Here is a 72,089-nt window from a genome sequence, read left to right as displayed (position 1 = left end):
TTAGAAAAATATATTTATTATAATTATATTACAATATTACAATTAGCATTTAATGAATAATGCATAATTATAATAATTTAGAAAAGTAAAATAAAGTCCAGTAATTTATCTTCTGACTGTACACGTGTATAGAATAACTTTTAAGAATGAGTCATGTATAGTAAATACGGTCGATAATTGTAAAATTATATACTAACATTGATATAATATTATTTCACGTATATGTTTTGCAGGCATCAAAGAAAATAAAGTGTTGAGTTGTTTTTTAGTAGATTTAGATTATTTATTGTTTATTAGAGAATTTTATGCATTAGAATTCTTTAATAATTTCTTATTTATTTTGAGATAATTTTGATATGTTCTTACTTGACAGTAAAACAACATATAAAACTTTGTTGGTGGGTCTAAATATTATTAAGTTATTTATGGTCACATTGAATATATATGTTTGATTTATTGAAAAAAGTAGATTACTAAAACCAATTAATAACTATTTTAGAATTAATATATTTAACTAGCTTAAGAAAAAACAAATAATATATAACATGTTACATTTTTATTAATCAAATTATTATAATTTAAATTAATTTTAATAAAATAATTTAAAATTATAATTTCAATCTTATCACGTGCATGGCACGGGTGATTAAACTTATACTTCTTAAATCTCAATTATACATAGTGTACAAATATTCTATTAACTCTCTATATTTTTTCATAATAGCAAGAGAAGAAGAAGAACGTCAATAATAAAATTATCCACTAAATGAAGGTATAAAGCATCAACGGCCACTTTTTAATCTATCAAAAGTTTTTAAATAAATGAAGAAATGAATTAGAAGATATGGGAGTACAATCATATCAAATATCTTTCATGCTCTATAAATTCTTAAAAGCATCACAAGCAAAGGAGAGGGCCAAAAATTAGAAAATACATAAAAGCAAAAGAACTTAAGAAGCGAATTTTTTTTTACTACATAAAAAATATTTTTGCAGAGAATATCACAGTTAATACAAAAAAAAGATAAGTTGGAGAAGAAAAGTGATACTTTAAAAACTGAAGCAAAATGAACATGTTCAATATTAGGTATATTTTAAATTTCTGAACGCAATTTTTTTTTCAATTTTTTTTCTCATGTTATCATGTAATATTCATGAAAAAAGTCATCAGATCACCCATAAAAAAAATATTTAGCTAATATATGTTTTAAAGATAATAAATTTATCAATAATAAAAAATTTTAAATATTTTTATTTAATGACTACAAAATAAATGCATTGAAAATTTAAATAAAAAAATGATAAATAAGTCATTGACCTATTGATCCGCAAACATTTAAATTTTTTAGAATTTGAAAATATATTTAAGTCTCTACTCTTTTCGAAACTTGAACATATCGATTTCTTATGTTTACTTGGATCTGTTATACCCAACAGAAAAATCAAATATGACTCTCATTGTACTGACCTAGTTAATACAAATATATACGTAAAAAATTTTTTAAAATGAGACGAATTAGACTTAGGGGTAATATGTCTAAATTTTAAAGAGGTTAAGAATTTAAATATATTTTAAAATTTTAAAAAATTTAAATATCTACTGATAAAAAAATTTGAGATCAATTTATAATTTTCTCTTAAATTTTTTATATTTGTATAAAAAAATTTTTGTTTTATAAATTTAATATGTACCTTTAAAATATACGATAGATAAGTTGTAAAAAAAATTATATTACTCTTGTTTTTATATTAAAAAAAATTACCTTCAATATTTTTTTTTTGCTAATATTTTGAATAGAATAAGTTTAGCCATGCATATATATTTGAGTTGTGTTGTAAGTATTTATGAATAAATAAGACATGGAGTAATAAAAAAAAATGAATGCATATGAAGTAAGAAGAATGAAGGAGAAAGTGTATATATCAAGTTATCAACAGAGAAGTAAAGATAATAAATATATTTATGGAATGTAAAAGAAAGAGTATAATGTGTGTAGTTACACAAATAAAAGGTAAATGCTCAAACTAATTTTTAAAAAATTACTTATTTTTTAAATTGATCTTTAAAAAAAATTTAATTAAATTCATTTTTTAAAAGTTTTAAATTAATCTTGTTAATTTTTTTATTAATAATGTCAAAATTTATTAATATACACTACAAGAAAATAGAGTTATTTCAACACTTTATTTTTTAACACCATAATTAAATGTCAAAATTAATATATATTTTTGACAAATTTTACAAATGTCAAATTTTCTATATTTTCTTAACGAATAATTCGACTGTAGAAAATTACTCCTTAATTTTGACACTCATTTGTTTTCAATTTACTCCACTATTTTTCTTCTTCTTTGGCCTCTGTTAATTTTGACATCACATTGTTCTCAGTTTAGGATTATTACTCATTCTTTATCTTCAAAATCTCAATTTATTCTTTAGTTTCAAGATCACATCTCATTCTTTGTTAAAATTTTTTGTTGAGAATATTTTATAGTCAATAAATGTCAAAATAAATAGTATTTTTGACAAATAATAAGTATCAGAGAAAATATATTCTCAAAATTTTCTAACAAATTATTTTTGACAGCCAATATTTATCAAAATAAGATTTAAATTTTGTTCACAATCACTTATATGTTAAAAATACTATTTTTGACAAACTTTTATTAACATATTTTCATGGTTAAAATAGTGTCAAAATTTATTTTTTGACAAATTTTAATTTTTTTTACACATTATAACCCTCAAAAATAATCTATATTGTTGTAGAGATAGTATATTAAATAATACACTATAAAACACATTTAAAATTTTAATTAACTATTAACATAATAAGTTTATAAAGTTAGATCAAATCAAAATCTAATTGAAAAAAGAATTTAAGACATTAAAATCTCTTAATTTAAAATTAATTTGATCTAGTTTTATAAATTAATTATGTTAATAATCAATTATAACTATTAGATATATATTATAATATTACTTAACGTATTACATTAATAAATTCTTATGTTAGCCATAAAAATAATAAAAAAAATAATATAACTAATTTAAAATTTTTAAAAATAAATTTAATTAAAAATTTTTTAAAAATCATTTTAAAAAAATAAATAATTTTTTAAAAAGATTAATTTTACTATTTACTCCACGAACAAATTTAAAAAGATCGTTGCCATTCCTTTGATAGTGTTTGTGTAGTAAGTATTGCACAACAATACAGGTGTCATAATAAATCAGTGCATGTAGACCACGTATTTAGTTTTTCTTTCTTTTCTTTCTTGGATTATCCCTCAATTATTCTTCTTGTATGTTGTGCATGTTATTTATTTGTTTCAACTTTCAAAGCATGCATTTTGCTTTTCAATTTCTCTGTTTTCCTTTGATTCCCTTATTTGTCATTTAGCATATAAATTATTATTATTATTTGTGACGGTACCTTGGAACAAAAGTCTATAGATCTAATCAAAGAACAAAAATAAAAAGCTATGATTTATTCTAAATTTTGATTATAAAAAGTTATTGTTTATTTTGAATCCAAGACTGATACATAATCTGAATTCAGAAGTTTATAGATCAAATCAAAGGACAAAAATAAATAATTTAACGTATTACATTAATAAATTCTTATGTTAGCCATAAAAATAATAAAAAAAATAATATAACTAATTTAAAATTTTTAAAAATAAATTTAATTAAAAAATTTTTTAAAAATCATTTTAAAAAAATAAATAATTTTTTAAAAAGATTAATTTTACTATTTACTCCACGAACAAATTTAAAAAGATCGTTGCCATTCCTTTGATAGTGTTTGTGTAGTAAGTATTGCACAACAATACAGGTGTCATAATAAATCAGTGCATGTAGACCACGTATTTAGTTTTTCTTTCTTTTCTTTCTTGGATTATCCCTCAATTATTCTTCTTGTATGTTGTGCATGTTATTTATTTGTTTCAACTTTCAAAGCATGCATTTTGCTTTTCAATTTCTCTGTTTTCCTTTGATTCCCTTATTTGTCATTTAGCATATAAATTATTATTATTATTTGTGACGGTACCTTGGAACAAAAGTCTATAGATCTAATCAAAGAACAAAAATAAAAAGCTATGATTTATTCTAAATTTTGATTATAAAAAGTTATTGTTTATTTTGAATCCAAGACTGATACATAATCTGAATTCAGAAGTTTATAGATCAAATCAAAGGACAAAAATAAATATTTATTAATTATTTTAAACTCGGGTATGTTACTTCATTTATAAAATAACTATTATTTATTCTGAACCTGATAGAAGTCTATAAATCTAATCAAAAGACAAAAATAAAAAGAAAAATTGTATATCTTTATTGTTAACACTATTATAAGACAAGTGTCCAGAGAAAAAATATAATTAAAGACATTTTCTATAATTTGAAATTTCTATGCAAAATAAGTTAAGACCCACAACACGTAATGATTAAATATTTTGACCAATTAATTTTGTTCATTATGACTAATTTATAGAAATGATACTGGACTGATTGGAATTTTTTTTTGTAATGATCCAATAGCTCAATTACAAATTAAACCTGTATCGTACATCATAACTAAAATAACCTTTTCACATTTCATATTTTAAATCATCCTTCAACTATAATAATAATAATAATAATAATAATAATAATAATAATAATAATAATAATAATAATAATAATAATAATAATGTGCATAAAAAAAGATGATCAAATATTTATTGAAATAAATATTGCTACTTTTATATATTAACCAATTAATAAAGATCAACTAGACTATTATGGATATTTATTATTAGATATATTATGATATCATTTATTTATATAATTATTCAGCTCATTTTTTTTGCCACTTTGGTTACAATTTTTTTATTTTTGTATTTTTGTATTTTTTAATTTTAATTCATTCATACACTAATCCAAATTCTAACTCTAACCCTAATTCTAACCCTACCTCATACCCTAAGTCTAACTTTGACCGTAATCCTAACCCTGACCTTAATCCTTACCATAATCTTAACCCTGATCCTAATCCTAACCCTAACCTTGATCCTAACCCTAATCCTGATCCTAACCTAAATGCTACCCTTAATCCTAACTCTAACCCTAAATGATAACTCTAACTCTAACCCAATTAAGGTTAGAAATAGGATTAGGGTTAGTATTTAGAGTTAGGGTTAGGGTTAGCATTTAGAGTTCGGGTTAAAGTTAGGATTAGCGTTAGCTTTAAGGTTCACATTTAAGATTAAGGTTAGGATTAGAATTAGCATTTAGGGTTAGGGTTAGGGTTAAAGTTAGGGTTAGCATTTAGGATTAGGGTTAGGGTTAGGTTTAAGGTTAGGGTTTGCATTTAGGGTTAGGGGGTTACGATTAGGGTTAGGGTTAGAATTTAGATTTAGGGTTAGAGTTAGTGTTGTGGTTAGGATTAGGGTTAAGGTTAGCATTTTGGGTTAGAGTTAGGGTTATGGTTAGGGTTAGCGTTTAGGATTAGAGTTGGAGTTAGGGTTAACATTTATGGTTAGGTTTAGGGTTAGGGTTAGGGTTAGGGTTAGGGTTAGGTTTAGAGTTGGGGTTAGCATTTAGGATTAGGGTTTTCTCATTATACTGACTTGGTTGATACGAATATACACGTGAGAGAGTTTTAAAATAAGACAAATTATTACTCGAATAAATATATCGAAATTTTGAAGAGGTGAAGAACTTAAATATTTTAAATTTTAAAAAAACTTAAATTTGTGCAAATCAAAAGGTTAAAAATTAATTTATAATTTTCTATTAATTTTTTTATTTTTAATAAAAATTTATTTTATTATCTTAACATATGCCTTTAAAACATATTATAAATAAATTTAAAAAAAAATTATACTGTTCTTGCTTTTATACGAATAAAAATTACCTTTAATATATTTTTTTTGCTAATATTTTAAATAGAATAAATTCAGATCTATATATATATGAGTTTTGTTGCAAGTAGTTATGAGTGAATAAAGCATATAATAATAAAAATCATGCGAAAAGTAAAAAAGAAGACACACGATTTAATGCTCCAAAGATAAATGGAGTTTTAAAATTCTGTAAATAAAAGAAAGAATGAAAGTTTGCATTTAAAATTTTAAAAGCTATTAAATGCAAAGAAAGAAAATTCTTTTCTTATTAATTTTTGTTTTATTTTGGGCTAAATCCAGTAATATTTTAGTATTGGGTCATTAAAATACATTTTTTTTTATGTTGTCGCGAACCCATTTTAAGTTGGAATTAAATTTTTTTTATTTAAAATTATAGTGGTTAAAATTAAAAATTGTAGCGACAGTAATAAATCAAAGGAAAAAATATAATTTTATGATTTTTTATTTAAAGTTTATTTGGATTAAGAATTTTTGGTTTTGGGCTATTTTATTTTGAAATTGATATTAAACTATTATAATAAAAACATAAAAGATAAAAAAACTAATAAAATAAGAACATTTTTTTATAATTAATTTAAAAGCCTAAAATATTATTTAAAATTAAGATTATTTAATTTGAATTAAAAATACAATTTAATTTAAAAAAAGTGACATATATTTTTATTTAATTTTTAAAATACACAAATGTCCTTTTCAAATTAAAGTTGTTTAATTGTTTTAAATATTAAAAATTCATATTTGAATTTAGAATAATAAAATTATCATTTTGAGGATTAATTTTAAAATATATATTTAAAGATTAATTAACAAAATAAAAAAATCTTTTTAGTATTAATGTGTTAAAAGGCATTTAAAATATCCTATTTAGGATATATGTTGAAAAGACTAAAATGCTCTTTTGGAATAAGTGTTATTTAATGGAATTAAGATGTTAAAAATTAATTAAATTTGATTTTAAATAACTAAAATATAATTTTAATAAGATGTTAAAACAAGTTGGAACGAATGTTAAAAAGATAAAATGGATTAAGATTTGATGCTCACCAAACTAAAAAAATTTAGCAAACTACGTCATCAAACTTATAAAATTTTTATCGAGATTAAACGAGACGAACCTGTCATTAAATTAGAGTTTTTTTTAATAAAATACTAGTGATATATTTACAAACACACGCCTTTCTCTTGTTTTTCGATTATTTGTTTCATTTATTTTATTTTCTATTTTTTATTAGTTTTTTTAGCACTTCCACATATATGTGATCTTGTTTCTTAAATAAATATTTTTTTAATCACAAAACTATGTTTTGTTTGTGTTATATTGTATTGTAAATATTGTTATTGTTTTAAAGTTGTTAGTTGTTGAAAATTAATTTAAAATTAATATTTTGTATTATTTATAATAATTTGAGTATAGATATTATGATTAACAATTTTATTGACGTTAAAAATTTAGAAGATTGTGAAAAAATTGTGTTTGAATAAGATTGAATTTTTATTTTTTATAATTTTTATTATATTAGTTTTAATTAATATTTTTTTTAAACAGAGAGTTAAATATACTAGCCTATTGGCTTGCCATAAAATGAGACAAGCTAATATTTTAAGTTCGTTTTACTTTGACAGGTCGAATCAACTTGTTTTGTCTTTAGGTAAATATTAATGAAAAAGAATCGGTTTCGTCATTCCTATTTTTAGGTAACTATTAGATGAAAAAAATATTCGATATACAATTAAAGTTTTTGTGCTATTAAATTAGAATGATTTGATTTATTACTGATACAGCATATACATGATAAATCGAATAAAACTACATCAATGTCCTAAAACTGAATTGGTTATATGCATGTCTCATTTACAACTCTATGTAAATTAAATATAATTGATTCGATTTACCATGTATATGTTATACCAATAGTAAAGCAAATCAATTTGATTTATATGTAAATATGGTAAATCGAACCAATTAGCATTATAAATTTTTTGCTTATTTGTGGTAGTTTTTTTTTTTTTTTTGTGGAGGTTTATAATCCCACCAAATGGTTTGTGGAGGTTTCTAAAACTCCTAAAATTTGAAGTGCCACGAGATTTTTTGTGAAAATTTTTAAAAACTTCCACAATGTATTCAGTGAAAGATTTTATATATGTTTAGTGGAGGTTTTATATTATACTTTTATAATAATTTTAAATCATTTCTGTAATAGTTTAAACTCCTATAAATTAATTTTTTAATTTAACAAAAATTAATTATTTTGTGAAATTTTTAAACTTGTACAAATTCCATAATAATTTATTTATTTTTAATTTTAAATCATTCGTTAATCTCCTTTTATTTATAAATTCTTAAATTAAAAATTTATTATTTAATATCAAAATTTAAAACTTTAATCTTTTATAATACAATTCTTGGGCATAACACAAGACTCTATATATAAAAATTTTCAATTCCTCATGCTTCGTTTTTGGTCAAGAATACATTTATCTAAAAAGCAATTATATGAGATACAAACTAAAAACCCATCAGCAGCATAACATCCTTTTTTCTGGAATAGAGGACAATAAAATCTTTACAAGTAAACAAATAATAGTTGAAAAGGCTAATTCTTCGCCACCCAAAAAAATAAAAGCCCAATATGATCCGGCAAACTACATCTCATGAACCTAATAATATTATGATGAAATATTAAAATAAAGTACTATGAGGAAATTATTTAGATTCAATTTACATAAGAGTTTTAAACGAAACATGTATATAACCTAATTTAATTTAGGACATTGTTATAATTTTGACATGAATTTATTTTATATATATAAATTACTCTTTAGTTTAATTTTAAAATTAGTTTAATTATAAAAAGATAAAAATATACCATTTTTTGAATTAGAGTTTAATTATTTTAAAGACTACATATTTATATTTGAATTTAAAAAGATAAATTATCTCTTTTAAAAATTAACTTTAAAATTCTAAAATATTCATTTAAATATTAATAAAAAAACAAAATGTCTTTTTAATATTAATGTTGTTTAAATACATTAAAAACTAGAAATTTAATTTTAATATAAAAAATTAAAATATTTTATTTAAGATTAATCTTGAAAAATCAAAATACCTTTTAGGATTAATGTCATTTAATGAATTTAGAATACTAAAATTTAAGTTTGATTTTAAAGGACTAAAATATGATCATTTTAAAATAAAAAAATAGCAACTATATAATTAAGTTTGTTTTATCGAATTAGAAAGAAAAAATTGGATTCGATTTTAATAAATTGAAATATAATACTAAATTTAAGTTTGATTTTAAAGGAATAAAATACACTTTTAGGTAATTTTAAAATAAAAAAATAGCAACTATATAATTGAGTTTGTTTTATTGAATCAGAAAGAAAAAATTGGATTTGATTTTAATAAATTGAAATATAATATTTAATATTAAATTTAAACAATAAAAATTATTTTAGAATTAAGTTTATTTAAATAAATTAAAAAATATAATTTTGAATTGAAATTTCTATTGGAATTGATTTATGAAATAAAATTAATTTCACCTTAGAAATATAGTATCATGTTGATAGAGAATCAATAAATTTTGATACTTGTATAATTATGTTATAAAATAATTAAAAATAATATAAAATTTTAATTAAACTAATATTAAGTATTAGAGAAACAAAATTTATTTTTAGCTTCAAACCATTATTTATAATATATGATCTTACAAATATTTTTATAGAGTCAAAAATAAAATAAAATTAAAACTAGTATTAAAGATGCTCTCATAATTAATTATAAGCATTTAACAATATATACAACCAAACACAAATAATTAAGTTATAATATTTAATTACATCAAAATATTTAAAGTATTCTTAATTGTCTAAAATATTATGTAAATAACCAACTTATTGAATTAAATTTAGATTATAGGATTTAATTGGTAAATTTATTTTAATTATTATATATCTTCTTCATAATTGTATTTTATTGGAAATATATTTTAAAAGTTATCATTAATGTGTTTGCAGTTTACATAAACAAATTTGAAAAGATTGTTGTCATTCTCTTCATAGAGTGTTCTAGTAGCTAATTAAGTATTGCACTACACGTCAACAATACAGGTGCCATAATAAACTAGTGCATGTACACCACGTACCTATTTATTTTATCTTTCCTTTCTTTCTCGGAATTGTCTATGAATTATTTTTCTTGTGCAGTGTTATTTTGGGCTCCAAAGCATGGATGTCTCGTATTTCAACTTTTTAGTTACTTTTCTCGGATTCTCATCAGCCATCATCAATATTATTTGTTAACTAGCTTATTATTATTATTATTATTATTATTATTATTATTATTATGATGTGTGAAAAAAATTCAGTTCCATCCATAAAAAAAAATATCCAATCAACAAAATGCAAATTACACCTTCTGCATGTATTATGATCATGATTAAGTAATACATTACAAAAGAAAAATAACAAGATATTGAGTATAATATGTTATATGAGTTATAAAATGAACATCACTTATAATATCTAAAATAACATATTTATTTATTGGAAATAATAAATATTTTATGTCATAAAAGATTTTGGAATTTATTAAGAATCGAATTCTTAATCCTTTAAATCTAAAGTTTTAATATTATGTCATGATACTATTTATTTCAAAAACTTACACTGATAAAAAAAATACTAATAATTATATCTCTAATTTACTTAATATATTAAAACTGGGTTTTCCCTCAGCTACTAAAAGTGACGTGTCGATCTCTCATGCTTCCGTTTTCCCTCCAAAACGAATAAATTTTTTTTTTCTATTATAAATTATTTTATTGTGATTATATTATAATTAATACTAAATGAATAATATATAATTATACTAATTTAGCAACATATCTTCATTATAATTATATCAAATCAATATTTAATGCACTATTAAACTATTTATCAATTATCAATTAAAAATACTTTTAATAATTTTAATGATAATAATAATATCAGTAATAGTAATAATAATAATAATAATAAATCTTTGTTACCCGATTCACGTATATCAAATAATTTTTTTAAATTATTTTATAAAAAATATCTTTAATATAATTATATTGTAATTAATATTTAATAAATAATATATAATTATACTAATTTAGAAACATATTTTCATTATAATTGTATCAAATCAAAATTTAATGCACTATTAAACTACTTATCAATTATCAATTAAAAATACTTTTATTCATTTTAATGATAATAATAATATCAGTAATAGTAATACTAATAATAAAAAATCTTTGTTACCCGTGATATGATGAAATTAATATATAATTATACTAATTTAGGAACATATATTCATTATAATTGTATCAAATTAATATTTAATGCATTATTAAAAAATTACCTTAATAATAGGTAATTTACATATTTATTTTTGTTTTACTAAAGTCTATATATAGTGTTTTCCTGTGGTACATGAATCTAAATTTGAGAGTCAATTCATAATTTTATATTTAGTATTTTTTCTTTTTTACTACTTCATAGAATAAGAATGTATTCGTCGTTTTTTATTGAAGTTGATCCTTTTAAGGTACAATTTATAATTTTTTATAATATTTTTCATATACTCATTCTATTATATTATTCTTTTAATAATTTTTTATTTGTTGTTACTCTAAGTTATTCTTATCGTCTAATGTTTCAGTTCGATTGTCTTTTGCCACAATCATTTACAATGCATCACATCCATGAAATACCTCATCGAGTTGTCTTCACTGAAACTGGGTTTTTTTTCCGACTAATGAAAGTTGGGTGTCACTTTCTCGTGAACCCATTTTCCCTCCAAAATGAATGCATTTAATGAATAATGCATAATTATACTAATTTAGGAAAATATCTTTATTTTAATTATATAAAATCAATATTTAATTTATTATTAAACTACTTATCAATTATTAATTAGAAATATTTTTTATTATTTTAATGAATAATATATAATTATACTCATTTAAGAAAATATCTTTATTATAATTATATAAAATCAATATTTAATGCATCATTAAACTAATTATCAATCAAAAATATTTTTAAATATTTTAATTATATTCATATCCTTCTAATTCTTATTCATTATCCAATGATTTTATTAGTGGCAAGTTGTTAACCCATTTATATTGATAATAATAATAATTTTATTAGGATAAATATCAAATTCTATTCCTAATATAAAAATATAAAATTTGATTCCTTCCATTTTTATTTTACCACTATAAAAGACCATGTATACTAGAAGAAAATATCATTCGTTTACCAATTACTCTTTCATTTGATAGCTTTTACAACAATTCTTTTTCTTCCTATGAGGCATCGTTGCAAGAAGACAACTATCGTGGATACAAACTACACACTCTTCAACTTTCGTGCTTATCATTCGGAGCTCTATAAGATATGTTATCTATGAAGTATTTATAGATCATGTATGTATAAATAAAAACTGTTTTGTATTTAAATTTAAGTCATTTACCTGTTTATGATATATTGTAATGTGAAATTACTTTCAATATGTGTTATGTAATGATATTATGTTCTAATTTAAGCTTTTACTTTAGAACTGTATTATGATTTTATCTCATCATTTTTTCTTAGATATCAAGTTGACGTATTTTTATTTATTATTATTATTATTGAAACAAATGTGATATGAAATGTACCAAAAAAACTTTCACATTTAATTTATTTTATTGTAGTCTTCTATCTATTCTATTTATTTTTATTTTCTTCTTATTCATTTTATTTTCTTTTCAAATGTTATGTAATCTATCATAATTTATACCAATCTACTTCTATTTAATATACTAAAATTGTATTTTTCTCCAACTAATGAAAGTGAGGTGTCACTTTTTTGTGAACCCATTTTTCTTCCAAAATGATTGTACTATTTCTCTCTTTTAAATTTATTTTTAAAAATTATCTTTAATTGATATAATTATATTATAATTAGTATGTAATGAATGATACATAATTATACTAATTTAAGATAATCTCTTTATTATAATTATACTAATCTCTTTTAAATTTATTTCAGAAAATTATCTTAATTATAATTATATAACAATATTATACTTAACATTTAATGAATAATTCATAATTATATTAATTTAAAAATATCTCTATTATAATTATATAAAATCAATAATTAATGCATTATTAACCTAATTATCAATCAAAAATATTTTTAACTATTTTAATTATATTGATTTTAATTATATTAATATAATTCTAAATTTTATTCATTATCCTAAAATTTTATTAGTGACAAGTTATTATTTTAATGGTGACCTATATAATAATAATAATAATAATAATAATAATAATAATAATAATAATATAGAAAATTATATTTTAGAGAAATATAAATTGATTATTAATAATTAGTTATTAATAATAATGATAATTATATGATTAATTTTTAGTAATCATTAAATATATTTAATATAAATAACCAAGTTTAATTAATTAACAAATGAAAGAAAATATTATTGGACGATATATTGTAGAAGCAACAATATATACATATTAATAACCAATTTAATATTAATAACGATAATTATCGTTATTATTCAATAATAATAATAATAATAATAATAATAATAATAATCTTTTTTTTATTAAAATACTCATCTAATTGAATTAATATAAATATTTAATGAAAATAAAGAATGAATTTTTTGGTAAATTTGTTAGTTGCTCAACCGATTCATCTTATTTATTGTGATTGAGATTGATATATAATCATAAAGATTTTTTTCCTCCATTAATTTTAGTAAAGAAATCCATGACGTAAAATAAAATAAAATAAAGTCAGTATCTACTTTTTTTCTCAATATTTTTTATATTTACAGTAAATATTAAATATAAAAAAGAAAAAAATAATATTAATTATTATCACTTTTATTTGTTTACATTCATAATTAAATTTAATATAATTATAGTAAGTCTCTATAATTATAACAATTTATATCTGTTACATATATAGCAATTATATTATATATAATTATATATCTCCTCTTTTATATATACTTATTAGCAAGTATTTCTATTTATATAATCTACTTAATATATTAAAATTAGATTTTTTTCAACTAATGAGTGAGGTGTGAATTTCTCATGAATTCATTTTCCCTCCAAAATGAATGCATTTAATGAATAATGCATAATTATATGAAATTCATATTTAATACATTATTAAACTACTTATCAATTATCAATCAAAAATATTTTTAATAATAATAATAATAATAATAATAATAATAATAATAATAATAATAATAATAATAATAATAATAATAATAATATACTTCTACTTAATATACTAAAATTGTATTTTTCTCTAACTAATTGAAGTGAGGTGTCAATTTTTCATAAATTCATTTTTCTTCTAAAATAAAAGCACTGTTCGCTCTTCTAAATTTATTTTACAAAAATATCTTTATTATATTTATATTACAATTAACATTTAATGAATAATGTATGATTATACTAATTTAGGAAAATATATTTATTATAATTATATAAAATTAATATTTAATACATTATCAACTAATGAAAGCGAGGTGTCAATTCTTTATAAATTTATTTTTTCTCCAAAATGAAAGTACTATTCTCTCTTCTAAATTTATTTCAGAAAAATTAAAATTCCATGCTGAATATAGGTGGCAAGTAAAAAAAAATAAGCAAGTTCATAGAATCAAATCATATTTCTATAACATATATAAGAATGTATATTTTTATTATATAAAAATTGAATTTCTGCACTTCATGATGGGCGTGACATACTTCTTAGCGTGTTTCTTAATTTATTTTTTATAACTCATTGAATACAATTTATTATAACAAATTAATTATATCAACTAATTGATTTGATTATGTATTTAAATATCACACTATTTATTATAATTTATATCAATCAAATAATTGTAATTTATTATATCAATTATTTTAATTCATTAATTTATAAGGTACATAATAACATAGATGATTTATTACTTATAATGATTAAATACAATAAATACATATTAATTTAGTTAAAAAAATCATTGTCTCCTATGTTTTCCTATTTATTTTTTCTAATTCATTAAATCCAATCAATTATAATAAATTAATTATATCAACTAATTAATTCAATCAATTATTTTTTAATTTATTTTTTGAATTCAATAAATCAAATAAAATTAATTATACTAATTATTTGTATTGACTAATTAATTTGATTAATTCTTACAAATATTTTTGTTTAACTTATTTTATTTATTTAAATATAACTAATTTGTTATTTAATTTTATTAGGATAAATATCAACTTCTATTTCTAATATAAAAATACAAAATTTTATTCATTTCATTTTTATTTTATCACTATAAAAAATCATATATATTAGAAGAAAACATCATTCATTTACCAATTACTCTTTTATTGGGTAGCTTTTACAACAATTCTTTTTCTTCCTATGAGACGTCGTCACAAGAAGGTAACTATCATGGATACAAATCAGCACACACTCTTCAACTCACGTGCTCATCATTTAGAGCAATATATAATATGTTATCCATTAAGCATTTATAGACCATGATGTTATCGTGTTTGTATAAATAAATAAAAAAATTTGTAATTAAGTTTAAGTCATTTACCTATTTGTGTGGTATATTGTAGTGTGAAATTACTTTTAATTTGTGTTGTACAATGATATTATGGTTTAATTTAAGCTTTTATTTTAGAATTGTGTTATGATTTTATCTCATCATTTAGAGCAATATATGATATGTTATCCATTAAGCATTTATAGACCATGGTGTTATCATATTTGCATAAATAAATAAAAAATTCGTAATTAAGTTTAAGTCATTTACCTATTTGTATGGTATATTGTAGTGTGAAATTACTTTTAATTTGTGTTGTACAATGATATTATGGTTTAATTTAAGCTTTTATTTTAGAATTGTGTTATGATTTTATCTCATCATTTTTCTTAGATATTAAGTTAATGTGTTTTTATTTATTATTATTGAAGCAGATGTAATATAAAATTTGTAAAAAGAAAAAAAATCATTCAATTTATTTTATTATAGTCTTCTATTCTTCTATTTCTTTTTATTTTTTATTCATTTTATTTTCTTTTTAAATATCATATAATTTATTATAATTTATTCTAATTAATTAATTATAATTTATTATATCAGTTAGTTTAATTCATTAATTTATAATATACATGATAAAATAGATCATTTGTTACTTATACATTTATTTTTTTAAAATCTAAATTTGAATAATTATATTTTCATTTTTTGTTATGAACAAAATATTATTAATAATGAATAATAATTAACCACTCATACTTTTCAAAGTGTTTGGATGATTTTTATATTTATTAATATTAATTATTGATTATTTTTTCATAAATAAATTATATTATAATTTGATGTTATTTCATAATTGATTAATGTTCATGAAACTATGTTACTCCAAATTTTATATTTTATAAATATTTTATTTAAATATAATTTTTTACCATAAAAATGTATTATTTTTAATAATATCATAATTTTATTTTTTTAATTATTCTAATTGAATATTTTATCAAATACTAATTAAAGTCATTCTTCCATTAATACTAAAATAAAGTTACAAAAGAGTCCATGGGGTAGAATAAGTAAAATAATGTGATACCCACATTGCAATATCCAAATGAAACAACTTAGGATTTAAAATTTTTATCTTTTTCTTTCTCGTCGTTTATTATATTATCTATTCTATCTATTCTATTATATAAAAATCGAATTTTTACCTTTAATGATAGAATCAACGTAGCATGCTTCTGCTTTATTTTGTTTAACTCATTAAAGTCAATTCATTATGATGAATTAATTATATCAACTAATTGATTTGAATAGATATTTAAGTATCACACAATTTAAAATTATATATTTTAATTATTTGATTTAATTTTTATTATATATAAATTTAAGGAATAAATTAAAATAAGATAATTTATTACTTATTTAAATTGAATACAACAAATAAAAATTAATTTAGTTAAAAATTTAATATTTTCTAATCTTCTATACATAAAAATGACAAAATAAAATTATAAAAATAATCTTTTTATCACTTTTGCTATTTTAATTTTATTTTCTTTGCTTTTTTTTGTATAATTTTATTTTATATTAACTTTGTTTATTTAATAATAAAATATACTCATATTAATTCTATCATATAATAGAAGTTTAAACTAAGTTCAAAATGCTAAAACAAAAAAAGAAAACAGTGGATATATGATTAGAGAAAAATGTATAATAATGACAAAATATACTAAAACTTAGATTTTTTCTCCAACTAATAAAAGTGAGGTGTTAATTCCTCATGAATTTATTTTTTCTCTAAAATAAAATCACTATTTTCTTTTCTAAATTTATTTTAGAAAAATATATTTATTATAATTATATTACAATTAACATTTAACGAATAATGCATGATTATACTAATTTAGAGAAATATTTTTATTATAATTATATAAAATCAATATTTGATACATTATCAACTAATAAAAGTGAAGTGTCAATTCCTCATGAATTCATTTTTCCTCCAAAATGAAAGTACTATTCTCTCTTCTAAATTTATTTTAGAAAAATATATTTATTATAATTATATTACAATATTACAATTAGCATTTAATGAATAATGCATAATTATAATAATTTAGAAAAGTAAAATAAAGTCCAGTAATTTATCTTCTGACTGTACACGTGTATAGAATAACTTTTAAGAATGAGTCATGTATAGTAAATACGGTCGATAATTGTAAAATTATATACTAACATTGATATAATATTATTTCACGTATATGTTTTGCAGGCATCAAAGAAAATAAAGTGTTGAGTTGTTTTTTAGTAGATTTAGATTATTTATTGTTTATTAGAGAATTTTATGCATTAGAATTCTTTAATAATTTCTTATTTATTTTGAGATAATTTTGATATGTTCTTACTTGACAGTAAAACAACATATAAAACTTTGTTGGTGGGTCTAAATATTATTAAGTTATTTATGGTCACATTGAATATATATGTTTGATTTATTGAAAAAAGTAGATTACTAAAACCAATTAATAACTATTTTAGAATTAATATATTTAACTAGCTTAAGAAAAAACAAATAATATATAACATGTTACATTTTTATTAATCAAATTATTATAATTTAAATTAATTTTAATAAAATAATTTAAAATTATAATTTCAATCTTATCACGTGCATGGCACGGGTGATTAAACTTATACTTCTTAAATCTCAATTATACATAGTGTACAAATATTCTATTAACTCTCTATATTTTTTCATAATAGCAAGAGAAGAAGAAGAACGTCAATAATAAAATTATCCACTAAATGAAGGTATAAAGCATCAACGGCCACTTTTTAATCTATCAAAAGTTTTTAAATAAATGAAGAAATGAATTAGAAGATATGGGAGTACAATCATATCAAATATCTTTCATGCTCTATAAATTCTTAAAAGCATCACAAGCAAAGGAGAGGGCCAAAAATTAGAAAATACATAAAAGCAAAAGAACTTAAGAAGCGAATTTTTTTTTACTACATAAAAAATATTTTTGCAGAGAATATCACAGTTAATACAAAAAAAAAGATAAGTTGGAGAAGAAAAGTGATACTTTAAAAACTGAAGCAAAATGAACATGTTCAATATTAGGTATATTTTAAATTTCTGAACGCAATTTTTTTTTTCAATTTTTTTTCTCATGTTATCATGTAATATTCATGAAAAAAGTCATCAGATCACCCATAAAAAAAATATTTAGCTAATATATGTTTTAAAGATAATAAATTTATCAATAATAAAAAAATTTTAAATATTTTTATTTAATGACTACAAAATAAATGCATTGAAAATTTAAATAAAAAAATGATAAATAAGTCATTGACCTATTGATCCGCAAACATTTAAATTTTTTAGAATTTGAAAATATATTTAAGTCTCTACTCTTTTCGAAACTTGAACATATCGATTTCTTATGTTTACTTGGATCTGTTATACCCAACAGAAAAATCAAATATGACTCTCATTGTACTGACCTAGTTAATACAAATATATACGTAAAAATTTTTTTAAAATGAGACGAATTAGACTTAGGGGTAATATGTCTAAATTTTAAAGAGGTTAAGAATTTAAATATATTTTAAAATTTTAAAAAATTTAAATATCTACTGATAAAAAAATTTGAGATCAATTTATAATTTTCTCTTAAATTTTTTATATTTGTATAAAAAAATTTTTGTTTTATAAATTTAATATGTACCTTTAAAATATACGATAGATAAGTTGTAAAAAAAATTATATTACTCTTGTTTTTATATTAAAAAAAATTACCTTCAATATTTTTTTTTTGCTAATATTTTGAATAGAATAAGTTTAGCCATGCATATATATTTGAGTTGTGTTGTAAGTATTTATGAATAAATAAGACATGGAGTAATAAAAAAAAATGAATGCATATGAAGTAAGAAGAATGAAGGAGAAAGTGTATATATCAAGTTATCAACAGAGAAGTAAAGATAATAAATATATTTATGGAATGTAAAAGAAAGAGTATAATGTGTGTAGTTACACAAATAAAAGGTAAATGCTCAAACTAATTTTTAAAAAATTACTTATTTTTTAAATTGATCTTTAAAAAAAATTTAATTAAATTCATTTTTTAAAAGTTTTAAATTAATCTTGTTAATTTTTTTATTAATAATGTCAAAATTTATTAATATACACTACAAGAAAATAGAGTTATTTCAACACTTTATTTTTTAACACCATAATTAAATGTCAAAATTAATATATATTTTTGACAAATTTTACAAATGTCAAATTTTCTATATTTTCTTAACGAATAATTCGACTGTAGAAAATTACTCCTTAATTTTGACACTCATTTGTTTTCAATTTACTCCACTATTTTTCTTCTTCTTTGGCCTCTGTTAATTTTGACATCACATTGTTCTCAGTTTAGGATTATTACTCATTCTTTATCTTCAAAATCTCAATTTATTCTTTAGTTTCAAGATCACATCTCATTCTTTGTTAAAATTTTTTGTTGAGAATATTTTATAGTCAATAAATGTCAAAATAAATAGTATTTTTGACAAATAATAAGTATCAGAGAAAATATATTCTCAAAATTTTCTAACAAATTATTTTTGACAGCCAATATTTATCAAAATAAGATTTAAATTTTGTTCACAATCACTTATATGTTAAAAATACTATTTTTGACAAACTTTTATTAACATATTTTCATGGTTAAAATAGTGTCAAAATTTATTTTTTGACAAATTTTAATTTTTTTTACACATTATAACCCTCAAAAATAATCTATATTGTTGTAGAGATAGTATATTAAATAATACACTATAAAACACATTTAAAATTTTAATTAACTATTAACATAATAAGTTTATAAAGTTAGATCAAATCAAAATCTAATTGAAAAAAGAATTTAAGACATTAAAATCTCTTAATTTAAAATTAATTTGATCTAGTTTTATAAATTAATTATGTTAATAATCAATTATAACTATTAGATATATATTATAATATTACTTAACGTATTACATTAATAAATTCTTATGTTAGCCATAAAAATAATAAAAAAAATAATATAACTAATTTAAAATTTTTAAAAATAAATTTAATTAAAAATTTTTTTAAAAATCATTTTAAAAAAATAAATAATTTTTTAAAAAGATTAATTTTACTATTTACTCCACGAACAAATTTAAAAAGATCGTTGCCATTCCTTTGATAGTGTTTGTGTAGTAAGTATTGCACAACAATACAGGTGTCATAATAAATCAGTGCATGTAGACCACGTATTTAGTTTTTCTTTCTTTTCTTTCTTGGATTATCCCTCAATTATTCTTCTTGTATGTTGTGCATGTTATTTATTTGTTTCAACTTTCAAAGCATGCATTTTGCTTTTCAATTTCTCTGTTTTCCTTTGATTCCCTTATTTGTCATTTAGCATATAAATTATTATTATTATTTGTGACGGTACCTTGGAACAAAAGTCTATAGATCTAATCAAAGAACAAAAATAAAAAGCTATGATTTATTCTAAATTTTGATTATAAAAAGTTATTGTTTATTTTGAATCCAAGACTGATACATAATCTGAATTCAGAAGTTTATAGATCAAATCAAAGGACAAAAATAAATAATTTAACGTATTACATTAATAAATTCTTATGTTAGCCATAAAAATAATAAAAAAAATAATATAACTAATTTAAAATTTTTAAAAATAAATTTAATTAAAAAATTTTTTAAAAATCATTTTAAAAAAATAAATAATTTTTTAAAAAGATTAATTTTACTATTTACTCCACGAACAAATTTAAAAAGATCGTTGCCATTCCTTTGATAGTGTTTGTGTAGTAAGTATTGCACAACAATACAGGTGTCATAATAAATCAGTGCATGTAGACCACGTATTTAGTTTTTCTTTCTTTTCTTTCTTGGATTATCCCTCAATTATTCTTCTTGTATGTTGTGCATGTTATTTATTTGTTTCAACTTTCAAAGCATGCATTTTGCTTTTCAATTTCTCTGTTTTCCTTTGATTCCCTTATTTGTCATTTAGCATATAAATTATTATTATTATTTGTGACGGTACCTTGGAACAAAAGTCTATAGATCTAATCAAAGAACAAAAATAAAAAGCTATGATTTATTCTAAATTTTGATTATAAAAAGTTATTGTTTATTTTGAATCCAAGACTGATACATAATCTGAATTCAGAAGTTTATAGATCAAATCAAAGGACAAAAATAAATATTTATTAATTATTTTAAACTCGGGTATGTTACTTCATTTATAAAATAACTATTATTTATTCTGAACCTGATAGAAGTCTATAAATCTAATCAAAAGACAAAAATAAAAAGAAAAATTGTATATCTTTATTGTTAACACTATTATAAGACAAGTGTCCAGAGAAAAAATATAATTAAAGACATTTTCTATAATTTGAAATTTCTATGCAAAATAAGTTAAGACCCACAACACGTAATGATTAAATATTTTGACCAATTAATTTTGTTCATTATGACTAATTTATAGAAATGATACTGGACTGATTGGAATTTTTTTTTGTAATGATCCAATAGCTCAATTACAAATTAAACCTGTATCGTACATCATAACTAAAATAACCTTTTCACATTTCATATTTTAAATCATCCTTCAACTATAATAATAATAATAATAATAATAATAATAATAATAATAATAATAATAATAATAATAATAATAATAATAATGTGCATAAAAAAAGATGATCAAATATTTATTGAAATAAATATTGCTACTTTTATATATTAACCAATTAATAAAGATCAACTAGACTATTATGGATATTTATTATTAGATATATTATGATATCATTTATTTATATAATTATTCAGCTCATTTTTTTTGCCACTTTGGTTACAATTTTTTTATTTTTGTATTTTTGTATTTTTTAATTTTAATTCATTCATACACTAATCCAAATTCTAACTCTAACCCTAATTCTAACCCTACCTCATACCCTAAGTCTAACTTTGACCGTAATCCTAACCCTGACCTTAATCCTTACCATAATCTTAACCCTGATCCTAATCCTAACCCTAACCTTGATCCTAACCCTAATCCTGATCCTAACCTAAATGCTACCCTTAATCCTAACTCTAACCCTAAATGATAACTCTAACTCTAACCCAATTAAGGTTAGAAATAGGATTAGGGTTAGTATTTAGAGTTAGGGTTAGGGTTAGCATTTAGAGTTCGGGTTAAAGTTAGGATTAGCGTTAGCTTTAAGGTTCACATTTAAGATTAAGGTTAGGATTAGAATTAGCATTTAGGGTTAGGGTTAGGGTTAAAGTTAGGGTTAGCATTTAGGATTAGGGTTAGGGTTAGGTTTAAGGTTAGGGTTTGCATTTAGGGTTAGGGGGTTACGATTAGGGTTAGGGTTAGAATTTAGATTTAGGGTTAGAGTTAGTGTTGTGGTTAGGATTAGGGTTAAGGTTAGCATTTTGGGTTAGAGTTAGGGTTAGGGTTAGGGTTAGCGTTTAGGATTAGAGTTGGAGTTAGGGTTAACATTTATGGTTAGGTTTAGGGTTAGGGTTAGGGTTAGGGTTAGGGTTAGGTTTAGAGTTGGGGTTAGCATTTAGGATTAGGGTTTTCTCATTATACTGACTTGGTTGATACGAATATACACGTGAGAGAGTTTTAAAATAAGACAAATTATTACTCGAATAAATATATCGAAATTTTGAAGAGGTGAAGAACTTAAATATTTTAAATTTTAAAAAAACTTAAATTTGTGCAAATCAAAAGGTTAAAAATTAATTTATAATTTTCTATTAATTTTTTTATTTTTAATAAAAATTTATTTTATTATCTTAACATATGCCTTTAAAACATATTATAAATAAATTTAAAAAAAAATTATACTGTTCTTGCTTTTATACGAATAAAAATTACCTTTAATATATTTTTTTTGCTAATATTTTAAATAGAATAAATTCAGATCTATATATATATGAGTTTTGTTGCAAGTAGTTATGAGTGAATAAAGCATATAATAATAAAAATCATGCGAAAAGTAAAAAAGAAGACACACGATTTAATGCTCCAAAGATAAATGGAGTTTTAAAATTCTGTAAATAAAAGAAAGAATGAAAGTTTGCATTTAAAATTTTAAAAGCTATTAAATGCAAAGAAAGAAAATTCTTTTCTTATTAATTTTTGTTTTATTTTGGGCTAAATCCAGTAATATTTTAGTATTGGGTCATTAAAATACATTTTTTTTTATGTTGTCGCGAACCCATTTTAAGTTGGAATTAAATTTTTTTTATTTAAAATTATAGTGGTTAAAATTAAAAATTGTAGCGACAGTAATAAATCAAAGGAAAAAATATAATTTTATGATTTTTTATTTAAAGTTTATTTGGATTAAGAATTTTTGGTTTTGGGCTATTTTATTTTGAAATTGATATTAAACTATTATAATAAAAACATAAAAGATAAAAAAACTAATAAAATAAGAACATTTTTTTATAATTAATTTAAAAGCCTAAAATATTATTTAAAATTAAGATTATTTAATTTGAATTAAAAATACAATTTAATTTAAAAAAAGTGACATATATTTTTATTTAATTTTTAAAATACACAAATGTCCTTTTCAAATTAAAGTTGTTTAATTGTTTTAAATATTAAAAATTCATATTTGAATTTAGAATAATAAAATTATCATTTTGAGGATTAATTTTAAAATATATATTTAAAGATTAATTAACAAAATAAAAAAATCTTTTTAGTATTAATGTGTTAAAAGGCATTTAAAATATCCTATTTAGGATATATGTTGAAAAGACTAAAATGCTCTTTTGGAATAAGTGTTATTTAATGGAATTAAGATGTTAAAAATTAATTAAATTTGATTTTAAATAACTAAAATATAATTTTAATAAGATGTTAAAACAAGTTGGAACGAATGTTAAAAAGATAAAATGGATTAAGATTTGATGCTCACCAAACTAAAAAAATTTAGCAAACTACGTCATCAAACTTATAAAATTTTTATCGAGATTAAACGAGACGAACCTGTCATTAAATTAGAGTTTTTTTTAATAAAATACTAGTGATATATTTACAAACACACGCCTTTCTCTTGTTTTTCGATTATTTGTTTCATTTATTTTATTTTCTATTTTTTATTAGTTTTTTTAGCACTTCCACATATATGTGATCTTGTTTCTTAAATAAATATTTTTTTAATCACAAAACTATGTTTTGTTTGTGTTATATTGTATTGTAAATATTGTTATTGTTTTAAAGTTGTTAGTTGTTGAAAATTAATTTAAAATTAATATTTTGTATTATTTATAATAATTTGAGTATAGATATTATGATTAACAATTTTATTGACGTTAAAAATTTAGAAGATTGTGAAAAAATTGTGTTTGAATAAGATTGAATTTTTATTTTTTATAATTTTTATTATATTAGTTTTAATTAATATTTTTTTTTAAACAGAGAGTTAAATATACTAGCCTATTGGCTTGCCATAAAATGAGACAAGCTAATATTTTAAGTTCGTTTTACTTTGACAGGTCGAATCAACTTGTTTTGTCTTTAGGTAAATATTAATGAAAAAGAATCGGTTTCGTCATTCCTATTTTTAGGTAACTATTAGATGAAAAAAATATTCGATATACAATTAAAGTTTTTGTGCTATTAAATTAGAATGATTTGATTTATTACTGATACAGCATATACATGATAAATCGAATAAAACTACATCAATGTCCTAAAACTGAATTGGTTATATGCATGTCTCATTTACAACTCTATGTAAATTAAATATAATTGATTCGATTTACCATGTATATGTTATACCAATAGTAAAGCAAATCAATTTGATTTATATGTAAATATGGTAAATCGAACCAATTAGCATTATAAATTTTTTGCTTATTTGTGGTAGTTTTTTTTTTTTTTTGTGGAGGTTTATAATCCCACCAAATGGTTTGTGGAGGTTTCTAAAACTCCTAAAATTTGAAGTGCCACGAGATTTTTTGTGAAAATTTTTAAAAACTTCCACAATGTATTCAGTGAAAGATTTTATATATGTTTAGTGGAGGTTTTATATTATACTTTTATAATAATTTTAAATCATTTCTGTAATAGTTTAAACTCCTATAAATTAATTTTTTAATTTAACAAAAATTAATTATTTTGTGAAATTTTTAAACCTGTACAAATTCCATAATAATTTATTTATTTTTAATTTTAAATCATTCGTTAATCTCCTTTTATTTATAAATTCTTAAATTAAAAATTTATTATTTAATATCAAAATTTAAAACTTTAATCTTTTATAATACAATTCTTGGGCATAACACAAGACTCTATATATAAAAATTTTCAATTCCTCATGCTTCGTTTTTGGTCAAGAATACATTTATCTAAAAAGCAATTATATGAGATACAAACTAAAAACCCATCAGCAGCATAACATCCTTTTTTCTGGAATAGAGGACAATAAAATCTTTACAAGTAAACAAATAATAGTTGAAAAGGCTAATTCTTCGCCACCCAAAAAAATAAAAGCCCAATATGATCCGGCAAACTACATCTCATGAACCTAATAATATTATGATGAAATATTAAAATAAAGTACTATGAGGAAATTATTTAGATTCAATTTACATAAGAGTTTTAAACGAAACATGTATATAACCTAATTTAATTTAGGACATTGTTATAATTTTGACATGAATTTATTTTATATATATAAATTACTCTTTAGTTTAATTTTAAAATTAGTTTAATTATAAAAAGATAAAAATATACCATTTTTTGAATTAGAGTTTAATTATTTTAAAGACTACATATTTATATTTGAATTTAAAAAGATAAATTATCTCTTTTAAAAATTAACTTTAAAATTCTAAAATATTCATTTAAATATTAATAAAAAAACAAAATGTCTTTTTAATATTAATGTTGTTTAAATACATTAAAAACTAGAAATTTAATTTTAATATAAAAAATTAAAATATTTTATTTAAGATTAATCTTGAAAAATCAAAATACCTTTTAGGATTAATGTCATTTAATGAATTTAGAATACTAAAATTTAAGTTTGATTTTAAAGGACTAAAATATGATCATTTTAAAATAAAAAAATAGCAACTATATAATTAAGTTTGTTTTATCGAATTAGAAAGAAAAAATTGGATTCGATTTTAATAATTTGAAATATAATACTAAGTTTAAGTTTGATTTTAAAGGACTAAAATACACTTTTAGGTAATTTTAAAATAAAAAAATAGCAACTATATAATTGAGTTTGTTTTATTGAATCAGAAAGAAAAAAAATTGGATTTGATTTTAATAAATTGAAATATAATATTTATTATTAAATTTAAACAATAAAAATTATTTTAGAATTAAGTTTATTTAAATAAATTAAAAAACATAATTTTGAATTGAAATTTCTATTGGAATTGATTTATGAAATAAAATTAATTTCACTTTAGAAATACAGTAGTATCATGTTGATAGAGAATCAATAAATTTTGATACTTGTATAATTATGTTATAAAATAATTAAAAATAATATAAAATTTTAATTAAACTAATAGTAAGTATTAGAGAAACAAAATTTATTTTTAGCTTCAAACCATTATTTATAATATATGATCTTACAAATATTTTTGTAGAGTTTAAAATAAAATAAAATTAAAACTAGTATTAAAGATGCTCTCATAATTAATTATAAGAATTTAACAATATATACAACCAAACACAAATAATTAAGTTGTAATATTTAATTACATCAAAATATTTAAAGTATTTTTAATTGTCTAAAATATTATGTAAATAACCAACTTATTGAATTAAATTTAGATTATAGGATTTAATTGGTAAATTTATTTTAATTATTATATATCTTCTTCATAATTGTATTTTATTGGAAATATATTTTAAAAGTTATAATTAATGTGTTTGCAGTTTACATAAACAAATTTGAAAAGATTGTTGCCATTCTCTTCATATAGTGTTCTAGTAGCTAATTAAGTATTGCACTACACGTCAACAATACAGGTGCCATAATAAACTCGTGCATGTACACCACGTACCTATTTATTTTATCTTTCCTTTCTTTCTCGGAATTGTCAATGAATTATTTTTCTTGGTCACTGTTATTTTGGGTTCCAAAGCATGAATGTCTCGAATTTCAACTTTTCGGATTCTCATCAGCCATCATCAATATTATTTGTTAACTAGCATATTATTATTATTATTATTATTATTATTATTATTATTATTATTATGTGTGAAAAAAATTTCAGTTCCATCCATAAAAAAAACATCCAATCAACAAAATCCAAATTAAACCTGCTGCATGTATTATGATCATGATTAAGTAATACATTACAAAAGAAAAATAATAAGATATTGAGTATAACAAGTTATATGAGTTATAAAATGAATATTACTTATAATATTTAGAATAATTATTTATTTATTAGGGATAATAAATATTTTATGTTATAAAATATTTTGAAATTTATTAAGGATCAAACTCTTAATTTTTTAGATTTAAAATTTTAATATTAGATCATGATACTACTTATTTCAAAAATTTATAATAATAAAAAAAATAACATTAATAATTATCTTTTTAATACTCTTTAAATTTTTATTGTATATATTGTATAAATATTCTATTAACTCCCTATATTTTTCATAATAGTAAGAGAAGAAGAAGAACGTCAATAATAAAATTATCCACTAAATGAAGGTATAAAGCATCAACGGTCACTTTTTAATCTATCAAAAGTTTTTCAATAAATGAAGAAATGAATTAGAAGATATGGGAGTACAATCATATCAAATATCTTTCATGCTCTATAAATTCTTAAACACATCACAAGTAAAGGAGAGGGCCAAAAATTAGAAAATACATAAAAGCAAAAGAACTTAAGAAGCGAATTTTTTTTTACTACATAAAAAATATTTTTTGCAGAGAATATCACAGTTAATACAAAAAAAATAAGTTGGAGAAGAAAAGTGATACTTTAAAAACTGAAGCAAAATGAACATGTTCAATATTAGGTATATTTTAAATTTCTGAACGCAATTTTTTTTTCAATTTTTTTTCTCATGTTATCATGTAATATTCATGAAAAAAGTCATCAGATCACCCATAAAAAAAATATTTAGCTAATATATGTCTTAAAGATAATAAATTTATCAATAATAAAAAATTTTAAATATTTTTATTTAATGACTACAAAATAAATGCATTGAAAATTTAAATGAAAAAATAACAAATAAGTATTGACCTTTTGATCCGCAAACATTTAAATTTTTTAGAATTTGAAAATATATTTAAATCTCTACTCTTTTCGAAGCTTGAACATATTGATTTCTTATGTTCACTTGGATCTGTCATATCCAACAGAAAAATCAAATATGACTCTCATTGTACTGACCTAGTTAATACAAATATATACGTAAAATTTTTTTTAAAATGAGACGAATTAGACTCAGGAGCAATATGTCTAAATTTTAAAGAAGTTAAGAATTTAAATATATTTTAAAATTTTAAAAAATTTAAATATCTACTGATAAAAAAATTTGAGATCAATTTATAATTTTCTCTTAAATTTTTTATATTTTTATAAAAAAAATTTTGTTTTATAATTTTAATATGTACCTTTAAAATATACGATAGATAAGTTGTAAAAAAAATTATATTACTCTTGTTTTTATATTAATAAAAATTATCTTCAATATCTTTTTTTTTGCTAATATTTTGAATAGAATAAGTTTAGCCATGCATATATATTTGAGTTGTGTTGTAAGTATTTATGAATAAATAAGACATAGAGTAATGAAAAAAATGAATGCATATGAAGTAAGAAGAATGAAGGAGAAAGTGTATATATCAAGTTATCAACAGAGAAGTAAAGATAATAAATATATTTATGGAATGTAAAAGAAAGAGTATAATGTGTGTAGTTACACAAATAAAAAGTAAATGCTCAAACTAATTTTTAAAAAATTACTTATTTTTTAAATTGATCTTTAAAAAAAATTTAATTAAATTCATTTTTTAAAAGTTTTAAATTAATCTTGTTAATTTTTTTATTAATGATATCAAAATTTATTAATATAGTATATTAAATAATACACTATAAAACACACTTAAAATTTTAATTAACTATTAATATAATAAATTTATAAAGTTAGATCAAATCAAAATTTAATTAAAAAAATAATTTAAGATATTAAAATCTTTTAATTTGAGATTAATTTGATCTAGTTTCATAAATTAATTATATTAATAATCAATTATAACTATTAGATATATATTGTAATATTACTTAACGTACTACATTAATAAATTCTTATGTTAGCCATAAAAATAATAAAAAATAACATGATTAATTTAAAATTTTTAAAAATAAATTTAATTAAAAAAATTTTCAAAAGCCACTTTAAAAAATAAATAATTTTTTAAAAAAACTAATTTTACCATTTACTCCACGAACAAATTTAAAAAGATCGTTGCCATTCCTTTGATAGTGTTCGTGTAGTGTATTGCACAACAATACAGGTGTCATAATAAATCACTGCATGTAGACCACGTATTTAGTTTTTCTTTCTTTTCTTTCTTGGATTATCCGTTCAATTATTATTCTTGTATGTTGTGCATGTTATTTATTTGTTTCAACTTTCAAAGCATGCATTTTGCTTTTCAATTTCTCTGTTTTCCTTTGATTCCCTTATTTGTCATTTAGCATATAAATTATTATTATTATTTGTGACGGTACCTTGGAATTTGGGATTACTATAACTCTATAAGAACAACGGATTTTGATGACATTTTGACTCGTTTGTATTTTTTTATTCTTTTTTTTGTGAGCTAACATAAATGAATAAAATAATTAAAAAAGGATCAGAAGTAAATAACTAAAACAAGCTCCAGTTTATAGTTAAACAATACATTTTTTTCTACTATTTATTAGGGATATCACTGCGTTTAGTTTATTTTTTCTCATAGATATATTATGTTCGTTAAAAAAAAAAAAACAGTTTCTTAATTATTATCCTTATTAGCAACTAATTTTAAAGAAATATTTTATGTTATTAAATTTTAATTATGTTGCAATAAATCGTAATTAGAATAAATAAATTTTAATTTTTTTATTAAAATGTAAATTTATTATATAATTATTTACATGCATAAAGCTTAGGACTTATTAATTTAATACCTTTTTTAATCCGTTAATCGCTTAATTTTACGACTTGCATAACCTTATTGTTTTGCTACCCATAATAAGTTGAATATCCATATAGCTCATATATTTTATGAACTATAGTATTATCAATGATATGCTTGGTTTGATCATATAAATTGTAAATTCATTATTTAAGTTTTTTATTTGTAAATATATATAAAAGAATTTGTTTAAATGAAAGAGATATATAATAACGTGAGTTTTGTAATTCTTAACTAAATTACGAACTAACAATATACGATAATAATCAATTTATATTCCAACAAAGCAGTTAAAATTTGATTATTCTAATTATAAGTTATTAAACATAATATTAAAATTTAATAGCATAAAATATTTTAAATTAGAATTACAATCGATTATTTTTTTGTCTTTCTGTTTTAATTCTACATATTTTTCTCGTCAAACATCACATTTTTTGTTGATAATTATTTTTTTGTTTTTAGATTATACATGTTGTATACTTTTAAGTCTGTACTATAGTCGTTAAAAACGTTTTGTCTTTATTATCTAACTTCTTTTTTAATTGATATAGAACATAGACATAAGTAATACATCTAAAAATTTTGAAAATGATTAATTAAAGACCTCTTTCATTTCAAACTTTTTTCGAAGTTTTATCACGAACACTTTTCATTGAATACTTGCTATATACTAAAATATGAACTGTTGTTGTGACATACATGAATATGCTTTTTATATACTAAAATATGAGCATGCTTTATATAACAATAAAAAATATATCCATGTGTATTTACTAAAATTATTAATAAAAGTGATAAAGTATCTGTTACTACTATTGTTTGGAATCTCAACAAAACAAAGATCTGAATGCACAATTTTAAATAATCTTCAAGCTCTTTATGATTTTTGTGTAAAAAAATAGATTTTCATGCTTTTTTTTTTCAGTTGACAAATCTCACAAACACGATTAGAAATATGAATTTGTGGTAGACCAAAAAAAATCTTTTTTCTTGACAGGTGATTTAGGACAGAAAAATAAAAATGCACAATCTGCATATGCATATGCCACAATCAGTTATCATAAAGTATTACAGAACTCATACAAGCTAAGAAAGATTAACATGTTGAATTTTCAATGGAAACATTTTGTTTGAAGTCATTTTTGCTTTATCTATGAACCTTTTGTTGTTGTCAAATATAATGCAAATATCCACTATATGTAATTATTTTATATCTGTTCTCAAATAACTGTTCCGTATTCAATAAATTGTAATCAAGTTCAAGAGTATAGAAAATATCAAAAATATAACTCAAAACAATCATTCAATCTAATTGGTATTTGTTCTTTTCCTTTAATAGGGATTTTTGTACTATTATCAAACTTCAATAGGAATTTTTCTACCAAATATATGATTACTACAACTATTATCCAAATATTATATATTTTTATCTTCAGCATATGAGTCACATGTAAAAAATAAAGTTTGAATATTCATATTATCATTAGTATTTTGATGTTAATTTTTTGCAACGCGTGCTTGATTATTATTAATTATTTTGATTTTGCAGTCTACCACTTTGTGTCCATACTTTTCACACTGAAAGTAGTTAAAATTAGTTCGTTCTTGATAAAAATTACCTCGACTTCTTCTTTGGTTGACAAACCTAAAATTTATTCCACTTCTTTCTTGATTAAGTGTTGTAAAATTACTATAACTTCTATAGCTGTAATTGTCACGATCTCTGTCTCTGAAACTTCCTCTACGGTCTCGTTTTTTTTGTGTAAGGCTTGATTCTATTTGCTTCAAATCCTTCAAATTGTCGTCAACCTAAAGCTTTCAATCATGATTCTTCCTTCTTCATAAATATTGTGTTATCTTACACTAGAAAAACAACTTGAAAAACAATTTGGATTCTTGTCCATTTCTACCACCTTTTAATTTAAGATACAACTTGATTTCCAATTTCAATTCAATTTGATTTCGAATTTTTTCAATATTCTAGGATGTTGTATTTGTACTTTTCTTAAATATTTTTTATTTAATTATCTAACACATTTATCTGTCTTTTTTGATATCTTCGTATCAAACACACTAATATTTCGTTTAGTAAAATTTTTTAAAAAAATATAAAATTATAAACACTTTATTTTATATTTAGTAAATAAAAAAATTATGTAAGTGTATTTGTAATTTTTAAAAGTTTAAAATACTTTTTAAAGTATTTAAGAAAAAAATTTAAAATTTATTTATATTTATCAAAATTACAAAATTTAGTATAATTTTATACATTAATTAATATTTAAATTTAATTCTTACACTAATATTTATTATAATATTTTTAAATTTTAAAAATTATTTTATCAAATACACTTGTTATTACTTTATGTTTATTAAAAAATATTTTTAATTTACTAAATATAAATGTTATTACTTTTAGTGCATGTTTGGGCGCCATTATTTTGTTAAAAAAAGATATTTTTTCAATGAAAAAAGATCTTTTTTTATTTTTTTACGTGTTTGGCAAATTTTTAATAGTAAAAGTAAAAGCACTAGTAAAATAAAAAAAAGATCTTTTTTGATAAGCTTAATTTACATATTTTTTTAAAAGATCTTTTTTCCTTAAAAAAAGATGTTTTTCATGTAATAAATAAACAAAAAAGTACTTTTATATTGTTATACTCAAGCATAATTGATAGATAAAAAGACCTTTTTACATGAGATATCCAAACATAAAATTACTTTTACTTCTCTATAAGATCTTTTAAAAAAAGATAACTCGAAAAAAGATTTTTTTTTCTTAGAAGCTCACCCAAACAAGTCCTTAAAAAATCAACATTTTATCGAATCAAACCTAACTTAACTCAATTGATCATTAGTACTCACCTTTTATTCCATGTACTAACATTTCATTGTGTCATTTCATTATGCCTCTATTTTGTTTCTTTCCATGGGCACTTTCTCTTTTTGTTTAGCTTGTCTAATGGCATTTCATATTATCATTTAAAAAATATTTGATAACAAAAAAAAAAAGATAAAAATAATTATAAAATAAATTTTTGGCTATTTTTTATCGTTTCTTTAATAACACTATTATCAATTAACGTTGTATAACTCTATAATCAATTATGAAAGAATTGGTCCTAATTTTTCTTTTAATTTATTAAATTATATTAAATATATATTAAAATTATTTATACATATAAATACATATGAAAATAATAAATTAAAATATATATAATTTATTTTAGTACTCACTTGTTATTTTTTTTAATTTAATTGTTATCCCAAAATAAGGTTATTTAAGGAATACCGGGTGAGAGAGATTTGAGCCTCAACAATAGTCAAATACATTCATCATCCGTTTGCTATGGCTTCTTCTAGCTGTCAATAAAATAAGCATTCTCCTTCTACTTCTACTGTGATTTGTTTCTTTAAGATTATTCTTAGACAAGCTCTTCAAAATGAAGAACTTTGTAAGTATTTTTTCGTCATCTCCATCCCCTCTTTTTCTTTTAATCTGTTTATCTTTTGAGATATTATTTAATTAACAAAAAGTTTCTCTCTTTATTCCTCTATATATAATTTTTCTCGTTTATAAACATTTTTTCATAGAACAACACACATGCATGACTTCTTAGCTGCAAATATAGTAATAATAAGCTCTTTCTTGTTATCAGATCATTTTCTATTTACAATAATATAGACTTAATTATAATTAATATTGTAGCAGAAGTACATAAAAAAATAAAAAATACATAAGATGAATGAAAACCTAAAAACATATTCTTACTAAAAAAATTAATTACGATTAAATCTACATTGTTGTTAATGAAAAATGATCTAGGTAATCTTTCGCGGATCTAAGATTAGGAAATATCATAGGATATATTTGATTTGAAAAATTATCATATTCATCATTATTTTTCGTTATGCCTGAGTTCTGATTTTGTCATTACTGAGTTTGTCCCTAACAATTTTTATGTTGGACAATCCCGTCCTTTAACAATTTTTTTATTTCACTCCTAGTCTTTTAACTATGCAAATAATGCTGCAAAATAGTCCTTCAAAATTTGAAATTAGTCTCTCCTTTAAAATAGGTGAAGGATTAATCACTGAAAAATATGGTTCTGGCCTATCAAACCCATTGTATCTTAAGCCTCCAGATAATACTGAATGGAGAGTAGATTGGACTAATCATGATGGTAGAACTTTGTTTAAAAAGGGTTGGAAAGAGTTTGTTGCATATTACTCTCTTGATCCTGCCCATTTGTTATGGTTTGAGTATAATATTGGAACTTCTCACATTGAAGTACACATATTTGATATGAGTTGCCTCCAAATATATTATCTTGCCAATGATCAGATCAAAGAGCAGCTGCCATGCAGTGGTCAACAGCCGATGAGAAGGCCAGAAGAACCAAAAACTAGAGATGTGGATAGCAGTCCCAATACCCAAAACATGACACTTAACGAGGGACGGCAAAAGAAAAGATTGAATGAACCATTGACAAGAGAAGTCCGGGACCAACCAAGGAAAAAACTGAGAGCACTAGTGTCATCTGCTTTCAAAGGTAGACAGTTGGAAAATGACACACAAATCAAGGATGTGGAAAGAAGCTTCAATTCGCACGGTATTAAATCCAAAGAAAAAAACTATGAGATGCCAGTGTCTGTCAATCAAGATTCTAATGGTATGTGTCTCATAATTAGATCATCTTTTTCTTTTGTGGATTCAATCGTTGTTGGTTTTGAGTTACAACTTGCAACTGTCTTTTGTACATTATAGTGGTAGTTTCTGATTCTTTGTTTCCTATGTATAAGGCAAAAGGAATAGAAGAAGAAAAGATTCTGAATCTCCTGTTCGGCCCTGTCCTACAAGACTTGAATCTCTGAAAGAAGCTAAGAAGTTTAAGTGGGAAAAGCCCTCTTTCATCATCAAGATAACGCAGCGGTCTCAAACGAGAGCACCATGTGTAAGTATAGGTTAATACATATATCCATGTTAAAAATTATGTATCATGTGAACTTCCATGTGCTATCATTCTTCCAAACTTTGTGTCTTATTTCTAACCATGATGACATAAATATGATGTGTTGCAGTACTTTTCAACTAAAATTTTCAGAAAGTATTTTGAAAATAACCCCCAAAATGCAAATATAAGGTTTGGAAAGAAGTTGTTCCCTACTAAGTTGATCTGTAGGCCATCATCATGTGATGCCTTTATCTCTGCTGGTTGGAACCTTTTTGCTCGAGCTAGTAAATTACAAGCTGGAGATGATATTTGTTTAAGCTCATCAATAGAAAAGATCTGGTGTTTGATGTTCATATTTGTCGTCGACAACGCCACGGTAAGTCAATTGCTTAGAAATTCTTAAGCCTGTGTTATTCTGTAAAACATTAAGATACCAGTACAACATTAAAAACATAATTAACTTTAAAAATGGAATAAAATTTAGCATTATCCTCATTAAAAAATTATATTTAAAATTAATTGGAGTACATTTTACGCAATTGCTTAGAAATTCTTAAGCCTGTGTTATTCTGTAAAAAATTAAGATACCAGTACAACATTAAAAACATAATTAACCTTAAAAATGGAATAAAATTTAGCATTATCCTCGTTAAAAAATTATATTTAAAATTAATTGGAGTACATTTTACAAATCTTTAATTCTTCCCTTCCTTGAAACATTTATAGCAGCAGAGTTCCAATCTCAAGGAAACTATTGTAGTTTTGGCTAAAAATGCAGTTAGCTTATGAATGCAGTGAGTACGTATTTGGTCCTTAATGTAACCACAATATGTTTATTTGTAAAATAATTATTGTTTATTCTGAAGGTGAATCTTATAGTATCTTTTATTGTGTTGCATAAATTGCCTAACTTATTTTAAAAAATAAAAAATAAAATATTTAAACTTTATTAAATATTATGTATTTACTTTTTTTTAATAAGTTAGCCATAATGTGATATGCATAATGTGAATCTGTTTGCTGGAAAAGAAATTGACTTTTCTACTTGCTGGAAAAGAAATTGACATTCCATGATTTTGGCAGAAAAAAAGTTTGTGTTGTACATTGTCCCTTCTCTTTAAACAGAACATGCATCTCAATTCTTGAGACTTTGATCACGTGATACTCTCGTGAACCTTTCAGATACTAATAGACTATTATAGTTTTGATATTTACATTGTTTTTTATATTTTTTTATGTATTAAAAATATTTTTATTTTCTTTCTTTTTATCAATTTTTTTTATCAAAAATTGTTGAAGGTGTAGTAAGATGATGAAAAAAATAATTAGATGAGAGAGTAAAGAGAAGAAGATGAAAAATGTAATATTCAATTGAAATAATGATCAAAATCACACTTTACACTAATAGTCACACTTGTCTTATATAGTGTATGTTACAGCAAAATTTGTATAATTAAAAATTATCTAACCTATTATTTAGGAGTAAATTGCGCAACTAAATTAGCTTCTACTATTTATCAGTGAATGTCTATTTCCTATTTATCAATTAATTTTTTCACTAGATAACACCCTCCTTCAAGTTAAGAGTGTGAAAATTTACCAATCCTAACTTGCCATACAATGTAATTTACCAATCTTAACTTGCCATACAATGTATGAAATGTAGCTGGGGCTAATGGCTTCGTTAAAATGTCTGCAACCTGATCGGTTGCGAAGAGATTACAGCAAATAAATGAGACCCTCCATGAACTTGTCTCGAACGAGATGTCAGTCAGTTTCAATGTATTTAGTTCTCTCGTGAAAGACGGGGTTGGAAGCGATATGAATGGAAGCGATATGAATGGAAGTGATATGAATGGCTGATTGTCTATCACAATAGGTGCTGATAGGCCTGGTGAGAGGCATCCCAAGGTCCTTCATAAGAAAACTTATTCAAATTACTTCCTTGGTGGCAGCAGCAAGAGTGCGATATTCAGTCTTAGCTGAGCGACATGCCGCAGTAACTTGCTTCTTACTTTTCCAAGAGACTAAAGCACTGCCGACATAGAAGCAATAAGCAAAAATAGAATCGTCTTGAATCTGGGCATGCAGCCCAGTCAGAGTCAGTAAACCCAGTGACACAAAGGTTTGAATCAACAGGAAAAAATATGGCTGTGGCACGAGAGCCCTTGATGTATCTTAATAGTCTGTGAGCTGCAGTGAGCATTAGTAAGGTGATCCAAATATTGACTTAGCGTGCTAATTGCAAAGCTAATGTCTGGCTGTGTATTAGCCAAATAGAATAGTTTGCCAATCAGTGTTCAAAATTCACCAGAGTCAGTCAATATGGTGTCATCATCCTTGCTTAACTTGTTGCTATAATCCATAGGAGTCGTGGATGGTTTACAATTCTCAAAACCTACATCCCGAAACAAATCTAAAGCATACTTTCTTTGATAAAGCATGATACCTTTCTTAGACCGAGCCACTTCCATACCAATGAAAAACTTCAAGTCCCCTATGTCCTTTATCCTGAACCGATCATCCAAAGTAGCTTTAATAGCACTGATCTCATTTAAATCATTACCAGTTAAGACTAAATCGTTAACATAAACCAAGACTATAGTGAAACCAAAAGCAGATCTCTTGGCAAACAAACTATAATCTTACTTGGACTACACATAACCAATTTTAATCTTCTTGCCATGTAGAAGGGAAGTGAGCTTCCAAGTTTGCCATTGTTCAAGTGTGGTAAGTTCATCTTTGATGGCTTTGATCCAGCAAGATTGAGTTATGGCGTCACTATAGTGCTTGGGTTCAATATTTGAGGAGATAGCCAAAAAAAATGCAGTATGAGATGTAGAAAATTTTTCATATGACAAATAGTTAGATATTGGATACCTTTTATGGTGTGAAGTTGGAGATTGATCAGTGGTGGTGTTTAAACATTGATAGTCCCTCAAGTGAGACGGAGGCCTTCTGATTCTTGAGGATTTTTTATGCACATGGTGTTGTTGGAGATGTTGCACAGTCTGTGGTGTGGGAGATTGTGTTACATTGTGATTTTTAGAAGGTGGTGTTGTGTGTTGATCATGTGAAATAGGTGTTGATTGTATTTCATGTTAATTGTGTTGAGATAGTGTTGTGTATCTCGGGGGTGTGTGTGGATTTAAGATTGAATGCAATTTGTGGTGAATATATATCATAGGTAAAAGGATCAATGCATGAGTGAGGAGAGTGAGTTGTTTGATTATTATTGTTGGGTGCATTACTGAACAAAAATAAGAAAAATGATTTTCATAAAAGGAAACATTCCTGGAAGTGAATATTTCCCTAGACTTTAAGTCAATGAGGAGGTATCCTTTAATATCCTCCCTGTATCCTAGAAACACACACTTCCTGGATCGGGGTCCAACTTTTTTCGACTAGCATGAATAATATTTGCATATGCTAAGCACCCGAATACCTTTAAGTGTGAAATGGTCGGCAGTGTGTCATATAAAAGCTGATAAATGGATGAATTTTTAAGAAAATGTGATGGCAATCTATTCAAGATGTGAACAGCATGACCAATGGCAAAATGCCAAAAATATTTGGGTACATTTGATTGAAATATAATTGCTCTTGTAATGGTAAGTATGTGTTGATGTTTTCTCTCAACAATACCATTTTGTCGAGGAGTTTCAACACGACTTTTGGTACAAAATTTTAGTTTCGTGAAAGAAAGATTGCATTAAAAATTTGGTCTTATTATCTGTTTTTATACATTGAACTTGTTTGCCAAACTGAATTTTAGCAAAATTCACAAAGAATTTGACAAAATGAGCTGTGTCAGACTTATGCTTCATGAAGAAAATCCAGGTAAATATGGTTTTATCATCTACAATAGTTAAAAAATATTTGTGACCACTAATAGATGGAATAGACAAAGGGCCCCAAATATCCATATGAATCAATTCAAACGGAGGTATTGAAATATTATTGCTATTCGAAAAAGGTAATTTTCTTTGCTTAGCCATGTGACATGAATCACAGGGTTGTACATCAGTGTTACAACAAATGAAATCATTTTTTTTTTCATTTCTTTTAATTTATATAAAGGAATATCGCCTAATCTATAGTGCCACAGGTGTGTGTTGAAAATGTTGAGAATTGACACAATTGTGCAGACCTTTATTGTATCATGTGCAATTTCAGATTTCATTGTCCCTCCCTTCAAGGTATAAAGACCACCACAGACATCAACTGCTCCAATCATCTTCTTCGATTGTAAATCTTGTATCTTACATTTATCATCAGTAAAACTCATTTTACATTGCAAATTATTTGTGGCTTTGGATACTGAAATCAACTTGAAATTAAAGGAGAGAATGTATAATACGTTGGTGAGATAGAGTTCATTTGAAAATTTGATAGTCCCTGCTGTATTGCTAATGGTTTGGGCACCATTAGGCAATTGAATGATGACAGAAGCTATCTTAAAATGAGTTTGAAAATTGTCAAGAGAGTAAGATGTATGAGGTGTAGCCCCTGTATCTAACACCCAAGAACCATGTTTTGATGCAGAAATATTTAAGGCCAGTATATTAGATTTGAAATGCATGATGTGCACTAAGCTACCTGGAAAAGGAGCTTGTTGTATGGTTGTGAGTTAGTTAGCATTATTGATCTGCTTTGTATCTTGCTTACTGATCAAAGCCAACAAGGCTTATTTTTGCTCGTGAGTAAAGTCAAAGTTCAAAGTTTCATTTCCTTTCATACAACGAGAGCCAACTGAGTGCTCAATAAGACTTTCCTCAGTGCCAATTTGGGCTAAATTCACTGCACCTACTCGTCCAATACTATATTTTTGTTTCAAATGGGGAGGCAAACCGTGTTTTTTGTAGCACACATCAACAGTGCGACCACTTTTTCCACAGTAAGAATATTGCATTCTGCCTCGTCCGATTTGTCCCCTTCCACCAGCTTGGAATCTATAGCCTTTACCTCTCCCTCTCCCTCTGCTTTGCGAAGCTTCAACAGTGTTTGAGAAATTGGTAGAGTAGGTAAGAATTTTGAGTTCAGAAGTATCTTCCAAGACTTGGCTCTGGCTTTCTTATTGAGTTAAGAAGGAAAAAACTGTCTTCGCTTGAGGTAGAGGTTCTATCAACATTATTTGAGATCTAACATTTGCATATTGGTCATTCAATCCCCTAAGAAATCTTGTCACATGGTCTTCTGATATGAACTTTCTCATTTTGCCTAGTCCGCATTTGCATCGGTTTCCACACTCGCATGAAGGTATTGGTCTAAAATTGTCCAGTTCTTCCCATAACGCCTTTAATTTTGTGAAATATTGAGTTACATTCATTTCTCCATGTCTAGTTGCATACAATTCTTTTTGAATCTCGGCTATATGAAATTTATCCCCTTGATAATACCTATGCTTCAGGTCATCCCATAAATCATAGGCAATGTTATTCCAAATTACACTTTGAGAAATTTCAGAGCATAAAGAAAGATTTATCCAAGCCAAAATATAAGTATTGCGTATCTATCCTACAAAGCAAACAAAGGATCGGCTCTTTCAGATTTTTCTAAGCTTCCATTGATAAACCCTATCTTATTTTTGGATTTCAATGCTAATATCATAGCCTTGCTCCAATTATTATAGTTCTTTCCATCAAGAATTATGGAGGTAAGAGAAATACCAGGTATTTCGGATGGGTGAAGGTAGTAGGGGCTTGACGGATCCTGACTCGGATTGTCGTTGTTCTTGTTGAGGTGAGCTTGAATCGACGAGATCTGACTTAAGAAAGATGCGATTCCTTGAGGATCCAAGTTTTGGAGAGAACTTGCTCGATCGGGATCTAGATTTCCACTGGAATTGGAAGATTGTTGATGGGAATTCATCATTGAGCTTCGAATATCGCACTATGGTAAATTCGAATTCTTAAGCTTTTCTCTTTCTTTTCCTCAATCTCTGCTTCAACTGCAATCACCTCTTTGGTTCCACACTCACCGCACCATATTGAAGGTGCAGCAAGGTGATGCAAAAAAATAATTAGATGAGAGAGCAGAGAGAAGATGAGAAAATGAATTCAATTGAAATAATTATCAAAATCACACTTTACACTAACAGTCACACTTGTCTTATATAGTGGTTGTTACAGCAAAATTTGCATAATTAAAAATGATCTAACCTAGTACTTAGTAGTAAATTACACAATTAAATTAGCTTTTACTACTTATCAGCAATTTACAAAACTAAATTATGCCTAACTACCTAATTTACTATACTGCATAATAAGAATGTCTATTTTCTAACTGTCAATTAATTTTTTCACTAGATAACAAAAATACATATAATATTTATGTCTCCTCACAAATCTCTCATCCCATGGCACTGGCTTCAAACCTTCCACTTTTGTTGTAAACCGATTATCTCGTTGGACCTGTCACAAAAATGAATAAAAATACATCTAAAAAATTTTGGTATCACAAAAATATACACAAGACTAACCATAGCATTCACCTATTCTAAATCTGATAAAAGTTTGTAGATCCAATTAAAGAACAACAATAAAAAATTATTGTTTATTTTAAACTCTAATATGGTTACTTTGTTTATAAAAAGTTATTGGTTAATATTACTTGAGCTTTACACTTCATCTCAATAGGTAAAAGTTCAAGTGTGGAATGTTTTTTTAACTAGTGGTATCCAGTATGATTTCTTTCAGGTTCTATCGAATCCAATATCACCTGGAAAAAAAGGTATAGTTCTAGTTTTGAGGTTATGTTTTTCGGGCAATTATGTTTGCCAAGCAGACAGACGAAGTCAGCACTAAAAATTAGTCTAAGTTCTGGTCAGTTTGGGTAACTGTGCCCTACTAGATGGAGGTTCTGAATGAGAATCCGCTAGCTAGTTTTCTAGAAAGAAGCACTCTGCCGTTATTTTATTTATAAAATAACTATTTTAAATTCTGATCCTCATTTCACCTGTTGATTAATGGCTGTCTACTGTCCATAAATTCAAGTCTGAGTTCTGATCAGTTTAGGTGATTGTGCCCCAATAGGTGAGAGTCTTGAATGAATCCCCTGACTAGCTTCTTAGAAAGAAGCACCCAACCGTTACTTTATTTATAAAATAACTATTTTAAATTTTGATCTTCATTCTACCTACTGATTAATGACTGTCTGTTGTCTATAAATCAAAGTCAATTTAGGTGATTGTGCCCCAATAGATAGGGTCTTGAATGAATCTGCTAGCTAATTTTTTAGAAGGAAGCACTTCGCCGTTATTTTATTAATAAAATAACTATTGTTTATCAGAAATATATAGATCTAATTAAAAGACAAAAATAAAAAATTATTGTTTATTCTGAACTTTGACTTTGTTTATAAGAAGCTATTACTCATTATGAACTCTAATACGTCATTTTATTTATAAAAAAGATTATTGTTTATTATAAACTCTGATACATCACTTTGTTTACTTCTAGCCAAAATAAAAGTAAAAAAAAGAGTTAGTGAATGACTTAATTTTAAAAAATTAGTGTATATTTTTATTTTAGTTTTTATTTTTGAAATTTTTTATTTTAAATTAATTAAAAAGTTAATAAAATATTATACATATTTTCTATTATCATTCTATTAATAAATTATAGAAAAGTATATGGAACCAACTCTTAATCAGCCAAAAATGGAACAACTTAACTAATTATAATTATATTAATAATTAATTTTAAATTTTTAAATTCAAAATTTAAAAAATTTTAAATTGATTAAGTAAACCTAATTAAAACCTATAAAAACATTCCTCTTCTCTCATACATTAACCTACCTACCTCTAACAACCATATACACAGACCTCCTTCTCTCACCGCAGAAACCAAACCGGAATGAATCATTCTCTTCAAGTCTTCATTAAAGAAAGAAAAAGTTCAAATTTCTATGATGACAGAATCAACTTCTCAAAAATTAGATACGGGAACACCTTCAATTGCTTTCCTTACAACTAAAATGAAAGGTGAATTGGGATTAATTGTTTATCCTTTTTATTTTCCTCTAGGTATTCGATTAATAGTCAGTCTGACATACTATTGACCATGCTGTCTGACTTTGGTCTTTCTCTACAAAATACACATACAGCAGGGAATTCTGGATTTTCCTGTTGAACTCAAACAGGGTTCAGAGCAGGCATTTAAATGGGCTGGTAGCCTCCAAGCATCCAAACAAGTTTCAGAGTCCAAACCCCACCACGTGTTTTACAAAATATCACTTCAGCCGTTCCCTCTTGGCTTGTATCATAATCGCCCACTGCAATGATGCCTGGTAGTTACACAGAAACAAAAAATGTTACTTTCGAAAAAATTATAGAATTATAAAAAAACATTCATTTAATAGGAAAAAAATCCTAATACTTAACAAAAGAAATATCTAGTTATATTTTGGCAAAAATAATTAGATATCTATAAAATTAAAAAAAAATAAATTTCTTAAAAAAATAGAAACATTCACATTTGCAATACAAAAAAATTCGAAAAATATATAAAAGAACATCCATTCGATATGAAAAAGAAACATTCCGATACTTAGCAGAAGAAACATCCATATATATTAACTTATTTTGATTAAGATAAATTATAGAGTAAATTATATATTATAGAGTAAATGTCTTTTTTGGTCCATAACTATTTGTCTGATGGACTTTTCACCCCCTAAGAAATCTAAAAACTCAAATCGGTTCCTACATACATTCTAGTCCTTGATTAGGGCCGAAAAGACCATTTACTCAAAGTAGATAGGAACTGAAACGTATAATAGGAACCGATTTGGGTTTTTAGATTTTTTAGGAGATGAGAAGTCCATCGGACAAATAGTTAAAAATTGAAAAAAACATTTATTTTAAATAGTATTTTACTCTTTTTTGTACTCATGACCCATTAATAAATTATAAGTCATAACACATAAATACACATTTTTAACATATTTTATTTATTTTATATATAACATTACAAGGCAAACTAATATTAATTTTTCTTGTTGAAAGAAAAAAAATGAATACGTTATGAAAAAAATATGAAAACTCACATGTTACTGTTTTTAAATAAAATTGTTAAATTGAAAATTATTAAATAATAAAATTGTTAAATTGAAAATTGTTAAATAATGTAATATTTTAATTAAATTATTATTTAATAATTTTTATTATTAATTTGATATAAAGATAATTGTAGGCGAATATTTACTTATATAAAATACAACATTAAGATAACAATTCAGATCAAGACCACTGACAAATTCTAACAAAATATTTTAGATTTTATTTTGGGCCTGTTATACATACAAGTCTTAGAAGTTGACACAAACCCAACAAAATACACGTGCATTACTCCTACGTTCAAGAGTAAATATACGCATGTTATTCAACCACTTCCTATTCCTAAAGTGCGCTACTGCATTATGAACGACTCTTCTTCTTCCTGCGTGAAAACGAGTTTTTAGCCAAATTTGTTTGATCTCCCTCGTGCGTTTTCTATTCGCTTTTTCATTCGTTGTTTTACCTGTTTTATCACTGGTATTCTTGCTTCATTTTTTTTTATTTTTATGGTTTCTGAAATCAAGTTTTGAAATCGTTTTGAAGATAATGGAACTTCAGAAATACACCCAAACGATTACAGAAATACACATAAAGGATTACAGAAATACACCAAAACGGTTACAGGAATTCACCCAAACAATTATAGGAATACACCCAAAGGATTAAAGAAATACACCCAAAGAATTACAAAAATACACCAAAAAATTTAAGAAATACACTCAAAATTCATTGAAGTAGCATAATTCAGAACTCTTTCTCTTTCTCCTCCTCATCTTCTGCTCCTTCTTCTTCTTCCTTTTCTTATTTCATATTCTCATAATTTTTTTTAGAAGAAAAAAATCAAACAAAGAAGAAAAAATTTAAAAAATCAAAAGAAGAACGAGGAAAAACACGACGATGAAGATGAAACAGTTCAAAAACGATTTCAGAGTTTGATGTCAAAAAACAATGTCGAGAATAATGAAAAAAGAAAACACAGAAAAAAGCATGTAAATGAAAAAGAAGAAAGAGAAGATAAGAAATTCGAAAAAGAAATCCGAATCTTTTCAAAAATTAAAAATCTGTTAGAGACGTGTTGCATATACCATGTAATATCAGTTAGAGGACTTGTAAAACTTGTATAGCAGAATCATAGAGATTAATTCTTTTATTTTATAGTAACATAAAATTTTAATAACTAAAATATATAAATAAATTTCTTAATTGGCTAAGAATTATATAATCTACGTATTTTATCTCATAAAAATAACAAAACATAATTCTTATTGTACTTGTCATCGTATGATCATATCATCAGACTGATAATCAATCTCTGGTTTTTTCCTCATAAGAAATGATGACGTAGAGTGATGCTTAAAAGATAGAAGCGAAGACCCAAGACCGAAGACAAAGAATGAATATTGATAGAGAATTCCACCGTAAAAGAAAACGAATCAATTTTGCGTAGGTAAACGTTTCGGTCTCTCTCTCTCTCTCTAACGAGCGTGTGCACTAAGGAACCTCTCGCTTCTCTCTGCACATTGCTGACTCACTCCATAGTCTCCACATTCATTCACAGGTTAACTAACTTTCAATCTTCACTCTCTCTCTCGCTGCAGCTGCAAGATAATACGACAAAGACGTGGAACCCTCAAATTCCCGTACATTTTTTGATCAACCCTTTTACTCTCTGAGTAGAAGGGTAACCCCAAAGCCCAAAGGTGTAAGCTTTTCTGCTTCTATTCGTCACGCAATGCCGGACGGAGAATCCTCTTCCGCCACGTCATCGCCGGAGCTGGAGCCCCATTTAAGCGTCGCTGAATACTTGCTGCAGAACCTTAGTCTCTCTGAAGTCAAAGATCATGACGACCAAGCTGTTCAGAAAGACCCCAGAAAAATTGCCAGAAGGTAAGTGTCTTTGGTTTGTTATTGTTTTGGAGATATCATTATCGTCATAATCATCATTGTTATTCCAAGGACCAAGGTTAAGCCATGATGGAATCTTACGGTATTTCATAGTGATGTTAGCTGTGCAAGTGGTTTATTATGTGTTTGGTTAGTGAGAAATGGAGTATACAAAGTAAAGAAACTTATTGGGCGTTTCTAGATTCTTTGCATTGGGGCTATACCAGCTAGTATTATTTTTGACAAAGACTGCAAATTTTTCGATCTATCAAAATTTTCAACTCAGCATTTGTGTTTCTTTGATGTTGCGGAACAATGATTAAGCCTAAAGAATGTTGCTGATTTATAAATTTTATTGCAAGTATGGGGAGTTTGCTCATCTTTCTGATTCCATGTGCCTTCTGGAACCCTTGGAATCTTACTGTTTTTGTTTTGCTCTTTCGGAAGGTACCAGTTGGAGCTGTGCAAAAAAGCATTAGAAGAAAATATAATTGTATATTTGGGGACTGGTTGTGGGAAGACCCACATTGCTGTGCTGCTTATGCATGCGATGGGTCATTTGATAAGGAAGCCCCAGAAAAATATATGTATTTTTCTTGCCCCTACTGTGGCGCTTGTTCATCAGGTGATCTTCTTTACCTGTTGCTCAATTCAACATTATCTTTTTATTTGTTTATGGAGATCCAGAAAATTATTTTTATTTCCAAATCAACCTTTAACTAATCTGAGCATGCTTTGGTTCATCATTGCCATTTATTCTAATCTGATCATGTTTTTGTTTATCATTACCAATTATTCATTCATTTCTTCTGAAGTCATTTTTTTCAATAATCTATAGCAAGCGAAGGTTATAGAAGACTCTACTGATTTTAAGGTTGGGACTTTCTGTGGGAGCTCCAAGCGCTTGAAACGTCATCATGATTGGGAGCAGGAAATTGGACAGTATGAGGTGACAGTTGACAAATGGCAATGCTAGTTAAAATTAAATCACGTACAAGTAAAATTTTCCTATTGTATTATTGCACTATTGTATATGCAGGCATGTTGCAGCAACTTTGACCAAGGGGTGTTGAAAGAAAGTTGGAGATTAAAAAAAAAAAAAAGAATTAAACTTGATACATGGAAAAGTTGAATAAATCTAATCCCATTTTTAATCTGATGGGTTTTCTTTCTTCTGAAATTATAAGCTTTTTTTCCTTCTCACTCTTCAGGTTCTTGTCATGACCCCCCAGATATTATTGCACAACTTATCTCATTGTTCCATTAGGATGGACATGATTTCACTTTTGATATTTGATGAATGTCATCATGCTCAAGCCAAAAGCTCCCATCCTTATGCAGAAATCATGAAAGTATGTTATGCTTGTGCTCAAGTTCACTGAACTCAACATTAATTTTTGTATAACATCTTTCTGCTTCTATATCTTTTTTTCTTTAACAGTTCAGAATTTGATATTTTGGTAGGTCTTCTACAAAAATAGTTTCAAAAGTGTTCCCCGTATTTTCGGCATGACTGCTTCCCCAGTTGTAGGAAAAGGTAAACATCCCTAAACTTGTTTACGTCAGTGGACCAATTTGATGATTATTTTTTAACATGAGATTGTTATTGTCAATATCTTGGTCTTCACATATATTTCTGTGAAGTGTGCATGCTGTGTCCCATGTATAACACATGGACACACTATCAAATTGGTGTTCATGCTTTCTAATTTGCTTTCACTGTTTTTCCTTCTGTGATATCAATATGCTGTCATATCATAAGATTATTTATTCATGCTTATTTCCCGTCCTTGTACATTATTAAAGGGTATGTATGCATGTTTCTTAGACATTGCAACTTTGCTAGATACCATCAGTGCACTTTTTCCCATTTTCTGAATATGTGTATTCTTTTTCAGGGGCTTCCAATGAAGCAAATCTATCAAAAAGCATCAATAGTCTTGAACAAATACTTGATGCTAAGGTGGGCTATATACAGTACAATATGTCAAATTACTTAAAACTTTTGGTCATCACTTTTAAAGATAGTCTTGAATTGCCTACTTGTGCTGGTCTCAGATGCTGGGTGCTGTTGCTAATATCTAGTTATTTGGATCTCATTTATAGGTATACTCAGTTGAAGACAGGGAATTGCAATCTTTTGTGACCAATGCAACAATTTCTGTATATCATTATAGCTCAGTTGCAAATGGAACAGATAGCTTGTATACAACTTACCATGCAGATCTTGATCTGATCAAATATCAGGTACACTTTTGACATGGGTCTTAAGACAATTAGATAAACAAGCTTCATCAACACTGCTTTATTTTGTGCGAGCAGTGCATAGCAAGCCTCGGTAGGAATGTAGAAGATCACCAGAAACGGGTGAACACAAAAAAACTTCTAAACAGGATACATGAGAATGTTGTTTTCTGTCTGAGGAATATTGGCATTTGGGGAGGACTGCAAGTAAGACTCTTGTATTATATCTTAAGCCCTCATGTAATCATTTGAATGGAAAATGATTATTCAATATTATCTTTAAATAATAGTATATAATGTACCATAGGCAAAAAATGTATTGTCACCATTTGTTCCCATTTGATGGTATGCCTTACCACCTGACAAATAATTAATAAAAAGTATGCCTGCAATATGCTGTGGGATTCTTCTTGTAGAGTTAAGGTTACATAATTTTAACAAAATTCTCAACTCTAAATAGATTCATGAAGAAATACCTGTCAAATAACCAAATAAAAAAACTATGCCTGCTCTTCTGAATTTTGTTCCTTGAAGACGATGGCCTAGCACTGATTATTGCGAGTGAAGTTAGATATGCTTTTCAACGATAAGGGGAAGTTCTTTGGTTTTAATCTCATTTATAATCTATCTTAGCTTACCATTGTTGATATTTTGTTCAATTATTATTTATGTATACTTTTTCTCTTCTCTAATATTCCTGTTAACCTTCTAAGGCTAGTCATATTCTTTTGAGGGGCGATCGTTCCGAGAGGCATGAATTAGTGGAGGCAGAAGGAAATTCAAGTGATGACTCTGTGTGTGATAAATATCTATCTCAGGCAGCTGAACTCTTTAACTCACGTCTGAAAGGTATTTAAACATTGCTTGATATATTTTCAATAGTATCACTGCTGTTACCGAGGTCTTCTGACTTCCACTACTGAATCCTTACAATGTTGCACGTGCTTTTTCCATTTTACGATATATTAGGTTATTGTTTATCTGCCAATGAACGATCTCGTTATAATTTTTTTTAAAGATATGTTTAAAACAGTATTCCTGCATTTTAAAATATGTTCCTTGTGAAAAAGCTGTTATTTGTTTTGTATATCTGTAGGTGACGGTGTATCTGATTTATCTTCTATGGAAATAATGAGAGAGCCCTTTTTCTCATCAAAACTTTTGCGCCTCGTTCAGATACTGTCCTCCTTTAGGTTGGCAATCAAGTCTCTCTCTCAAATCTCAAGTTTTGATAAAATTGTGTTTAGAGTATTCCTTTCAGATGTGTATTATATAGCATGTGCCACATTTATATACGACTTCTCATGGATCGGTTATGAATCTTATATATGGACAAAATTTGCTATGATATTTTGATTTCTTGATGCAACAGAACCAGAAACATATAGTCGATTGCAAGATCCATGTCATTTATATATAAATTCCCCTCGCTTGGTTATGGTCTTATTTATATGGTCAATATTGCTGTGATGTTTTGATTTCAGGATGCAACAGAACCCAAAATGTATCATTTTTGTTAATAGAATCGTGACTGCAAGATCCCTGTCATACATACTTAAGAAGATGAAACTTCTAACACAATGGAGGAGTGATTTTCTAGTAGGAGTCCATGCTGGATTGAAGAGTATGTCACGCAAGACCATGAACATCATTGTTGAGAAGTTTCGCTCTGGTGAGGTAAATATTGGGTTTCACTCATTAGTTTTAAATATGTTATGTGAGCTCTGAAAAAGTCTGCAGGATTTTGTATACTTAGTTAGAAGTTCTGAGTTCTCAGTAATGTAATGGTGTGGCAAAACTGTGTAATCATTTGTTTTTATAAAGTAAATACTCTTCGATTTTACTGTTACTGACGCTCATTTGACAATAAGCACATTGAGAAAAATGGCAATGCCTTTTATATTGGAAACTATGAGAAAGCTTGAAGCTGCTGTGATTTCTTTGAAAAATATTTCACTTAAACTAAAATGCTGCTGCATGTGGGATCAAGAATTTTGTTGTTGAAGCTGCCTTGTGACGAGTGGTGCTCAAAAGGGAACAAAATAATTATGATGATGGCTTAAATATGTTAATATTGCATAGCTTGTCAAAGAGTTTAGTGATAACTAGTAATATGCATATCTGGCTTATGCTATTAACAGTTGAATCTATTGGTTGCAACAAAAGTGGGTGAAGAAGGACTTGACATTCAAACTTGTTGCCTTGTCATACGGTTTGATCTTCCTGAAACTGTTGCCAGCTTTATACAGTCAAGAGGCCGTGCACGTATGCCTCAGTCAGAATATGCATTTTTGGTGGACAGGTAGCTTACCAGCAATACATTCTAAATTTAAATGTAATCCATTGGTTTAACTAATTTTGTATCTCATTACTACAGTGACAATAAGAAGGATCTCGATTTAATTGATGGTTTTGAGAAAGATGAATGCCGCATGAATATGGAAATTGCTGACCGTACATCAACTGAGACATACATAATCCCTGAGGAAAGAATATTCAGAGTAGATTCGTCTGGTGCTTCTGTCAGTTCTGGATATAGTATTTCATTACTTCACCAGTATTGTTCAAAGCTTCCACATGATGAGTATGTACTTATTTTAAGTTGGGCCTTTGTATGATATAGCCAGGACATTCATGGAACAACTCTCTGATATTTTAAGACATTATCTATCTTTTCAGGTACTTTGACCCCAAGCCAAGCTTTTATTACTTTGATGAAAAAGATGGGATAGTCTGCCACATAATATTTCCATCCAATGCACCAATACACTTAATTGTCAGTTCACCACAGTTGTCTATGGAAGCTTCCAAAAAGGATGCTTGCCTGAAAGCAATTCAAGAACTGTATGAAAAAGGTTCGTTAAGTGATTGTCTTTTGCCAAAGCAAGAGACCACAGAGCCAGAGGAGAAGGATTCAAGCCCATCTAATACAGATGGTTGTGAAGGTCAAACTTTTGCTGTGCTCCATCATTTTGTTTAATTGTCTGGTTTTGTGTTGCCAAAAATGTACTTCATAGATTACCTGTCAATGAAGCTATTAACTAGATTGACAATTTTGACATGCTAGTCATTTTCAGGCTATTTCAATTCTTCATTGTCTGTCTTTGGTAATTATTATTGTATGTTGTGTATTCCTATTGCTTAAACATTTTAGCTTCAATCCATTGTCAATTTAGAAACTTATTTATTATTATCCAATCTTTTAAAATATTTTGACCACTTCAGCCATTGTTAGCATGGTCAATCTTTTTTTTGGGTATGTTGCAACAAGTAATTGGAACTTGGAATATAGTAAGAAATTTAAATTGATAGTGGATCAAAATTACATCTGTCTTAGTCTTATATAAGCTTTGTTTGACACCATTTTGCTGCTTGTCTATGTTTTGGGTGTGTTTGTGTCAGATCTTAAGTGTCATATGCTTACAACATGCATTTATAGAGAGCCAACTAAAGTTGATCTTTCTTTTTTTTCTCTCCATTCTAGCATGGAAAAGCATAATGTGGACGAGGGCAAAATTCGAAAAAAGATAAAATACAGAAATTTTGAATATTCTAAAACAATTTTAAATTATGAATGAATAAAAACACAGGCAGGTGTGAAGCTTCTATGGCATATATATGCATATACACCATGTTTATTTTCCTAGTTATCAACTTATAATTCTAAAAATCTTTAAATATCATTCTGTTGTATTTCACTTTTTCCCCCTTTTTTGCAGATGACAAGTCAAGAGGAGAATTACATCAGATGTTAGTTCCTTCTCCCTTTAGAAAGTCTTGGATAAACGAAGAGAAAATTGTTCATCTCAACTCATACTACATAAAATTTCGCCCCTTTCCAGAGGATAGGGTTTACAAAAAGTTTGGTCTATTCATCATGACATGTCTTCCAGCAGAGGCTGAGAAACTGGAACTTGATCTTCATCTTGCTCATGGTAGATCTGTTAAATCAACATTTGTTCCATTTGGAGTTGTAGAATTCGACAAAGATGAGGTAAATGCCATTTTATTTTGTGTTAAGCAAAAAAAAAAAAAAAGAATTTTAAGTTTATGCTTCGACTCTTCCTCTTGCAGATTAAGATGGCTGAACATTTTCAAGAGATGTTCCTTAAAACTATTCTTGACCGATCAGAATTTGTTTCTGATCTTGTAACCCTGGGTAAAGGTGCTGAATCTCACAATGATTCATCAACCTTCTACCTTATGCTTCCAGTTGTATTGCAAGAATATGAAAATATTATGACTGTGGATTGGAAGACTGTGAGAAGATGCCTTTGTTCACCAATTTTCAAGTCTCCACCAGATGCTGTGGACCAAAAGCCTTGTCCTTCTGATTCATCACTTCAACTTGCCAATGGTAAAAGAAGCATAAGAGATGTTGAAAATAGTTTGGTATATGCCACACACAAAAAGCTCTTCTATTTTGTCACAAATGTGAACCATGAAAAGAATGGATTAAGTCCCAGTAAAGATTCAGGCACTTCAAGCTATGCGGATGACTTACTTGAAAAGTAGGTACCTATTTATTATTGGTTCATCCTTTATTTTTTCTTTTTGTACCCGAAATTCATGATTACTGGTAATACCATTTATATTTGTTGGATACGTTTTTAAACGGATACTCTTTTTTTTTTTTCTAAATACTTGAAAGCACTGAAACCTGAGAAATGGATACTTCTAAATGTTTATTTAAGTTGGGATTTAATATATTGTACTTAATATCTTTGACAAGAACCTTTCAATGTTGGTATCAGGTTTAGTATTCATCTCAAACACCCAGAACAGCGACTGCTGCATGCAAAACCAGTTTTCAATCTGCACAACCTGCTGCATAATCGGAAGTATGAGGATACAGGTACCTTGTTGGATACTACTCTGCTGGTGGCTAAAATTTGTTGTAGTATTTTGATTGGGTTTATGACATTATATAGCTAAAATACTATCAAAATACCTCCTGTCCTGGGAACAGTCTGAATAAAGTCACTTACACTGATACAAGGATGTCGAAACAAATAACTGGATGAAGAAGGGTGTTTTACCTCTGTGAGGCAAATAACTATATAGCATCGAAGCAGAGTGTGATTTGTCAATTTTCTATTTGTTAATTTTGTTACATCAATATCACATCAGCATCTAGCCACATTTACTTAATTAGGAGAGAGTAGGCGTATTGATTTTTTTTTATTTAAAAAATTCTTAGCTTCATAACCTGAAATGTTTAGAACCCTGATAATCCTATTTCTTCAGCCACCATAATGTATTTACATAATATTATAATTTGATAATTAATATTCTATATCTCCAATCTATCACCAGCTATGCTATTGTTGCAGTCATCGCTTCCTAGAACTACAGTCAAGGTTGTTTCACGGGTTTTAGATGAATTATGCTTAAGAACCTTCTTATCATCATTTTCCACTATGATTCTTGATTTGCCACACATAGGCTACCTTTTTTTTCTTCATTTAGTGATTTCGAGAACTGGTTGACCAAAAACCATAAGCCATTGAGGATGAGATTCCTTTTAACTTTCCATCATTTTAAATCTTAAGTAACTTTAATTAGTTATCTTAGATTATTGATGACTTTGTTTTTGCAATGCCGATACTTGTCCCAATAGGAGGACTATATCTAATATCTCATATTGTCTCTTCCCATTGATGGTAGGGAGAGAAGGATCATGATGACATGCCTGGGCATTTTTAAGAATTTCTTATTGACTGTGAACTTTATGTCTTGATTTTGAATTTTTTGTCTTCGGACTCTTCTCTCATGATTGTAATTTTAAATATCAATAACAGAGCCACAGGAGCTGGAGGAGTTCTTTGTTGATTTGCCTCCTGAGCTTTGCGAACTGAAAGTTGTGGGTTTTTCGAAGGATATGGGTAGTTCCATATCTTTGCTACCCTCAGTTATGCATCGTCTTGGAAACTTACTGGTTGCTATTGAACTCAAGCAAATGCTGTCTCGATTCTTCCCAGAGGCAGCTGAAATTAACTCCCATACAGTAAGGCCAGAGATACTTTTTATAGATATATAAGTACTATATTCTATTTCCTTCATTTGTTGTTGTTCTTGTACTGTGTGGAAGAATGTTGTGGTTTAGAGTTACTAACAGTTGTGACAACTACTAGATTCTTGAAGCTCTCACAACTGAGAAGTGTCAGGAACGGTTTTCGCTTGAAAGACTAGAAGTGCTTGGAGATGCTTTTCTCAAATTTGCTGTTGCACGCCATTTTTTCCTCACATATGACAGTCTTCATGAAGGAGACCTTACTGCAAGGCGTTCTAATGTTGTAAATAATTCCAATTTGTATAAGTTGGCTCTTAAACGCAATTTGCAGGTGAAGTTACACTTTCAAGTTTCAACTGACATATTCAGTACCTATATAGCAAAATTGATTATTTTGGTCTCTCCTTTCTTTTGAATTTATATGATATACAGGGCAACTAATTTTGGTCACTAGCTGTGTTGTCAAATAATTTAATATATATGCTAAAATTGGCTTGTAGATAAAAGACATGCTTTGTGGGATTTGGATCTTCCTAATTTTTCTCTTTGATGACATCAAACCTTTGTTTAACAGAGAAGACAGCCACTTATAATATATAACTCTGATAGCTTGTTTTATACTAAATCTGAAAGAAATTCTTATATCTTCCACGGAAAAGATGACCATACTTGGAAGTACTAACAAGGATATATGGTCCTGAAAAATTGTAGAAAGTCTGAAAGGGTGAAAATATAGAAACTAACAGAAGGCTTGTAACTTTGCTTTTCATGTGTGTTCTATCTTGATAGAAGCTTTAGAATTCTTACTTTTGTTACCAACTTATCTCTACCTTCCTGCCTTATAATCCCAGGTCTATATACGTGATCAGGCGTTTGATCCCTGTCAATTCTACGCATTTGGCCGTCCTTGCCCAATAGTTTGCAACAATGAAATGGAAGAAAGTATACACTCATGTTTAAATTCTGTTAAGGAGCAAGGAAGCTCAACTGAAATCCAGTGCAATAAAAATCACCACTGGCTATATAGAAAAACAATTGCTGATGCAGTTGAAGCTTTGGTTGGAGCATTTATAGTTGACAGTGGCTTTAAAGCTGCAATTGCATTTCTTACGTGGCTTGGCATACAAGTTGGTTTTGAAGCCTCACAATTGATTAATGTTTGCCGAGGAAGTGTTGGCTATATTCCTCTCTCTGCTGATGTAAACATTCTTTCCCTCGAAGATAAGTTGGGATATCACTTCATTCATAAGGGTCTGCTTCTTCAGGCATTTGTGCATCCTTCTTACAATAAGCATGGAGGAGGTTGCTACCAGGCAAGGCTCCTTTACTGTTGACCCCAATGTCTCAGTTCTGATAGGAACTATTTCTGTACTCTATAAATCTGAGAACTCCAATAAGACACTGATTATTTATCTGTTGTAACCTGACATTTCTTTTTTGCAGCGACTGGAGTTTCTTGGAGATGCTGTGCTGGATTTTTTGATTACTTCATACCTGTACTCAGCTTATCCCAAGCTAAAGCCTGGTCAATTGACGGATTTGAGATCGTTGTCTGTTAACAATAAGGCATTTGCCTGTGTTGCTGTGGATCGCAGTTTTGATAAATTTCTTTTATGTGATTCTAGCAACCTTTCTGAGGCAGTAAAAAAGTATGTGGACTATATTAGAAGACCTTTATCAAGTAATGTCAATGAAGGGCCGAAATGTCCAAAGGTACTAAGATCCATTTACATTTACTAATATGCATTATATTTCTTTTGCAATTACTGATCTAAGATGAAACTTCTAAAGTACTATACTTGAAACTTACTTTGGAATTTTTTTTGGTCTATAGAGGTTAGCTATTATTTTTCAAATTCTTTTTGGGTATTCAAATATTCAATTGGAACCCCTAACAGTGTATTGATTGATTATGCCAAGTTGTTATTGCATTTTTGGTTCTATGGTTTGGGTTATGGTCTTATGGACATGAGTAAACTCCTTTAAATGTTCAAATCAACAGTTCAAAAGGATGTTGTAGATATGTATTACTTCTTAATTATGCATAAATTATAATTTGTCTAAAATAACCTTTTTGGTTGTTTCAGGCTTTGGGTGACTTGGTGGAATCTTGTGTTGGTGCTATTCTTCTTGATTCAGGGTTCAATTTGTACAAAGTTTGGGAAATAATGACTTCATTCTTGGATCCAATCATGAAATTCTCATCTAACTTGCAGCTTAGTCCCAAGAGGGATCTGCAAGAACTATGCCAATCTCATAATTTGGACTTGCAACTCCAACCATCAAAATTGACTAAAATGTTTTCAGTTGAAGCAAAAGTGATTGTGAATGGTACATGTCAAACAGCAGTGGCAACCGGGCAAAGTAAAAAAGAGGCTACTAGAATTGCTTCACAGAAACTATTTTCAGAGCTAAAGGTAAAAATAGTATAGAGGGTCTGATTGGCTTCCATTTCTGGTGGCAAGTTCTGTCATAATGAGTTTCTTCATCATGTATTGGGTTAAAAAACTGTTACACTTTTAATAAGCATAATTATAGGTTGTGATGTATCAAAACAGCAAGAGAGATGCATTTTACTTTCCTCAGCAACAACTATAAATTGTTTATATTTACTATGGTCAGTGTTACTGGGTTTGGAACTTTGGATGTACAGGCTCAAGGCTGGAGACCAAGGTCAAAACCTTTGGAAGAAGTTTTAAAATCTACCTTTAAGGGGGAAGCAAAACTTATTGGCTATAATGAAACTCCCATTGATGTAACAGCAATTAATTCCATTGAGCACGTGATGGTTAATGGGAACTTAAGTAGCAACTCAAACCCGATAATTCGCCCCCTCCGTGAGGTGATTGGTATAAAACCTGTTGACCAAAAGGTTCAACATTCTTCTAAGGGACAGCCTAGTGGAACTTATGATAATCGTGATTGTGCCGGTGATTTATCGAGGACAGGTAATATAAAAACCGTACTTATGTCTTAAGATGCCAAATATTGTAGCTGGTGCCATTTGCTGTTAATCCCAAATAATTTTTCATTGTTCATTTAAAGGAACCGCAAGATCACGATTGTATGAATTCTGTACTGCTTCTTGCTGGAAACCACCGACATTTGAGTGCTGCTATGAAGGGGGACCAGATCACATGAAGTTGTGAGTACCTCATTAATTTATTCAATCTTTTAGTTACATATACTATTCTACCCAGATTTTGCTGCCTGAATTGGTTAAGTGCTTATAATAACCTCCTTGTCTCAATTGATAGATTCACATACAAGGTGACCTTGGACATAGAAGAATCCCCAGATGTGATTTATGAATTCATTGGGGAACCAAAACCGAAGAAGAAAGACGCAGCAGAGTCCGCGGCTGAGGGTGTGTTTTGGTACCTGGAACGCACAGGTTACCTGCCTAATAAGCGTAACTAAACGTCTATTAGTCTAGATACACATTATTACGAATATGCTTATGATTGATCATCAAAACGATTAGGTCATTCCAAAATCCTGAATGAGACACGGCCTACTCTGTTGTTGGTCAAAAAGGAACTTATGAGTGAGGGTGTGTTTTGGTACCTGGAACACGCAGGTTACCTGCCTAATAAGCGTAACTGAACCGACTCATAAGTTCCTTTTTGACCAACAACAGAGTAGGCCGTGTCTCATTCAGGATTTTGGAATGACCTAATCGTTTTGATGATCAATCAATCATAAGCATATTCGTAATAATGTGTATCTAGACTAATAGAGGTTTAGTGATTTGTTGCCAAGAGGAAAATTTAAGGATATTGTATAGTATTACTTCACTTGTGCAGCTGTGTCTAGGCAGTGTACTTGGTAATGGTATCAGTGTTAAGTGGATCATGAATTTGAAATGTAAATATTTGTGATTTGAATCTTGTGTTAATTTGTTTTCCCTAAATGATGACGCTATCGTGTGGTGTTGCTGTATGGATGCAAGTTGAGGTTCAATCGACTTGAAATCAATTTGGTGTGAATATCAAAATCTTTCAAACCTTAAATTTGACATTCACTTGTTTATTTTATTTATATTTTTTTTAATGTAAGAGCTCTTGATGTTTGAAGTTATATAGTTTGATTGGTTAATACTATATAGACTTTAAGTTTACGACAACTTTCTTTTAGAAATTTATTAGCGTAAAATTTCTTTTACTAATCTATTATATATTATTATATTTACAATCATGTCATACGTACTCTTTTATTATAATTGAAACTAAATTTTTTTCTATTGAAATCAAAATCTTTTCCTCTAATAATTAAGAGTTTTTTTTTCTTTTTTTATCTCTCTCATTTCTTTATTTATTCTATCTTTTTTATATATCATTATCAATCACTAATTATAATTTTAATAATCAAAATATATAACATGATATTTTTTAATTACAATTAAGATTAAATTAAAATTGAAATATAGTGATATTTATATTATTAATTTAATAATATCAAAATGTATTACATGAAACTCTTTTATTAAAATTGAGATAAAATATTTTTTTTTAAATTAATAAATTTTTTTCTTTCATTTGCTTATCTGCTTCTTTCCTTTACTCTATTTTTCTCTATCATTTTTACTTTATATATAAGTCATTATTTGTATTTTATATTACTAATTTGACAAACCAAACAGTACAATAAGATATTCTTTTATTACAATTAAAATAAAATCTTTTCTTTCAAAATTAACAAACTCTCTTTCCTTTTTCTTCTTTATCTTTCTTTCTCTTTTCTCTCTCATTCTATCTCTTTTTATATTTTTATTCTACAAAAAATAAAATTAATAAAATAATATAATCCAAATAAATTCATAAAATTATAAAAAATATATTAAATTTACAATTAAATATAATTAAAAATATTCCAAAATATTATTCCTATAAAAAAGATATTATTATTATATATATTTTTTTAGTTTTTTATTTTGTTTAAATTTTTACTGCTTATCATTTTAATTTATATTTTTATTTCTCTTTCTTTAAATATTTGTTATATATAATTTAGAGAGAATACTAATTTTGTGATTGATAATTAGATTCAACATTAAATTTTTCAAAAAAAATAATTTTGAGTTAATTTTATAACTATCAATATAATTTTTTTACTAATATCTAATTATATATATATAGAGAGAGAGAGAGGAGAGAGAGAGAAATATTATTTTTAAATAACAAACATGAAATTTAATTATTTTTATTTGTACAAAGACTTAACATTTAATCAAATATAAAAATATACACATTAAATTTTTTTAAAATTTTAGATAATAAATGTTAAAAATAATTATTAGTAAAAAATTAATCTTTTTCACATGAAAATAATAATTAAAAAAAGTTATCATTTATTTTTTTATCTACAAAGACTCTGGTCTTTTTAGTCGATAAAAACTTTTATTTCTTACCATTTTTTTGTAAAAGCAGTTTGATTTTATAATTTTTTTTGTCATAATCCATAATGTCAAGATAAAGTCATATTTTCAAAAGATTTATATTCCCGTAATGTTATTACGAAGAAAAATATTTTCTAAAATTATCATCATTATTATGAGGTAAATATTCACAAATAATTTTTTTCATGTGAAGTTAATAGTTAAAAATTATTAGACTATAATATAATCAAACTGATTGAATTATCTAATAATTATCAACCATCTGAAAAATTACAAGTGACTTTTCACCTAATTATAATTTGAAAGATAAAATCACATTCTTGTTGAAGAAAATAAAACAGATTTCATAAAAATGAATAGTAGAAGTGGCGGGCTGAACTGAACCGCTGAAGGCTGTAGGTCACGTGACATGCCACATCTCAGAGTCGCACTCGCACCCGCCATTTCCCGCCATAAACTCCCGCCAAAAAAGACCCTCTTCTATCCTCCTTCTTCTTGTTCCCTCCTTCACAGATCCAAATTCCAAAACCCTCACAAACTCTCACACTAAGAGAGAGAGAGAGAGAGAGAGAGAGAGAGAGAGAGAGAGAGAGAGAGAGAGAGAGAAAGAGAGAGGGAGCCTATAATCGTAGAAAATGTCAGGTTGGGACGAAGGAGCCGTCTACTACAGCGACCAAGCCCACTCATGGCACGACGGCAACCGCCCCGGCGACCCCGACGCCACCGCATCCAACCACACCATCCAACAGAAATTCAAGGAGTTCATTCGCAACTTCAGTAAGAACGGTCTCTTCCCTTACAGACAAAACCTCCTCGACAACCCTAAGTTCCTCCTTGTCAGATTTGAAGACCTCGACGAATTTGCTCCCGAACTCTCCCCTAAGCTCGAGTCTTCCCCCGCCGACTTCTTGCCCTTGGTACTTCCCTTTCTCCTCTTCAACGCTCTGCTTTGTTACTTTTGTTTTTGCTTCGTTTTTCATCGTCCTTTTTTTGTGGCAGTTCGAAAGCGCCGCGGCGCAGGTTTTGGGGAGTTTGAAGACTAAAGTCACTGGCGATACCGGAGAGCTGGAAGATCAGGTTGCCGGCGATGTCCAGATTCTGCTTACTTCCGACAAGGATCCTGTATCCATGAGGTCGCTCGGGGTAATTTGATTTGATATAATCTAGGGTTTGATTATACATGAATGCCATGCTTTTAGGGGTTGGAGAATTTGTAAGGTTTTCTTCGGTCTAAGAATTGGTCTGTTATGATTTTTCGATAGGCTCAAAACATATCGAAGCTTGTTAAAATTGCTGGGATTACTATAGCTGCATCAAGGACTAAGGCAAAGGCAACTTATGTTACCTTAGTATGTAAAAACTGCAAGAAAGGGAAGCAAATTCCGTGCAGGCCAGGACTTGGGGGAGCAGTTGTTCCTCGATCATGTGATCATATTCCTCAGGTATGGTTCATATTATTGCCGTGTTGTGTTATGTGCATACTCACATAATTTACTGTTTGCTTTTTAAGTATATCTGTAATAAGGTGGGATGGTTTTCTTGCAGGCTGGAGAAGAACCATGCCCAATTGACCCATGGCTTGTGGTTCCTGACCAGAGCCAGTATGTTGATCAACAAACATTGAAACTGCAAGAAAACCCAGAGGTAATAATATGAAGAACTTGATTGAGAAAGCTTTAACAACAGTTGCAAACCATCATCACTTATATGTCACTTTTATATTGAAGGATGTTCCAACCGGTGAGCTACCTAGAAACCTGCTCCTCTCTGTTGATCGTCATCTAGTTCAAACAGTGGTACCTGGCTCAAGATTGACAGTCACTGGAATCTTCAGTATTTTCCAAGCTTCCAACTCTGCATCGTAAGTCTCGTCATCCTTTTAGCACCCTTGAATTTCTTCTTTATTGTCAGCAATCAATGCCTATATGTTTAAATGCCTTTTACTTTGTGCAGTAACAAAGGAGCAGTGGCAGTTAGACAACCATATATCAGGGTTGTAGGAATGGAAGACACAAATGAAGCCAAGTCTGGTGGTCCTTCTGCCTTTACACCAGAAGAGGTCCGTGTTGAAAAAATTATTTGTTGTCTTCACCATACATGCTTTATGCATTGTTCATTGCTTTCATGAATTTCACCGCTTACCTGAATGTTAAGTGCTAATGGACTGGGAATTTTATTTTTTCCAACGTATCCTAATTGGGCTGTCAAAGTTTAAAAAGTGTTTTTACCTCTACACTACAAAAGTTCATACCAGCTAAGATCTCTAAGTTCTTCCATGGATTGTAGCATGGTCGTCTTACCCCGATTCTACAAATCTTTCAAGTTTTTTTCACTCCTACACAATGTCATGGTGCTCACTTATAGATGTTGCGGGTCCGAATAATGATGTTACTTGCAGATAGAAGAATTCAAAAAGTTTGCAGCTGAACCTGATGCTTATAAAAATATATGCTCCAAGATTGCTCCCTCAATATTTGGGCATGATGACGTCAAGAAGGCTGTGGCCTGTCTTCTTTTTGGTGGGTCAAGAAAGGTATGTTGTTGCTTTGTGCATCCATCTATGTTGTTAGGGGATAAAAGAAATTCATTCCCAGGAGCTGATAACATGGTCAATTGCTTTGCAAGCAGAACTTGCCAGATGGAGTGAAGTTAAGAGGTGATATCAATGTGTTGCTTCTTGGGGATCCATCTACAGCAAAATCACAGGTTTGTGATTGATTTTCCTTTTTTCTGGATACTCTATTCTCTTGTTAATCCATGGTGGTTGAATTATTAAAAGGCAAGAGAGCCACTTGCATTATATTTAGTTTTGTATCCAACAGTGAACCGATTTTCCAGTGTATTTGTTTTTTAATATCGAAAATTTTCCTTTTTCCTTTCTTTGACAATGTCTTTAGCCAAGTTGAATTTAGTTATTTACTCGTTCAATTATAGCTTCTGTTGTATTCCCTTAAATGAGATGACAATTATATTTTACAGTTTCTGAAGTTTGTTGAAAAGACAGCTCCTATTGCTGTCTATACTTCCGGGAAAGGCTCATCAGCTGCTGGTCTCACAGCTTCTGTAATCAGAGATACCAGCACTGTAAGTTCTTCAACTTCTATCATTTGTATCCCCAAAATAGTTTCAACTGCTGCTGGTTTCTTGTTCATCAAGAAAACGAAACAGCCACTATGTTTAATTGATGTTTTTGGCTTGGTTTTTAACCCCTTTTTTCCTTCAAGTCATACAAGTTCAAAAGGATTCTCATAATATAATTCGGATCTAAGTTTTGAAAATTCTCAATTTCTAAATATACAAGATTCATTAAGATAAGAGAAGCCCGAATGTAATCATAAGGATTATCATAAATCCCACTTCTATTTGAATTTAGATTTACAAACTCTTCAATTATTTTTGCTAAGATAAACTCTGTTTACTTTTCTTTTTGTTTGAGGACAAGCAAAGTTTTGAGTTTGGTGGTAATTTTTATCATCACTAATTGTTGAGATAATGCAAACTAGTTGTTCACCCAACTTGTTTGAGAGGTCTCTGATTCATGTTCTGTGAATTCAGCGTGAGTTTTACCTTGAAGGAGGGGCTATGGTCTTGGCAGATGGAGGCGTTGTCTGCATTGATGAATTCGACAAGATGAGACCAGAAGATAGGTACTAAGCTGTTTGGTTTTTATCTTATTGATTGTTGTCGGTCCATGGTAAAACTATTTATGATGTCTGTAATGTAGGGTCGCCATCCATGAAGCCATGGAACAACAAACTATATCTATAGCTAAAGCAGGAATAACTACAGTTCTTAATTCTAGGACTTCTGTTCTTGCTGCTGCTAATCCTCCATCTGGACGATATGATGATCTTAAGGTCTACTACCATATATCTCACGTTTACATTTTCAGTTCCATGAACAATATTTTTAACAGACTAACAGGAATATCACATTTCTGCAGACTGCACAGGATAACATTGATTTGCAGACAACCATTCTTTCTAGATTTGATTTAATCTTTATTGTGAAAGACATCAGAATTTACAGTCAAGACAAGGTAACCGTGACTAATTTTTTTTTCTCCCCTGCTACCTCTAAATGCTTGTCTTGTGAAGAAATGCTACGGCAGATTGAATTTATTCATTTGTTTAAATTTTTTGTTTTTAATTTGTCTTGTGATATTAAGATTGCAAATTGTCAGCTTAATATTTGACAAAAGATTGGCAAACCTTTTAAATCTTATATTATTATTATTATTATTATTATTATTATTATTATTAAGTCCATCAGACCATGCAGACATATTGTTTACATATTCAATGGTTGGATACTCAACAGTCATTAATTGACTGATTTTGTGCACAGATCATAGCTAGTCATGTCATAAAGGTCCATGCATCAGCTGATGCAACCGCTAGTGAGAACAGGGTTTCTAAAGAAGAGAATTGGCTGAAGAGGTAAGCTATATCTCTGAACTTATGTTTTCATGCAGTTCGTTCAATTATTTGGCAGATGAACATAAATTTGATTTAAATAGGTATTTACACTATTGTCGGACTGAATGCCACCCTCGTCTATCAGAATCTGCTGCAACATTACTGCAGAACAATTATGTGAAAATCAGGCAGGTAAGGTTGAATATGTGACCAATTAGCAGAAAGAAATTTGATATCTCTTTTAGTTTTTACCAGTCATCAGTAGTTACGATGATGTTAGAAGCAATTGGATGTGTTTGTTTGTTTGGATATCATAGTGAGAAGATTCTTGAATCATAATCCACTAATTCTTATATATTGCCTTGTCCATACTATGTCAATTTTGATTTGATTCTTTCTGCAATAAAATACAGGATATGAGGCAGCAAACCAATGAAACTGGAGAAGCTGCTGCAATACCAATTACAGTAAGGCAGCTGGAAGCTATTGTTAGGTTGAGTGAGGCACTTGCCAAAATGAAACTGTACGTATTGCCATCGTTTTTCATAGACATTACATGCCCGTCCCGCTCGCAACATCTGCTTCGGTTTAATTAAAACATTAGTTAATCCTTTATAAGAACTTGGTACCAATCATAGTAATATAGAACAGTGGCAGTAGAATAGAGAAGAAATAGGAAAATAGAGAAGATAGAACGGGAGAAATATGAGGAGAATGGGGGATAGAAGCAGAGGGATGAATAAAATCACGGTTTCTTTCTAGTCTGTGTATATTGCGCAATGAGAAATTGCAAAAAGGGAACAAGAAGGTGAGAAGCTACCGCTCTCCTAGGTCCTGTGCAACCTAATTTCGAGTTGATTCTCTTTAATTCTCCTCACCTCTCTTAAACTTGCTCTCCTTTATCTTACCAGCACACAGCCTCCCCACTAACCTTGCTAGCTGTTACATCATTTGGGGCCACTGCACTCTCTACTAGCTCTCTTTTCTTTTATGTTCCAACAATAAATAAAACTAGAGTGAGACCCGGTTATATTATAAATAAATTTTAATAAATGTTATATTAAAAATATTTTAGAGAACATATTATAAATAAATTTTGATTTTATTTAGAGTTATATAAAATTGTATTTTTATTTTTATTTTTTTTAATTTGCATTAATTGCTACGGTTTGTTTTTTTTTTGCATTTTTTTCGTTTGTAAATAATTAAAATAAAATGAATGAATGAGAATGAAAAACATATAAAAATGTTAGATTAAATTTAAGAAATTTTTTACAATTAGTATGAGAGATTAAGAAATGGAGAGTAGTAAGAGTATTAATATGTATAAGTGGAAGAATTTGAATATTTATAACTGAAATTTTTTATAATTATTATTATTATTATTATGACACTTTTAATGTACGTTTATTACATTTAATTAGTACTTGATATTTTAATTGAATAATAATAGATAAGAATTTTTTGTTTAAATTTTTTTAAAACATTTTACTAAATAGTGATTGGTTGATTTTCATCTTTTGTCAAGTCATTAGAATTGTTGATGTGACATTATTAACAAAAAAAAGATGGCTTAAATTCATTATAAAAAAGTTAGTATCAGTTTTTATATATTATAAATATATTATAAATAGATGTTTAATTATTATATTAGTTTTTATAATCTTATCAAATTTTTAATTGAATCTTTGTAATTTAAAATTTATGATTAAGTTTTTATATTAAATAAAAAGGTTTAATCAAAGTCTTTATTAGTCATTTTTTAGGGGGAAAAAAAACAAAACACGGTGATTTTAGAATATTTACCTTTAAAATCTGCTATAGTTTAATTTATATATCAAACACAATAATAAATATTCTAAAGTGTTTCGAATTTTTTAATAAAACACAATTTACAAGGATCTAAGTGAAATTTTTATATAATATTAAAATTTAATTATAAATTTTTAAATTATAAAAATCTAATTAAAAATTTAATAAAACTACAAGTATGATGTAATAATTAAGCCTAAATAAAAGGCAGAGGTGCTATTTTTCCATCTTCTCTGCTCCTTCAACTAACTAAACAGATTCTTTTCTCACTTTTCTCTTCGCTTGGTCACCTAACTTTCTTACATAGGGTAAGGATACTCTAGTTCAAGCAGTCTCATACTCGTATCGGCTCATAATGCATGATGTTATACAAATTGTGTCAGTAATTTAGTGTATTAAGAGCAATGAAAAGATTTATTTTCATTTGCTTTTCGCTTTTATAAAGTTTCTATTTTTAGTCCGTATCAATTGAACGCTTCAGTAGTTATGGACCAATAGCAAAAAAGCAATCGAGACCTCCTATTTGAGTTGGAAGATAATCCAAATTACATGATTCCACTGATCCCCTCGATATGCTATGCTGTATAAGAAACTAAATTTCTTAGCTAAATATCTAATCATTCTTTTTATTTCTCCTTCAGTTTATTCTTTTGATATAGTACCTGCATCTTAGACAGTCTAACTCAATTTCTCCTGCATCAGATCTCATGTTGCTACTGAGGAGCATGTGCAAGAAGCAATAAGGCTTTTCACCGTGGCTACAATGGATGCTGCTCGGTCTGGAATACACCAACAAATCAGTCTCACACCAGAAATGGCAAATGAAATAAAGGTTTGGCTTGTGTATCCATCTTCTCTCCCTTAATCTAGCTTCATATGCTGACGGGTTGTGTCTGCACAAATGAGCAGCTAGCAGAAACTCAGATAAAGAGAAGAATTGGGATTGGAAACCACATATCAGAAAGAAGGCTTATTGATGACCTCAACAGAATGGGAATGAATGAATCCATTGTACGTAACCACTTAACTGTTAAGAGATAGTCTCATAACATACAAATCAAATTTTGAGGTCACCATGTAATTCAAAACTTCAAAAGATGCATGTTTCTAACACTGTCATGTTATATAAAACCTAGTTGAGTTTCATAGTTGTCTTCAAAAATATGCACACGCACTAGAATTGTGAAAAGACCATCAACATTGAATTGAAGTAGTATTCAATATTCATTGACATGACTACATTTTGGCAGGTGAGAAGAGCTCTTGTGATCATGCACCAGAGAGACGAAGTAGAGTACAAGCGAGAAAGGCGCGTTATATATAGGAAAGCATGATATATATGCTTTCGATCCACTGCTAGGTTGTAACTCATCGTTTAGACTAATAGTTCTCTTGTAATATTTTTCTTTATATTTATTCATATATTTCCCGTAGAAGGGTCCTTGTAAGCCTTTTTTTTTTTTTAATTGCTGTGACGTGTTATTGCGAAGTTTTTTCTTGTGATTTTAAGGTGATAGGTTTAAGTCATTAACGCATTAATTATCGTTCACTCATTCTCAAATCATTTTCACCAAATTTATTCTCTTATTATTATACTCATTTCTACTCATTTATTACAATATATTAAAGGAGAAGCCAAAGTAGTGTTATGATGAATAAATTACACAATGTTTTAAGTTTTATATAAAATTATCATATCATTCATTGCAATAACATAGAAAAAAATATTTATTTTTAGAATTATATTTATACTATCATAAAGAATAGCATATATAATTAATTTAACATTAATCTCATAATTTCACATACTAAATTATCTAATTCTACAAAAAAAAAATATAAAAATATTAATTCATATCAATAGTTTAAATTCTAATATTAAATATTTTATTTGAAGGTTAAATTTTACTTTATAAAAATCTATTTATATATTTATCTATCTATTAATTTATTATAATATATAAAAGAATTAAGTAATAACACAATAAATTCTAGGCATATTAGATAAATTTTAATATTGCTATATAAATATTTTAATGAAATTATTATTTTATAATTTTTTTTATCATCGCATTACTTTTTATATAGTGTTTAATTTTACTTTTTAATGATATTTTTTTACTCTCGATTTCTATGCAGATTACTCTTATACCTTTAGTAGTTAATGTTATTTTTCCTTAATAAATTAAATTGTTTAATAAAATTTAATTCATTTTCTCTTTTTATTTATGTTTATTATATAAATTAACAATTTTACATACTTTCTTTATCCCTTTTTACATAATTGTATGTTTCTCGTTCTTTCTCGGCTCATCCTTAAACGCTTCTTATTAAGTATGGAGTGCTGCACAGCTTGTTAATTCGTTAAATTTAAACTCTTCATTTATTATAATTTATTTGAATGATCTAGATTTAAAAAGTTAACCTGTTAATCAGGTTAACCATTTTTTATATAAATTTTAGATCTTTTTATAAGTTTTAGATATTGAGCTGAAGTCCAAAACAGAAAAAATAGTATATAAATATTAAAAGCAACATATCTGTAAAAAAAAAAATTACTGGACTTTAAAATTAAAATAAATAATATATAAAAAATACGTTAAAAATTCATGTACTAAATTAAAAAAAAGATATATTAGAATTTTAAAAAATAATATTAAATATATATTATGTATATAATATTAAAATTTAAATAAATTTTATTTTGTGTAAAACAAAATTATAATATTAAATATAAATACAATAATAAAAAATTTTGTATTATATAAATTTAATTAATATATATAATTTTATTTTGTGTGAAACAAAATTATAACATTAAATATAAAGTGAATAATAAAAAAATTTGTATTATATAAATTTAATTTAAAAGACATATATACAATATAAGAAGCAAACAAACATATAATAATTTTATTTTGTGCGAAACAAAAATTCATATAAAAAATATTTATATAATTTTTATTAACAATTTTTTTATTGAAATATGTTACTTTATTATATTTAAAATATATTATTTGAAATAATTATATTATTTTAGTTAATATATATTATTAATTTTTTTTGTTAAAATACATTGACAAAAAAATTTTACATAGAGTTCGTTCGCAAAGAAAGAAATACTCTTAATTATATATTAAATAGAATAATTATTTATCAGACTCATTCTTATATTTTAGTTTTATATCTCTAATATTTTATACTAATTAACTTTAAAGTTTAATTATTTTTTGAATAAATTAATAAAAAAGTAATACAAATAATTGTTTAAATATAATTGTATTTTAATTTTTCATTCTATTACGTACACGTTGAGGATAATTTGAAATAAAAGATAATAGACTTATTGTAACTGCTTTGTATTTTGTGTTTTGATTGCGTCGTCATCTGAGATCAAATAGAACCAAGATAGATCTTTTTGATCAGAGGTTGAATTCGATCATCAGAAGAAGAATTAGGCCAAAAATTAGGATACATTCTGGGAGAATTATGGTGTCTTCATGGAGACCGGATTTTCTACAGAATCGATTTTGTGTTTGGAGTTAGCCAATTAGTGGATAGACAGGCTTCTTCCTCTTCTGTGGCAGCAATTTTTTGGACTTTGAAGGTCATTTATGACAAAAGTAGAAGGGAGTGGGTTCAAGAGCGTCAAAATATGTAGCTAGCCAGAATGATATCAAAAGCACCGCCAGCAAACAAAACAGTAAAGATGCTTGCACCGCCAGCAAATAAAACAGTAAAGATGCTTGAAGACATCATATCGACAATAACAGAGTAATGGAAGAATTCGATCAAATTTTTCTGAGTACTTTTGTGGTGCAAAGGTCGTCCGGTTAAACGAGGAAATTAGTTTTTTTGTCAGTGTCAATTTGTTTATTCAGACTATGACAAAAAATAATAATAATAATAATAATAATAATAATAATAATAATAATAATAATAATAATAATAATAAATAAATTTAATTTACCTAATAACTTTTGATAGTAGGTTAATTTTTAAAGAGTGCTGCATTCTCTACTTTACTTGAAGTGGACTAACTTTCACCCTCTTTTCCTTTATCTTTACTAATGTTTTACACCATTATTTGAAAATTGAGTGACGACTACAGTTTTTTATTTTAATTAATTTGCTAAATAATTTGCTCATTATATATTGGATGATGAACTTCTAAAATACTATAACGTATAATATTCTTACAATATTTTTAAGTTTTTTTTTTCTAATTGGATTCATCAATTATATATTATTTTGTTCACACACACAATATATATATATATATATATATATATATATATAATTTTTTCAACAATTTTAATTATTTACTATTATTAGTTTTAATAATAATATTAAAAATACATGATATGATGATTTATGAAAAAATAGATACTATTTTTAATTATTGAAACATTATATTCATATTTGCATTATATTTATTCTTGCACTATAGTATTTAAGTTTGCTAAATATATATATTAAGTGATGAATTCTTTCAAACGTTAAAATTTATAATGTCCTTACAATTTTATTTAAATTTAACATTAATTTTTAAATTTTTTACATAAAATTAAATCATTAGTTTCGCACCATGCACAAATTTAAGTCTAGTTTATTATATAAATTAATATCCACTTCATACTTTTTTTTCTTTTTTTCACATAGTCCTATATCTCTTACTCTTTCTCTCATCTATTTTTGCTCATATTTTGCACAATTATTTTTATAGTTAAATTTTTTTCTTATTTTGCTAAATAATTGACTCATTATATATTAGAAGATGAATTTTCTAAAACAGTAAAATATGTTTTATAAATTTTTTCTTTTTGTCTAATTGTATTCCTTGGTTATATATTATTGTTCATATCCTGGCCCAATGCAAAGGCCCAGGTCCAACTAAAAGGTCTAATCTGAAGGGTTAAGCCTAGCTAAGTACCGACCTCCACGTAAGTAGTCAGTATCAACCACGACTTGGTCTGAAGAAGTCGGATGTGAGATCAGCTGGCAGATAAACACTCATTCAAATGAGTAACCGCCCCTAAAATCTCTCTAACCGCATCATAAAGCCATATCTTAACCTCCCCAAGATAATGGGGACGATTAACACCCTAAAAATATGGCACTACTCCAACAGTGGTTATTGGCTCACCACTATAAATACACTGACACCCCTCAGGTATCTCTAAGCCCAATACTCTCTAGACCTGCTCACACTCTTGCTAACTTAGGCATCGGAGTGTCTTTGCAGGTACCACCCCCCATTCACTCGCGAGCACAAGTCGGACGGAGCCTCCCGAGTTGCAGATCCATCCGGAGTCCTCCTCCTTCATACGTTTGGGCCATCCAACGCCATCCATCTACTTAATCTCCGGTTACCCACCGTAACATTGGCGCCGTTGCCGGGGACCCGAGAGATCATCCCTTGATGGCAGACAGATCCCACGAAGAAGGCCATGTCGAAACAGATTCCGAACAAGAGAATCTGGACA

The 72,089-nt window shown here is 26.5% G+C and overlaps 3 protein-coding genes across 3 annotated transcripts; all 3 read left to right on the top strand.

Annotated features, from left to right (window-relative positions):
• The first annotated feature begins 34,126 nt into the window (after positions 1–34,126).
• On the top strand, positions 34,127–38,901 carry LOC140174171 (uncharacterized). The gene is made up of 5 exons (XM_072198591.1): positions 34,127–34,273; positions 35,164–35,491; positions 35,622–35,773; positions 35,901–36,149; positions 37,440–38,901. Exons 1-5 carry the CDS (start codon positions 34,262–34,264, stop codon positions 37,503–37,505), a joined length of 807 nt encoding a protein of 268 aa, XP_072054692.1. The 5' UTR covers positions 34,127–34,261; the 3' UTR covers positions 37,506–38,901.
• Positions 38,902–41,652: 2,751 nt separating this feature from the next.
• LOC112701056 (dicer-like protein 4) lies at positions 41,653–58,888 on the top strand. Its single transcript, XM_072198579.1, has 28 exons — positions 41,653–41,670; positions 46,166–46,281; positions 46,433–46,721; positions 47,166–47,343; positions 47,557–47,667; positions 47,930–48,070; positions 48,183–48,255; positions 48,617–48,681; positions 48,825–48,965; positions 49,041–49,169; positions 49,676–49,811; positions 50,059–50,155; positions 50,447–50,639; positions 51,104–51,264; positions 51,340–51,546; positions 51,642–51,907; positions 52,682–52,956; positions 53,037–53,473; positions 53,717–53,817; positions 54,764–54,969; positions 55,097–55,306; positions 55,827–56,288; positions 56,419–56,688; positions 57,063–57,392; positions 57,629–57,923; positions 58,021–58,120; positions 58,233–58,385; positions 58,696–58,888. The coding sequence occupies exons 3-28, from the start codon at positions 46,567–46,569 to the stop codon at positions 58,709–58,711; spliced, it is 4,908 nt and encodes a 1,635-aa protein (XP_072054680.1). The 5' UTR covers positions 41,653–41,670; positions 46,166–46,281; positions 46,433–46,566; the 3' UTR covers positions 58,712–58,888.
• Positions 58,889–60,870: 1,982 nt separating this feature from the next.
• Positions 60,871–68,178, top strand: LOC112701047 (DNA replication licensing factor MCM5). The gene is made up of 18 exons (XM_025751851.3): positions 60,871–61,290; positions 61,373–61,516; positions 61,636–61,815; positions 61,919–62,017; positions 62,101–62,234; positions 62,327–62,432; positions 62,772–62,906; positions 63,002–63,079; positions 63,353–63,457; positions 63,929–64,020; positions 64,098–64,230; positions 64,317–64,412; positions 64,721–64,812; positions 64,893–64,983; positions 65,205–65,314; positions 67,306–67,435; positions 67,513–67,614; positions 67,854–68,178. The coding sequence occupies exons 1-18, from the start codon at positions 61,009–61,011 to the stop codon at positions 67,935–67,937; spliced, it is 2,193 nt and encodes a 730-aa protein (XP_025607636.1). The 5' UTR covers positions 60,871–61,008; the 3' UTR covers positions 67,938–68,178.
• Positions 68,179–72,089: the final 3,911 nt, after the last annotated feature.

The sequence above is a fragment of the Arachis hypogaea genome, chromosome 1 (genome assembly GCF_003086295.3).
Source record: "Arachis hypogaea cultivar Tifrunner chromosome 1, arahy.Tifrunner.gnm2.J5K5, whole genome shotgun sequence".
NCBI classification, from domain to species: Eukaryota; Viridiplantae; Streptophyta; class Magnoliopsida; order Fabales; family Fabaceae; genus Arachis; species Arachis hypogaea.
Note: the sequence above shows the minus strand (reverse complement) of the source record. Positions and strands in the feature narration are given on the sequence as shown.

Excerpts from the sequence above, each read along its gene's own strand:
- LOC140174171 (XM_072198591.1), top strand. Across the intron at positions 35,492-35,621 it reads TGTCAATCAAGATTCTAATG|GCAAAAGGAATAGAAGAAGA; the intron begins GTATGTGTCTCA and ends CCTATGTATAAG. Across the intron at positions 35,774-35,900 it reads CTCAAACGAGAGCACCATGT|TACTTTTCAACTAAAATTTT; the intron begins GTAAGTATAGGT and ends GATGTGTTGCAG.
- LOC112701056 (XM_072198579.1), top strand. The coding sequence starts at position 46,567 with ATGCCGGACGGAGAATCCTCTTCCGCCACGTCATCGCCGGAGCTGGAG. Across the intron at positions 55,307-55,826 it reads CTCTTAAACGCAATTTGCAG|GTCTATATACGTGATCAGGC; the intron begins GTGAAGTTACAC and ends TTATAATCCCAG. Across the intron at positions 56,689-57,062 it reads AAGGGCCGAAATGTCCAAAG|GCTTTGGGTGACTTGGTGGA; the intron begins GTACTAAGATCC and ends TGGTTGTTTCAG.
- LOC112701047 (XM_025751851.3), top strand. The coding sequence starts at position 61,009 with ATGTCAGGTTGGGACGAAGGAGCCGTCTACTACAGCGACCAAGCCCAC. Across the intron at positions 63,080-63,352 it reads CATCTACAGCAAAATCACAG|TTTCTGAAGTTTGTTGAAAA; the intron begins GTTTGTGATTGA and ends TATATTTTACAG. Across the intron at positions 64,984-65,204 it reads ATTATGTGAAAATCAGGCAG|GATATGAGGCAGCAAACCAA; the intron begins GTAAGGTTGAAT and ends AATAAAATACAG.